This window comes from Lotus japonicus, chromosome 2 (assembly GCF_012489685.1).
Source record: "Lotus japonicus ecotype B-129 chromosome 2, LjGifu_v1.2".
In the NCBI taxonomy this organism is placed as follows: Eukaryota; Viridiplantae; Streptophyta; class Magnoliopsida; order Fabales; family Fabaceae; genus Lotus; species Lotus japonicus.
In genome coordinates this window covers 54,987,430-55,049,929 of record NC_080042.1, presented here as the reverse complement: position 1 = coordinate 55,049,929, position 62,500 = coordinate 54,987,430, and the positions used below count along the sequence as shown (strand labels likewise).

The 62,500-nt window shown below is 38.4% G+C and overlaps 2 protein-coding genes and 2 long non-coding RNA genes across 11 annotated transcripts; 3 read left to right on the top strand and 1 right to left on the bottom strand.

The window, feature by feature from the left end:
• The first annotated feature begins 20,464 nt into the window (after positions 1-20,464).
• Positions 20,465-25,425, top strand: LOC130738378 (PTI1-like tyrosine-protein kinase At3g15890). 2 transcript variants are annotated; one of them, XM_057590346.1, is made up of 6 exons: positions 20,465-20,753; positions 20,840-20,933; positions 22,491-22,634; positions 22,733-22,877; positions 23,026-23,288; positions 24,051-25,425. In XM_057590346.1, exons 3-6 carry the CDS (start codon positions 22,579-22,581, stop codon positions 24,640-24,642), a joined length of 1,056 nt encoding a protein of 351 aa, XP_057446329.1. In that variant the 5' UTR covers positions 20,465-20,753; positions 20,840-20,933; positions 22,491-22,578; the 3' UTR covers positions 24,643-25,425. The 2 variants fall into 2 exon arrangements, with proteins under 2 accessions (XP_057446329.1, XP_057446331.1); XM_057590348.1 differs by lacking the exons at positions 20,465-20,753; positions 20,840-20,933 and having other exon boundaries at positions 22,521-22,639; positions 22,742-22,877; positions 24,051-25,424.
• A 690-nt stretch (positions 25,426-26,115) lies between these two features.
• Positions 26,116-28,008, top strand: LOC130738377 (uncharacterized). Its single transcript, XR_009019363.1, has 2 exons — positions 26,116-26,859; positions 26,961-28,008. It is a non-coding gene; the product is annotated as an uncharacterized LOC130738377 (long non-coding RNA).
• An 11,136-nt stretch (positions 28,009-39,144) lies between these two features.
• On the bottom strand, positions 39,145-47,870 carry LOC130738375 (uncharacterized). 7 transcript variants are annotated; one of them, XR_009019361.1, is made up of 6 exons: positions 47,703-47,870; positions 46,586-46,700; positions 44,353-45,917; positions 44,196-44,267; positions 44,046-44,114; positions 39,145-39,664 (listed from the first exon to the last, which is right to left on the bottom strand). It is a non-coding gene; the product is annotated as an uncharacterized LOC130738375 (long non-coding RNA). The 7 variants fall into 7 exon arrangements; XR_009019358.1 differs by having other exon boundaries at positions 44,196-45,977; XR_009019359.1 differs by having other exon boundaries at positions 44,196-45,966.
• A 6,722-nt stretch (positions 47,871-54,592) lies between these two features.
• LOC130736660 (uncharacterized) lies at positions 54,593-59,658 on the top strand. The gene is made up of 3 exons (XM_057588463.1): positions 54,593-55,836; positions 56,179-56,631; positions 57,991-59,658. Exons 1-3 carry the CDS (start codon positions 54,780-54,782, stop codon positions 59,463-59,465), a joined length of 2,985 nt encoding a protein of 994 aa, XP_057444446.1. The 5' UTR covers positions 54,593-54,779; the 3' UTR covers positions 59,466-59,658.
• Positions 59,659-62,500: the final 2,842 nt, after the last annotated feature.

Sequence of the window (62,500 nt, the reverse complement as noted above, 5' to 3'; positions counted from 1 at the left end):
TAAAATATAAGATGCTACAACATAATGGGTAAATTGATAAAATGTTACATGCAGAATTCAAGCTGAGTACTTAAAGTGGAAAAAAATAACATGAGTTATATGTGATCACAAAGTACGTACCGAGCTCAAGAAAAGTTTTACCGAACCCCTATAGGACCGTCTATCCTCTATGATAGCTAATGTTAGTCTTTAATAGGACTACAATATTTGAAAAAAGTAAGTTGAAGTAGACAAAAAAATAATGTCAAAGATGTTGAGAATGAAGTGTGACCACACTTGAAATGATATCATAATAGCCAATAATCTGATAAGAGGAGATATTGGGATGACACCTACCAGGAAAATTGATGGAGAATTGAAATTGTATATGCATATATAAAGAAGACCTTTAGAGGTGTCAAGGAGGAAGGTTGATAACAAGCTCTTTACATTACGAGGAGGGGTGGTGGGAGGGGAAAAAACATTGGTGGATTTGTTTCTGGAATTCATTTTTTCTGATTTAGGGATTTTGATCAGGGACTAAATTGAAGTTTTTAAATTTTTCCAAAAATTTCCCAAATATTTAAATCCATGTGGAAAGTCCACAGGGCCACATAACGTGCCAAATTACCTTAGCCGTTACCGTTCACTGATGGAATCCAACCAAGGGACTAATGTGACTGACGTTTTGCAACTTTAGGGACCACGAGCGACATTTCAATAGAATAGAGACTAAAATGTCCAACGCGTGTAACTTTAGGGACAAAAATTGTCCTTCAACTTTTTTAAAAGTTAAAAATTCTCAAATTAAAATCACTCGTGTTAAACATTAAAGAGTGAAATTGTCATGATGGATGATGAGGGACCTAAAGGAAATTAAGCCTATAATTGATAAAACTTAAATTAGACTTGTTGATTGAGAATATTACTATATTTACTATTTAGAATAATAAAAATAGAATTTCTCCTACTTATCTCATTCCTTGTCTCCTATAATTTCCTTGACCGGCACAAATGCTGCAGCGTGTGGCAAGATAATATCTTATATACAATAATTAGTTAAACCATCAACACTTGACCATAAATACCTAGACCCTGTTGATCACTCTCTTTATTGTATCTGACTATCTGTTACAAGATCTTTTGGAATCTTTTCTTTTGAGATCACAATTCAAAGTTATCCATTTCTGATCAAGTGAGTATATTCATGGTATCCTGGGACCATTGTGTCACGAAAACTTGATTATGTCAATTGTATTTAGCGGATCATGAAGACAAACAATATCCAATCATCCAGCTATTTTATTAATTAAACAATGAATTCCAGATTCAAAGCTCCACTTGTAACCATAAATAAGTGGGCATTATATGAGGGTAGCGAAGATATTAGAAGATGCTACAAATTTCTAGAAGTTACTATATGATACCATTGTAAAACTAGAAAAGTCTAGACTATGTGATATCATGTAAAATCTAGAAGCTCTCTAGATTGTACTAATTATAAAGAATGTTTATGATGAACCTATAAATAGGCCATGAACCATTGTAATTGATCATCAACAATCAATACAATTTCTTCCTAAGTTAACCGACTTGTGCCACTATCTTTCCTATATACCTTGGCCTCCAACAACATAATTATATTCTTTCAACTACTACTTCAATTACTAACAAGTGGTACCAGAGCTACGTTCGATCATACATTGGGCGTAGTTATATTACCTCCCTACTATTTCAAAACTACCCCACCTACTACTAAAAATTTCCCTTGCACTTATAACCCACTTCCATAATTTTTCTAAGCTATGGCCAACGCCTCCCAACCTTCATCTATCACTGTCCCTATTTTCAATGGGGAAAACTATGATTATTGGAGTGCAAAAATGAAGACATGTTTTTGCTTCCAAGACTGTTGGGATGTCGTAGAAGAAGGATATACTGCTCCTGCAGATACTTCAGCTCTCACTGCGGCACAAAAGAAAGAGCTGAAGGAGAATAAGCTCAAAGATTCAAAGGCGTTATTCACTTTGCAACAGGCAGTGACCGACGCAATTTTTCCAAGAATATTGGGTTCTAAAAGTGCAAAAGAGGCTTGGGATACGTTAAAGGAGGAGTTCCAAGGTAGCGACAAGGTACGTGCCATCAAACTACAGACTCTAAGACGAGATTTTGAATTATTGAAGATGAAAGAGTCTGAAACTGTTAAAGACTACTATTCTAGAATTAAAGAAATAGTAAATCAAATGAGAGCCTTTGGGGAAGATATTCTTGACAAGAAAATTGTAGAGAAAATTCTAATTACTGTTCCCCAAAAATATGACTCAATCGTGACAACGATTGAGCAGACCAAAGATCTGTCTACTCTATCAGTGACAGAACTAATGGGCTCTCTTGAAGCATATGAGCAAAGATTGTGTAGGCATGATGAAGATACATGATGAAGATACACTTGAAAATGCCTTCCAATCAAAGCTCAAATTTCGATCTCAAAATAAAGGAGATGGAGGAAGAAGGAACTATGGAGAAAGTTCTAGAAAAAGAGAAAGTTCTAGAAATTTCTCCAAGAGCAATCCAAATAAATATCCTCCATGCAGCATATGCAAAAGGCTAGGTCATGCAGAAGTAGATTGTCGATACCGTAATAGGCCACAATGCAACTACTGCAAGATGTTTGGGCACGTCGAGAAATATTGTCGCAATAAAAATAGGCATCAAGCCAACCTTGCAGAAGAGGAAGAACAAGATCAGTATCTTCTCTATGCCACTCAAGACTCAGTCGAAGAAAAAGGAGGAAGCTGGTATTTGGATAGCGGTTGCAGCAATCATATGGCCAAGGATGAGAGTATCTTCCAAAATATTGACGAATCTGTCAAAGTGAAAGTTCGTATGGGAAATGACACCGTGGTGGAGTCAAAAGGTAAAGGCACCGTCATGGTGGAGACGAAGAAAGGTACGAGACTCATCAGCGATGTTTTACTAGTTCCTAACCTAAAGGAGAATCTCTTAAGCATTGGCCAAATGATAGAAAGAGGCTACGCTCTTCACTTTGAAGGAGATGCATGCCGGATCTATGATAAGAATGATAAAAGGGTTGAGATAGCCAAAGTGAAGATGCAAAAGAGCAACCGAAGCTTCCCGTTAAATTTTAAATATGTAACTAACATTGCCATGAAGGTGCAAGTTGACGATTCATGGCTTTGGCATCGAAGATTTGGCCACTTCAACATACATGCCCTGAAGCTGCTATATCATAAGAAGATGATGAGAGAACTTCCATATTTAAAGGAGAGCAATGAAGCCTGCGAAGGATGTCTCCTCGGAAAGCAACATAGAGTGTCGTTCTCAACAGGAAAGGCATGGAGAGCAAAACACGTGTTGGAATTGATACGTACAGACGTATGTGGACCGATGAGGACGCCATCACATGACAACAACAGGTATTTCATCCTCTTCACTGATGACTTCTCTAGAATGACATGGGTCTATTTCCTAAAAGCAAAATCAGAAGTTTTTGGGGTATTCAAAAAGTTCAAGGCCCTTGTAGAGAAACAAAGTGGAAAACATATAAAAGTACTTAGAAGTGATCGTGGAAAGGAGTATACATCCCGCGAGTTTGACAAATTCTGCGAGGATGAAGGCATAGAAAGACAACTTACAGTCGCATATACTCCACAACAAAATGGTGTGTCGGAAAGAAAGAATCGCACAGTTATGGAGATGGCTAGATCGATGCTCAAGGAGAAGAGAATGCCTAACACCTTTTGGGCAGAAGCAGTCTACACGGCTGTCTATATACTCAACAGATGTCCAACAAACGCAGTACAAAATAAAACTCCAATTGAAGCTTGGAGCGGCAAGAAGCCATCGGCAAAGCTCCTAAGAGTCTTTGGATCTATACGCTACATTCATGTGCCAGATGTAAAGAGGCACAAACTAGAAGACAAGACTGTACGAGGTATCTTCCTCGGGTATAGCACAAAGTCTAAAGGCTACAGGGTCTACAACCTACAGACAAAGAAGCTTATGATCAGTCGAGATGTTGAAGTCGATGAGAATGCTGCCTGGAATTGGGATGAAGAAAAAGTGGAGAAGAACATCCCCGTACTAAAGCATCTACCTCACGAAGAAGAAGGTGAAGAAGCAGCAGAAAACCCAGGTGAGCCTCCTTCACCTCCACAACAACCACAAGAAGAAATTTCTTCACCTGAATCTACTCCTATACGAGTAAGATCATTGGCAGACATATATGAAACTTGCAACTTGGCCATACTTGAGCCTGAAAGCTTTGAAGCTGCATCAAAGCAAGAAGTATGGGTCAAGGCAATGGAAGAAGAAATAAAGATGATTGAGAAAAACAACACATGGGAGTTAGTAGATTGCCCACATGGAAAAGACATCATTGGGGTTAAGTGGGTCTACAAGACAAAGCTCAACCCTAATGGCACTATACAGAAGCACAAGGCGAGGCTAGTAGCGAAGGGTTACTCACAACAACCTGGCATCGACTATAATGAGACATTTGCACCAGTAGCTCGTCTTGATACGATAAGAGCTCTAATAGCTCTTGCAGCACAAAAAGGTTGGAGCATCCATCAACTAGATGTCAAATCAGCCTTCCTCAACGGTGTACTCGAAGAAGAGATCTATATGGAGCAACCACAAGGGTTCGTGTGCAAAGGAAATGAAAGCAAAGTGCTAAGACTTAGAAAAGCTCTCTATGGCTTGAAGCAAGCTCCTCGAGCATGGTATAGTCGGATTGATCAGTACTTCATCGATCGAGGATTCAGGAGGAGCAAGAGTGAGCCTACACTATACATCAAGACTCAAGGTCAGCATACTCTCCTACTCTCCTTGTACGTAGATGATCTTATCTACACAGGAAATAATACGGAGATGATGATGGAGTTCAAAGAAGACATGATGAAGACCTTCGAGCTGACCGACCTTGGCTTGATGAGCTACTTCCTCGGTATAGAGGTAAGTCAAAGAAATGATGGGATATTTATCTCACAAAAGAAATACACGAAAGGCTTACTCAAGAAGTTCAAGATGTATGACTGCAAGCCTGTAAGTACGCCACTCGTGACAAATGAGAAACTACAGAAGGATGATGGAGCACCAGAAGCTGATGCATCGCGCTACAGGAGTCTAATTGGAAGTCTTCTATATTTGACGGCTACACGACCAGACATTATGTATGCTACAAGTCTACTATCAAGATTCATGCAAAGCCCAAGTCAGATTCACTTTGGAGCAGGAAAAAGAATTCTAAGATACTTACAAGGCACAAAGGAGTTTGGCATTTGGTACACTACCACATCCAACTTAAGATTGCTCGGCTACACCGACAGTGATTGGGCAGGTTCGGTTGATGACATGAAGAGCACTTCCGGCTATGCTTTCTCACTTGGATCAGGAATATTTTCTTGGGCATCTAAGAAGCAAGCTACAGTAGCACAATCAACAGCTGAAGCAGAGTACATGGCAGCTGCTGAGGCAACGAGTCAAGCAATATGGCTACAGAGAATACTCGAAGATATGGGAGAAAAACAAGATGGACCTACTACCATCAACTGCGACAACAAATCAGCAATTGCAAGGGCGAAGAATCCAGTGCATCACAGCAAAACAAAGCACATAGCAATTAAATATCACTTCATCAGAGAAGCAGAGACAACTAAAGAGATCCAGCTTGAGTATTGCAAGACCGAAGAGCAAGTTGCAGACATATTCACAAAGGCATTACCGAGACCAAGATTTGAAGAGCTACGCACTATGCTTGGAGTTAAAGAAATTTGCAGCAAGGAGGAGTATTAGAAGATGCTACAAATTTCTAGAAGTTACTATATGATACCATTGTAAAACTAGAAAAGTCTAGACTATGTGATATCATGTAAAATCTAGAAGCTCTCTAGATTGTACTAATTATAAAGAATGTTTATGATGAGCCTATAAATAGGCCATGAACCATTGTAATTGATCATCAACAATCAATACAATTTCTTCCTAAGTTAACCGACTTGTGCCACTATCTTTCCTATATACCTTGGCCTCCAACAACATAATTATATTCTTTCAACTACTACTGCAATTACTAACAGAAGATATGACAACTAAGCTAATCTTGGTTGCAATTCTTATTGTCTAGAGCGTCTGCAACATATAGGGTCTCCTCATAATTTACTTTCAATATATATACATATAATATATATTCACTAACACATATTGGTTCGGTTTGAACTTGGAAGGTATAAGAACGGAACACTTCTCTTCAGAAAATTAAATGTGTGATTGATTTTCGCTACCAATATGAGAATTATGTTAGTCAGCAAACTGTAAATACCTCTGTAAGCCACATGTGATTCCAAAGGTCTGCCTAACCCGTAGTGGTGACCGGAGTGAAATTTAAATACTCAAATTTTCAGTAATAAAATAATAATATATTTCCAAAGGTCTGCCTAACTCGTAGTGGTGACCGGAGTGAAATTTACTCAAATTTTCGGTAATAAAATAATAATATATATTCAAATATGGTAATGAGTTGCACGCATGGGTACTCAATGTAAACATATTTTCCAAATCTCACTAACCATAACAATTATATATTTTTTTATAATCCATATGAAATATATTGAAGTGAAGTACAAGGGGTACTTCAACCCAATGACGGATTCAGAAATTTAATGTTGTGAAGGCAATATATACACATAAATTTGTAAAAAGCAAATAACATATACTATTAGAAGTTATGAAATTTTTTACTAAAGTGGACACAAGTGAAAACATTTTTTACCAAAGGGGTCATAAAAAACCATACTTTTACTACTCAAGTGAGCACATTTAACAACGTGGTATACAAGTGATGGCATTTTTTACCAAAGAAACCATAAAAAAAAAACACATATTTTTACTACTCAAATTTTTTTCTAATGATATTTTTCAAATTCAAGTGAGGGCACTTGCCCTCATATACTTGAACATAGATCCGTCCCTGCTTCAACCCAATACAAATATATAGGAAGAGAGGAGACAAGAAACTAATGTAGCAACTATTACAAAACAACATCAATGATCCTCCTTCTTAGTAAAAAGTTCACCACCCACCACCTCCATACCAAGTAATATATAAAGAAATGAGTATATGTTTTTCAATATAAACAATATCTTCACCGGTAAGTAATGGACTTTAATTTGACTTTTTCATGTGGCCTAAAGAGAAAAGAAAATCTTATCAATATTATATGGGCCATCTAAAGATAACCCAAGACCTAGCAGAGTTGGAGGTACTTTACGAAATTTCAAGAGAGAAGTGGTGTGGTATTAGTTCAAGTCTTTGGGGCTCAATGGGCTTTTGATCAGGTGGAGGTATATATGCCCTTCTTTTTTTGTCAGCAGTACAATTTAAGTGATGTTAATTCTCGTAGAGAGCAATGCATACATCTCTTCTTGTTTGATGAGTTAATCGTAGAGAAAGTTGTGAAAACTTGTAAATGATCTAAACCATATTGATGTTATTATGACTGAGGTAAATTATCTGTGAATTGCTCATATTTACGGGAAGCAAACTTTATTGTGGATTATTTGGTTAAGAAGGGTGCAATAGAGAGGAACCATTATGGATTGTTGTTAAAAGTTTACACTAAGTTGTATATCCTTCCCTATTTGAGATCTTGTTTTAGAGGACGAGTGAGAAAGAGGGAGAGAGAGGGTGGGAGAGAGTGACGAGGAAGACGAGAGTTTGGAGAGCGAGATCACCAAGATCCAAGGAGAACAATGCTGGTAGAAGGGTGGAAAGGAAGCCATGGGTGGAAAGGAAGATATCAAAACATAACCATATTCTACTTCTCCAACTTCCCTGATGAATTTAAGGAGAAGAATATGTGGGAAGTATTTCAAAGATGGGGAAGGGCTTGGGAGGGCTTCATACTCCACGAAGAGACAAAGCTGGAAGGAGATTCGGTTTTGTGCGATTTCTAGACGTCCAGAACCCTGCTTAGCTAGAGAGATCTATGGATCCGACACTGATAGGAAATATGGAGTTTTTTGCAAATTTACCGAAGTTCGAAAAGGAGGAAGGGAAAAGCAAGATGACGAAGGAATTTGCCAACGAAGATCCCAAAGAAAAAGAAGCATGGAAAATCTCTACCTCTATAGCAAGAAGGGCTACAACTCAAGAGTGTAAAACGTTCGCTCAAGCCTGACTATGGGTCAGAACCAGAAGGGGCTCAAAGCGTCAGTGGATGGTCTGGAGCCTTGGAAAGTGAGAAAAATCACCGTGGATTACTCGGTTGAAGAATGGCTAATGAAGAGTTGGGTGGGGGTGGTGCATGGTCTAGAAGGGGTGGAAACATACATTGCAAGAATCTTTTGCTATCTCAGGCTTCAATTCAGTGCTAGTGCGCCATAAGGGGGATAACATGGTGCTGATTTCTAGGTTGGATGGTATGAAGGTGGAAGAGACTCTACAGGGGGTTCAAAAGTGGCTGGAAGGTTTATTTGATTCCCTTGATCCATGGAGTCATGTAGCAGTGACAGGATACATACATGCATGCATGGGTGAGGGTGCATGGGATCCCCCTGAACTTATGGAAGAAGAGTTTCTTGTCGAAAATGGTGGCATCGGTAAGAGAACTTATAGTGTTGCATGAGGATACTGAATCTTATGCAACCCTGGAATTCGCTCAGGTAAAGATTCGAACGTCTCAGTTAGGAGCCATAAACTTCTTTAAAAAGGTGATAGTTAATGGGCCAGTGTATGGTCTTCGAATTAATGGGAAATTTAGAAACTCAAACCACAAATTCTACTATAGAAGGCTGGCTCAGATGGATAACAATAGAAATTTATGCTTTGGTCCTTTGGAAAACCATACAATGTGCCAGAGTCACAATGTCGAACGATGACGGTGGAAGCAGGAACGGTGGCGGCGGCGGCCAAGGCTCCGGTGTTGAAGGATTCCTGATGGGCAAAGATGAGTTGGGGAATCTCTTTCCCTCTACACACTATGCCTCCTGAAAATAGACAGCGCCCAGGTACCCCTCACCTGAGATTCAAAAAGAGCAGGATAGGAAACATTATCTCTTAGAGAAACGTCATTAATCAACAAGGACACGCCCTTATTACTAGTTCCTTGGATATTCGATAAAATTAAATATCATGGAAACAAGAAGGGCTAACACTAACAACATTAAGCTTAAGAGCCCGGAGACAAGCTCCTCTCTCTTTCCCTCGACACACCCTCGTGTTGTGGACAGCTCAAGGTAGAAGGTGAAGGGTTGCCAATCTTCTTGGAACTCTTTTGCTTGTTTTAGATGCCACGTAGGAAAACATGTTGCTTGGTGTCATGGGAAACCATTTTTTAGGGTGATTTAGAAACAACTAGGTGACTTGTTAGAAATACATGTGCCACCTTCTTTACATTATGCACTGAGCGTGAGTCCCGTTGGACATCATCTTCACAAGGGTTTGCATGAGAAGATGCACGTACAGTGAGAACTTGGCTTGATACACCAACCGCCAACAGTCTTCAATTAAAACCAGAATCTTTAGCATTCAATTTAAAATTAAAAATTCTCTATATTCAAGGCTAATTCATCTGTAATCAAATTATTGTTCGTCCCACATTTAGTGCTGCTTTCTCACTTAATATCTCCCTTTAACTACTCACACATCTGTAATCAATTCTTATGCATAATTAAACAATTATGACAGTACTTGTACATGCATACTATTCATTCAACCATGCATCAACACAAACCAACATCTCGATAGCATGCTTCAATAGCAAACCACACTTCAATCAAACATACTTCACTATCATTTCACATCATGACAATCAATCACCGACAAGTCGATGTTTAGCATATAGCTAGTAAATGGAAAAGGTGCCCTTACCTTGGGCGTTTTCCTTGGTTGTTCTCCTCTTGATGCGGCTGCCCAAAGTTCGAACGTCTCGAATCTTAGGCCAAACATAACTAAAATTCTGGCACACACGGACATATGTTCTACCAGATGTCTAGAACATCTTGTACAACATAACACAAATTATAATGTTCAGAAATGCAAGTTTAAGAACAAAAATAACAAACAAGACACAAAAGATTGTTAACCCAGTTCGGTGCAATATCACCTACGTTTGGAGAGTTTTCACCCGAGAAAGATAATCCACTATTATAGAGAAATTGTACACAAAAGGTCTTAACTGAGCTGCCCCAGTTCACAGCTTTTTCTACCTATCTCTACCCGTGACTTATTACTTAGTCCTCCCCCTAAGTATAAGAGCCCCTCTCACTTTCTCACACATAATCACTGCCACAGTGATTGATCTCTTTCAACAAGAGTAAATACGATCTCAAGATCAGACAACTCACACAACAACTCTAAGCTTAGAACAATAACATAAAGCTGCTGAGAGAACAATACAAGTGTGAACTAACAAGAGTAAAACCTAATTCACTCAACACAAAGCACACCTAGCAACTAGGTTTTCGTCTTCATAAGTAGCAGTCGACCAGGCCTGTCTTCAATGGGCTTGAGCGAGCACAGAGTCCAAACAAAAACAGGAAGTTACCAATTAAAACAAATCTGCAGAAGATCTTCAACAAACGCGTTTTAGTTGCAGATAACAACTTCCAAAAATAACTCACATCAAATCTCTCAAAATTTGATTTGATCACACTAAAAATAATCCATGAGCGGCGCATAGAAGCTTCCAACAAAACCCTAACTTGCACATCACGTAGTCAGTTCAAAGCTTCACAATAATCTGCCAAGTACACACACGTTTCTCAGGGACAAATGTCACAGCACGATGTTACAACAAATTGTCCGACATCTTGGCACACATAACACATTAGCTAAAATGTAGACAACTGTAACAAAGGAACAACAATCTCTCCCTTTGTCAAATTTTAGCTAATACAATCCACTACCATAAAGCTCTTCAAAACACATCATGCAACTTGAATCACTAAATAAGAGCAACCAGAATATATCAAGGTAGCTCACATACCTCTTACACACCTTCTACAAACATATTGAAGGTATGAAAAACGATAGAAATGGGGGTTTTGAATAGCGTTTTCAACTAAAAACTGTTCCCTCTTGAGATTTAGATAAATCTCTCGAATAAACAACACAAGGTGCAAAGATAAGAGATGAAGAGAAGCACACAAGTATTTTATCCTGGTTCACTTGATAATCGCTCAAGATAATCCAGTCCACCCGTTAAGGTGATTTCTTCCTTCTTAGAATGAAGGCAATCCACTATTCAATGTTTGTTACAACTGCACTAGCAACCTGCTCAGTGACTAACAATACAATGAACTAGCAAACACTAAGATTCACACTCTCAGTCTTCTCAAGGAGCTGACAAACCTAGGTCCCTTAAGGAAATCAAACTAACTGTTTGAGGGTTTTGGGTTTACAATGAGTGCTTCTGAGAAAGCTAAGGTAAACATAGTAAGAACTATTGAAGAAAGATTGCTAAGAGAATATTGAATGGTTGCTTAAGCTTGTACAAAGTTTCTTAGCGTCTTCTTCCAACTTCAACCTCTATTTATACTCCAAGGATTATGGTTGTATTCGTTGTTTGAAATGCTACCGTTGGAGGGAAAATCCGGAACTTCCATATTCTGCTATGGCTGAACATCTTAGGTAAGGTCGTCAGGATAGTACAATTGCTTTTGTACTTGGACAGCGACGTGAGCCTTATCCTAGTTGACTTCTGATCAGACGACGCTTCATGTTGGAACTTGTGAAGCTTGGTGATCAGAGTCAGAGGGAAGCTTGGATCCTCTGACCTTCGTATCTTCTGCTTCTGGACATCAAAGTTGGAAGTACTTAGTCTTCAGAGCCAGCTTACTCTTGGACTTCAGAATCTCTACTTCTCAGCTTCTGGACCTTCAGAGCTTCTGGACCTTCAGAGCCTCTGGACCTTTAGAGCTTCTGGTCTTCAGAACTTGAAGTGATCTGAATCCACATCAGAGCTTATCATCTTCAGAACTTCTGAAGCATATACTACTGTTCAATCAGAACATAGTGAGTGCGAAAGCGTTGCGATGGTTACTCTTTGGGCTAAATGCTTCTGATAATTGTGAGTATTGACCAGAGTCAGAGCCTGTCATTTAAACACTCAGAAAACAATGTTAAAGTACCATAATTGTTCATACACGATAGTTAACATGTAGTCATTAAAACATAGAGTTGTACTACATGACCAAATCTTGGTCTTACACATATCTATCAACAGTAGCTTTGAACACACTAATCTCAGAAAAGCACATACTGCACAAAAGCACCCAAGTGCAGTAAACAACAAAACCGATAGATAGATCAGAGTTCAGCACAGCAGATTAGTACACCATAACCACTACCACTTCACAGTAGACATAACAAACAGAACAACATAGCATATCAGAAACTATTGCTACTACACAACTGCACTGCACACACATTACACACATTACTCCCCCTTATTAGCACAATTTGGCAAAGGCTCAATGAAGTCCACAAGAAGAACTAGCATACTTATCCATTAAAGTGAACCATAGTAGCTAACCAAAGTGCTTAGAGATCAATTCCAAAATTATTACAGACCATGAGAGTAAAAGTCATAGAGCCAGCAGGCTTCATAAAAAACATCCAAAGAAAAAAAATCAAAGAGAAGCACTATGAGTAGCAGAACTGGTAAAACCAATGACATTTTCTCCTTCATCAGTCTCTCCTTCTTCTTCCCCAACAGTTTCATACTGAGCTTCCTCTTCTTCAATTGCAGCATCCTCATTCCCTACAATCTCAGCTTCCTCTTCAACCTATTTTTCCTCAGTAGCAGCAGCAACATCAGTCAGAGCTTTGATCAGTTGATCAACATTATGCTTCCTCACCTTGCAAGCCTGTATGGTGTCTTGCAGGGTCTTGGAAATTTCTTGCAACTCAGCCACAATATCCTCCTTGCTTGACCCAGGTGCCTTAATGTCACTAGCACTGGCAGTTCCCTTTGCAAGAGACAACATAATGTCTCGAACATGTGTCCCAGTAAAAAACGGTAATAAATTTTGAGAGGCAGAGGTTTCTTACCTAGAGGTTCATCATCCCTCACAATGTTAGGATGTTGATGCAGAATCAGTCTAGATATAAAACAAGGAAACAGAATAGGCAGCTTCACAAAAAAAGATCCAGCATGCTTGAGAGTCTGCTCATAGACAAGATTTCCAAAATCAAAATCACCTCATGTTCCAATCAAGTAGATCATTCTGGCCAGTGGAGGAGTCACTCCAAACAAATGTTGGGTAGTCATCCAGTTTGCAGTGCCTATTTTTTACAGTACAACATACTTTGCAGTCAACTTCCCAGAGGGTAACAACATTTTCTTTGGCCATTACTTGATCAACTTTCTAGTGAGGGTGTGAGAAACCCTGTCCAAGTCAGGCTCCCCCTCAGTCACAGCATCATGGCTTCTGCCCAAATATATATTAATCACTTCAGGAGAGAAGTCAACACACTTCCCCCTTACAAACACTTTTATGTACTCAACATTGTCCCTATTATCACAGTCAGAGGGAATGCTCACAATGAACTCCCTGATCAATTGAATAAAACACTTACCCAGCTCTTTGATAGTCTTCATCAAACCAGCCCGTTCAAGAAGATTAGTGATCTCTGTATAACTCAAAGCTTCTTCACTTAACTCTCTTTCAATAGCAATCCTTCTCTGAAAAACAAATTTCCATCTCTGAGCGAATTCTGCAGAGTGGAAGGACACATTATCCATTGGGGCATCAGGAATGTTCAAAGGAATTCTCTTCCCTTGGCTCTCTTTCTGGCAGTGGTAGAGATGCCTGGGACATCTTGCTCGACATCCAGTTCAGAGTCAGTGACAGAAACATGTTTTCTTTTCTTTCCAGTGAAAGCAGAAACCTTCTCCTCCTTCCTTTCTTGTGTGAAACATGTTTGATTCTTGAACTCCGGGTCCTCTTAGCTGGACCAGAGGATTCTGGGGAAGCAATTGAAGCAGAGGAACGAGTAACCCTAGAGGGTGTGGATGATGAAGGATTCAAACGAAGAAACCTGACACCATGAACATTTTTGACAGGTTTAGGACCAGCAGCGTACTTCTTCCCTGATTCTTGAGACATGGTTGTAGATAACTTGAGAGAAAGCAAAAAGTAACCGTTAGACGTTAGAGAGAAATACGAGAGAGAATAATCGAATTTCACAGCAACAAGGAAGTGCAAATTTGTGACTTCCAAAAGATGATCAAGGGCGGTTAAATAGAGCGAAAAATAGTTGTTTCCCTTGACATGTGTCAATAGCTGCTATAAGTCAGTTATTACACAAATCCCTAATTTCTCTCTTAACTTATCAAACTTAGCCGCATCCAACGCCTTTGTAAAGATATCTGCCAACTGCAATTCAGTTTCCACATGCTCTAATGCAATGATTTTTTCTTCCACTAGTTCTCTGCTAAAATGATGGCGAATATCAATATGCTTTGTTCTGCTGTGTTGGATTGGATTTTTAGAAATGTTGATAGCACTCAAGGTTGCACGGTACAATGTCATAACATCTTGTTCGACATTGTATTCTTTCAACATCTGCTTCATCCATAACATTTGAGTACATCCACTTCCAGCAGCTATATATTCAGCTTCAGCAATAGATAATGAGACACAATTTTGCTTCTTGTTGAACCAGGATATAAGATTATTCCCAAGAAAGAAGCATCCTCCAGAAGTGCTTTTCCTCTCATCTGCATTTCCTGCCCAATATGCATCACAATATCCTATCAACCTTGAATTAGTGTTGTGAGCATAAAAGATATCGTAGTCAATAGTTCCACTTATATACTTAATGATCCTCTTGACTTGAGGGAGATGACTCTTCTTTGGTGCAGCTTGATACCTAGCACAAACTCCATCTGAAAAAGCAATATCTAGTCTACTCCAACCATACTTCTATATAGGCTTTGATCAACATCAGCTTCGCTCTCATCTTTAGTCAGTTTGATATGAGTTGCTGCAAGAGTTCTTTTATGTGTTGCACTTTCAAGACCAAACTTTTTAACTAACTCCTTTGCGGACTTACTCTGAGAGATAAAAATTGAGTCCTCCATCTGCTTCACTTGTATCCCTAAGAAGTATTTCAGTTCACCAACCATGCTAATCTCAAACTCAGACTTCATCTGATTGACAAAATGTTCTACCATTTGGCCTGACATCCCTCCAAAAACAATGTCATCAACATACATTTGAGCAATCATCGGCTTTCCTTTGACATTCGTCACAAATAAAGTATTGTCGATTCCACCTTTGTTGTACCCATTATTTGTAAAAAATTTAGTGAGTCTTTCATACCATGCTCTTGGTGCTTGTTTCAACCCATAGACAACCTTCTTTAACTTGTACACATGTTCTGGATAGGTTGAATGAATGAAAACTTTTGGATGTTCAACGCACACTTCTTCATTCAGATACTCATTCAAGAATGCACTTTTAACATCCATTTGAAACAGTCTGAACTTCAATAGACATGCAACTCCCAGCAAAAGTCTGATGGATTCCAATCTAGCAGCTGGAGAGAATGTTTCATCAAAGTCTACTCCTTCAATCTGCGTGTATCCTTGAGCTACCAATCTGACCTTATTTATGGTAATAGTACTATTCTCATCAGATTTGTTCCTGAAAATCCACTTGGTACCTATGACATTTACCCCATCAGGCCTAGGAACTAAGTTCCAAACCTCATTCCTCTTGAACTGAGCTAATTCCTCTTGCATAACATTTATCCAGTATTCATCTGTCAAAGCTTCCTTGATGTTTTTAGGGTCAATTTTGGAAATAAAACACCCATTGGAGATGACTTCTTTGGATCTAGTAATAACACCTTCATTCAGATCCCCTATGATGTTTTCCTTAGGATGAATCTTCTATATTCTAATAGAGGGTCCTTTATTCTGAGGGGTCATGCTTTCATTTTCTTCTTCAGATTCATTATCTAACTGGATGTCTGAGACATGTGGTCTGTCAACAACTGACTGAGGTAAAGGATCATCTGCAATCGCCTATGTGATCTTCATGTCTTCCAAGTTGTCATCAACCACACCATTTATAGATTTCATCAATGTCTTTGTACGGGAGTTGTATACTCTATATAAGCTTTGTTGTTTGTAGAATACCCCAGAAAAATGCCTTCATCACTCTTTGGATCCATTTTCCTTCTCTGCTCACGATCAGCTAGAATGTAACATTTACTACCAAAGACATGGAAGTAATTAACAGTTGGCTTTCTTCCTTTCCACAACTCATGCTGAGTTGAAGTAGTTCCAGATCTGATGGTGACACGGTTGTGAATATAGCAAGTTGTGTTCATAGCTTCAGCCCATAAGTGATTTGGAAGTCTTTTAGCATGCAACATAACCCTTGCTGATTCTTGCAGAGTTCTATTTTTCATTTCTACCACTCCATTTTGTTGAGGTGTAATTGGAGCTGAGAACTCAAGACTAATTCCTTCACTAGTACAATAATCTTAAAACCTGCTGTTTTAAAACTCCTTGCCATGATCAATATGAATTCTCACAATTCCAGATCCCTTCTCCCTCTGAAGTTGTTGACTTAGTTCCTTGAACACATCAAATGTGTCTGATTTTTCTGCAATAAACTTTACCCATGTATATCTAGAAAAATCATCTACACAAACAAAAGCATACATTTTTCCTTCAATTCTTTCTACCTGAATTTGTCCCATGAGATCCATATGAATGAGTTCCAAAGTCCTGGTTGTAGCCACAAGTTGTAACTTCTTATGTGAAACCTTGGTTTGCTTTCCAACCTGACATGCTCCACATATTCTCCCTTCTTCTATCTTCAGTTTGGGTAGTCCTCTGATAGCGTCTTTGGAGATGATTTTCTTCATGCTCTTGAGATTCAGATGCCCAAGTTTCTGGTGCCATAGTTTAACTTCCTCTTCCTTGGTTACCAAGCATCTTGAAGACATGGATTTATACTGAGAGATCCACATATAACAATTGTCCTTTGGTCTAGCACCTCTCATTACCACTTCACCATTCTCATCAGTCACTTTGCACCCAGTTTTACAGAAGGTAACATCGAGATCCAAATCAGATAGCTGACTTAAACTGATCAGGTTGGCTGTCAAACCTTCAACTAGTAAAACATCATTCAGCTCTAGAGATCCACTACTAACAAGTTTTCCAGATCCCTTGATTTTTCCTTGAGCACCATCACCAAAGGTAACATAACTGGTAGAGTGTGGCTTCATGTCACCAAGATAGTTCTTCACTCCAGTCATGTGTCTGTAACAACCACTGTCAAAATATCAATCCTCTTTAGAAGATATTCTCAGAGAGGTGTATGCAACTAAAGCAGACATGTTGCTTTTAACCTTCCACTCTTTCTTTCTTGCTTCACGAGTAATCAACTGAGATGATTTCCTTTTGGGAATCCATACAACCTATAGAATAAGGTCTTATGTGTCCATTCTACCACAATGATGACATCTCTAGCCTGTGTTCTTAGCCTTCTGAACTTGTGGATACACATAGGGTATCTATGGGTACACATGTTTGACGCCTTGTTTGGACATTAGGTTCGACATCTTGAATTCATTCTTCCTTTCAGCAGGAACAAACTTAGGAGTAACCTTTTTGGTTTCTTATGGAGTGGTGTCACCCTCATATCCCAACCCCTTCATATCTTTGGTTGTTTTTTTCCCTATTCCAGCATCTGGTCAAACATATCAGTACCCTTGTTCAGCATACGCACTGATTTTACATTCCTTCAAGTCTGGATTTCATCACAGATAATTCCTCCTGAAAATTTTCATTGATGTCTTGAAGACTTTGTTTTTCCTTATGAAGTCCATTGACAGTTCCTTCTAGTTTCTTTCCATATTCACAAGCCTCTTGCCATTTCTTGAAAAGTAACTTGTAAGTTTCAGCAAGTTCTTCCTTTGAAATTTCTTCATCACTAGACTCACTGTCAGAACGGAATTTTACTGTCAAACCCAGTACTGGACTCTCATCTTCTTCAGAATCATCATCATCTGACCAAGTAGCTAACATTCCTTTCCCTTGCTTCTTCAGATAAGTTGCACATTCAGCTTTGATGTGACCATATCCTTCACATCCATGGCACTGAACTCCTTTGCTTTTGTTCGATTTGTCTTCTTCCTTATTTTTTGGAGCATATCCAGAGTTCTTGGGATTGTTTGACGCTTGTCTTAAACATTTGGCCTTGGTCTTCTATCAAACCTCTTCATGACTTTATTGAATTTTCTCCCAAGCATTTCTAAGGCCTCTGTCAAATTCTCATAAGTGTCTTTCTCACTTTGATCATCCTCATCAGTGTTGGACACAAATGCGATACTCTTGCTCTTCTTCTCTGTTCTATCATTGAAAGACATTTCAAAAGTTTGTAGTGAGCCAATAAGTTCATCCACCTTGATGCTACTGATGTCTTGTGCCTCCTCAATAGCTGGGACTTTCATGTCAAATTTCTTAGCCAGAGACCTAAGAATCTTCCTAACAAGTTTCTCCTTTGACATCTGTTCTCCTAAGGAAAAAGATGCATTTTCCATGTCACGTACACCCATGTGAAACTCATAGATAGTTTCATCCTCCTTCATCCTAAGGTTTTCAAATTGAGTAGTTAGCAATTGAAGTCTTAACATGCGAACCCTAGCAGTACCCTCATGAGCAACCTTGAGAATTTCCCAAGCATCTTTGACATCAGTACAAGTGTGAATCAGTCTGAACATATTCTTATCAACACCATTAAAGATAGCATTGAGAGCCTTTGAATTAGAAACAGCTTCTCCATCTTCCTCCTTATTGCAGTCTTCTTCTGGTTTCAGTTCAGTGGTTGAGGTTCCTTCTTGAGTAGTCTTGACAGGTTGCTTCTATCGTTTGAGAAATAACTTGTAGGTCTTGCCATCAATAGATCTGAGAAAAGCAACCATGCATGCCTTCCAATAGTCATAATTAGACCCATCAAGCATAGGTGGCCTATGAATCGATCCCACATCCTTGTCGTTGTCCATCTTACCAGAATAGTAGTTCCCTGGAGCTCATCCAACCAGAACAGGGTGCCTACTTTGATGGCAATTGAAATTCTGGCATACGCGGACATATGTTATACCAGATGTCTGAGATATCTTGTACAACATAACACAAACTCCAATGTTCAGATATGCAAGTTTAAGAACAAAAATAACAAACAAGACACTTAATATTGTTAACCCAATTCGGTGGAATATCACCTACGTCTGAAGGGTTTTCACCCAAGAAAGATAGTCCACTATTATAGAGAAATTGTACACAAAAGGTCTTAACTGAACTGCCCCAGTTCACTGCCTTTTCTACCTATCTCTACCGGTGGCTTATTACTTAGTCCTCCCCCTAAGTATGAGAGTCCATCTCACTTTCTCACACACAATCACTACCACAGTAATTGATCTCTTTCAACAAGAGTAAAGACGATCTCAAGATCAAACAACTCTCAGCTTAGAACAATAACATAAACATGTTGAGAGAACAATACAAGTGTGAACTAACAAGAGTAAAACCTAATTCACTCAACACAAAGCACACCTAGTAACTAGGTTTTTGTCTTCATAAGTAGCTGTCGACCAGGCATGTCTTCAATGGGCTTAAGCGAGCACAGAGTCCACACTAAAACAGGAAGTTACCAATTAAAACAAATTAGCATAAGATCTTCAGTAAATGCGTTTTAGTTGCAGATAACAACTTCCAAAAATAACTCACACCAAATCTCTCAAAATTGATTTGATCACACTAAAAATATTCCATGAACGGCGCACAGAAGCTTCCAACAAAACCCTAACTTGCACATCACGTAGTCAGTTCAAAGCTTCACAATAATCTTCCAAGTACACAACACTTTTCTCAGGAACAGATGTCACAACACGATGTCACAAAAAGTTGTCCGACATCTTGGCACACATAGCACACTAGCTAAAATATAGACAACCATAACAAAGGAACAACAATAATTTAACTTAGTCACTAAGAGACTCTAAAGCTTAAAGCGACTCACACAACACAAGAGAGAATTCCCAAGGCTCTAGGAACCCATCACCGCACCAGCCATGTGAAACTTACCCCAAAAGACAACTTGACTCAAAACAAAAGTCTAAATCATGCATTTACCAAGTAGGTTTCTTATTGTCCTAGTAGCACATACAAGCATATAAATTATGAAACTTCTCAAGACCTAATCCTAGTGATTAAAAGAGATTGCAATATAAATCAATAGGCATGTTCCTAGTGATTGCAAGTGATCTGGGTGTTTTCTAAGGCCAGTGGAGGATCCAATTTATTGTGAGGGGATTCATCTGAACCCCTGAGTTCAGATGAACCCCCTAAAAAAATAAAATTGCACTTGCCCCCTTATATAATTTTTTTTGAACCCCCGAAAATTATAAATTATACTAGTAGATCAAGTTTTGCACCTATTTGTACAATAGACCCACACTCACTTACTCCTATCACTCTCTCACATACACGTGCACTCAGCCAGTCACCATCTTTCTCTTGCTATCCTAAGTCCCACCCAAGTGAGAAGTGAGAACTGACCCAAGCCAAGCACGCACGAGACGCACCCACTAGCGGTCGGCCACCACCATGACACCACCAGTCCACCATGCACCACCTACGCTTGAAGCCCAGCCGCGCCTGAAGCCAAATCCAAATCTAGAAAACCTTATGTGAAGCCCGCAAAGCAGCTGCAGCAACAACAAGGTAATTCGCATTGCTCTGATGTTCGTTCCTGCATGGTTTTCGCGTTTCACAGTTTAGCTCCTAACAACGATGACGACGCTTTGCAGGTGGTGGGAAGTAGAAGAGGTGAAGAAAGAGACTGGGTTAGGGCTCACCGCTCACGCATCGAAAATCTGAAAACTTTGGAGAGTGTATTCCGAGGTATTTTTTTCCCCTAATTATCATTTTGACCTTATTTGTGTTTGGTCAACATTGCTAATTTCGATCTGATAGTTCTGTGTTGCTTGATTGGTTTTCTTCTAATTGGGTGTGCATTTAAGCTGATTTCTTTCCTGGTTGTGTGATTACTTCTTAGCTGAATGATGGTGTTTTGAATTTATTTTTTCAGTATAGTGATGTTGAGTCTGTTTTTAATTCTAGGAAGGTTATAGACAAATTTTTAGTAAAGAGAGCAAGGTCATCAAGCTGGTTGAAAAAGGAAGACATGTTGTTTATCCACAAGTTTTTCTTCCTTTGAAATTGGCACTGATTTTGCCTGTTGCAATAACAACTGTGGAAAGAACTTTCTCTACTATGAATATTGTGAAGAATAGGCGCGTAACTGAATTGGTGATACATGGATGAACGATTGTTTATTTACTTACATTGAGAGTGATGTATTCAATAACATTGACTTTGAGAAGGAAAACTAAGGATGATGAACATCCAGCTCCTCTTTTTATCTTGTTGTAGGTTGAATCTGAGTTTCGTTTAAGATGTTATTAAATTGTGTTGGGATCCTCTCAAGTGCAAAAAAACTTGAGAGTGTCAAGTTTTACCATCTCACCATGGTGAGATGATGAAACTTGACACACTCTCAAGTTTTTTTTACCCTTAAGAGGATCCAAACCTTAAATTTTGTTTGAATTCGAACATTCTACTACCCGGAAATCATGAATTCAGTAAAGACAGAGGATTATAGTCATCCGAATAAGTTCATTGGATTCAAATTTAAAGAAATTATTTTAAGTGTCAAGTTCCTTTTAAATAGTGTAAAAAAATCCTTTCAAATAAATCACTATTTTATTTTGAAACAAACTAATTCAGTTTTGACGCACCTGTTTTCTAGGATCAAATTACAAATATCTAGGCACCCATAAAGTTATCTTTAACCAATTATTGGAATATTTCGTGAACTTCACTACTTGGGGTGTTATATTAATTTTGTAACTCTAAACGAACAAAATTCTGCGCTTAACCGTTCCTTCTTCAATTCAATATTATGAATCAGTTACATCTAATTGTGCTTGAATCAGAAATTGTCAACTAAAAGATTACAGGCTTAATTAAAAACTTGTAGTTTATACCTAGCTTGGCTTGCAACTAACCTAAGCGGCCAATTTTAAACTGTTTAATAAAGAGGTGACGGAAGTGAAGGTGTCAATCTCCCACCGGTTAGAAATGTTTAAAATCAAATACTATATTTTTTTTTGCTGCATTGGAAAAACAAAATCAAATACTATATAATTGGTTGACTAATTTAGCTATACAAGTTGTAATAACAAAAATGATTCTTGAACATACGAAAATGAAGTGGCAACCTTCGGACACACCAGTTAGGGGTGGTCGTGCAAAATTGAGCGGGTCAAAAATGGCTGCTAATTGATGTGTTCGAAAAGTGTTACATGATTTTGAATGTCTATGTTAAAAATCTTATAATAAAATAAAATGCTCAAGTGTGTAGTTGTTGCAACCCTAACAGGACTATAAATGTGACAGTTTCCAATGGAAGAGGTAGCTCGCCGAAGCCAGCAAACATTACCATTTTGTGTTTCTATCATTAACCTTCAGATTCTTCTTGGAAGAAATGTACTTGAAACGTTATTGTTGTTTCCCCTCAGACAATGAGCAAAGCAAACTTAAGTATGGTAAATTTTTATCAAACATAATTGTATGTTTTATCACAAATTAATATCAGTTTCACAAGTTATCTGTGGATTTTTTGTTTTTACTGACAATAGGTTTGACAGCAATAGGGACTATCCATGGGAAATGTACACCTTGAAGGAGTTGCTTCGTGCAACAAACAACTTTCATCACGATAATAAGATTGGAGAGGGTGGATTTGGAAGTGTTTATTTTGGTCGAACAATTGAAGGCATTGAGGTTTGTGTTTGAGGTTATAGTTATACAATACAACCCATCTTTTAGATCTCAATTTGAATTATGTTTGTGTTTAAAGTTAGCATTAGACATTTTTGAGCATGCATAACAGAGATTTTCATGACTGAGTAATAATGGAATTTGCGCGCAGATTGCGGTGAAGCGGTTGAAGATGATGACGGCGAAGGCGGAGATGGAGTTTGCAGTAGAAGTGGAAGTACTTGGAAGAGTGAGGCATAAAAATTTGTTGGGATTGAGGGGTTACTATGCAGGGGAAAATGAAAGGTTAATTGTGTATGATTACATGCCAAATCATAGTTTGCTCACTCATTTGCATGGTCCACTCTCTAAGGAATGTCATCTAGATTGGAGTAGAAGGATGAGTATTGCAATTGGAGCTGCTGAAGCTGTGGCGTAAGTGTAACTTACCCTCTCTGTATTTCCACTTTTGATCCACATCCTTCTCTGCTTTATAATGGAATGTTTTAGTTAAAATTCCTCACTGAAAGCACAACACCTGAGAAATCAAATACTATGATGGCATGATCTATTAAGTTTTAAAATCTTTAGTTTCAATTACTCAATGCTCAGATGAAGTGTGTAAATTGTGGTCTAAAACCACATTTAAAGCTGCAATTCTAATCATTCCTAAGAATGAAATTACTACCGATTTTCATTCATTTCATTCTCATTAAATAGGTTGGGAATAAATTATCATTAGTAATTATATTCCTTGGAATGTAGCAATAACATTTTTCTAAGTGGAAGGAATCTGAGTCTCTTAAGCATGTGGTTCTGCCTTGATCCATGTTTATGAAAAAGAAAAAAACATTGTTGGAAAAGTCTTAGGAGATTAGTCACTCACTCACCTATAGAGTAGGAGAATACTCTGGTAAATCAAAAAGATATATTCCTTAGAATATTATTTCAGAGAACGTATTGTCAAATCTTAAAACAAATCCCCTTATGCTTTTAGAATGTTTGCAACTGCCCATTAGCTCCATTTGTACACATCTAAATCTCGAAGAGATTGGTTTCATTATTGCCGATTGTGAGATACGTTGCGGAAAAAAATTCTCCAATTGATAATATTCCATTTATGCCATATGAGATAAATGTGGTATGTATAAATAAATGAACTATGTCATCAATTATCTATTTCCTTTTCATGTTAAGGTATTTGCACCATGAGTCAACTCCTCACATCATACACAGAGATATAAAGGCAAGCAATGTTCTTCTAGACACTGAATTTCAAGCAATGGTTGCTGATTTTGGCTTTGCAAAGCTAGTACCAGATGGTGTGACCCATCTCACCACAAAGGTTAAAGGCACATTAGGATATTTGGCACCAGAATACGCCATGTGGGGAAAAGTTTCTGAGAGCTGTGATGTTTACAGCTTTGGGATTTTGCTGTTGGAGATTGTCAGTGCCAAGAGACCAATTGAGAAATTCCCGGGGGGAGTGAAAAGGGATGTTGTTCAATGGGCCACACCATTATTGAAGAAGGGTTTGTTTTATAATATTGCAGATCCAAAGTTGAAGGGTGAATTTGATATGGAGCAATTGAAAATAGTGACTGCAATAGCTATGAAATGCACTGATAGCAGTGCGGAGAAGAGGCCTACCATGACAGAAGTAGTGGATATGCTGAAGGATGGTATAGGGAAGAGAAGTGATTATTCCAATTTTAAGAAGAATATTATTGACCAAAAAAGTAAGAAGAATATTGAAGATGAAGAAAATGAAAAAAACTATTTGTATTAGGAGACAGAAATGATGTAATCAAAGTTGAAAAATACCACCTGATATGTATGAAGTCTTTTTTTTTAACTTTAACCAATTCTATAAAATCAAGCAGCATAGACGCCAAAATGTTGGAACGAACAAAAGAGTCTAGACCAGGGCAAGAAAGTCTGCGGCACTATTGCCGGATCTACGAACAAAAGAAATATCCATGCGAGTAAAAGATAAAGCTAAGGAACGACAATCCTCAAGAACCAAATCAAGATAAGAGTAGTCTCTACTGCGACGTCACCACCACTGAAACAGCTGCAAAGAATCTGTCTCAAAACAAACGGAGAAGAACCCCAAATCAAGAGCAAGGCGCATCGCCCACCGCAAGCAAAGGGCCTCCGCTAAACCCGTTGATTGCATCATCACCGGAGTTAGAGTGGCCGCCGCAAGGAGCTCTCCTGCCTCATCCCTTGCTACCATGACAAACGATGCCAAGGATCGTCGGACCAACGCGTCCACATTGACTTTGATCCACCCAACCGGAGGCCTCGTCCATGTCACAGCATCAGACCCTGGAACACGCTGAAACGCTACTAGTCTAGGCAAGGCTTCAAGAGCTTCCAGCCGAGAGAAGATGTGGTGAACAGACAGCTCTCTCCCTTCAAAAACTCGAGCATTCTTGGCCTCCCATAACACATACACCAGTGTGAGAACCCTCGCGATTACCTCCTACCCACACCCTCCACGATTCGTGACACCTTTTTTTTTTTACTGAACGCTCAATTTGCTCCCTGGAAATTTTTGTTGCGGACAAGTTAATCATTTTAAGGAAATTTGAAGGTTTCTAAATTCATAAAACGCATGTAAGGGAGTAATTTGACAGTGAAAATTAATTTAACCGACATTTTAAACATTTAAAATTTTATAAATATATATGTTCCGGTGACTAATTTACCCATGGAAAATTCTTTCAAGTACCAAATTAACATTATATTATTTTTTAAGGGGATTGTTTATGAAATATAGTCTATACAACTTCTTGAATATGAAAATGAGTTAGATATGCCGGCCCATAGGATATTTGTTAATTTTGTAGTATCATATTGTCGGCATTAATGGCATTTTCAACGTTGTGTAAGAGTCACCTAGCATAATTTTCTAATTTGGAATGAAAGTCATCTACATTAGAAATAAAGAAATGGAATGAAAGAATCTCTAATTACAGTCTATTCATACTCTAATTACACTCACATTTGGTGACATATAATGAAAGACCAGAAATAAATTGAAGATATATATGATGTATGATGTGATAGATAAAGTGAAAGATATGAAGACATATAAATGAAATAAAATAAAATAAAAGAAATCGTGAAGCGTGAATAAATATCAAAACCCATAATTATTTCCTTTTATCCATATTCCTCCATTGTCTTTTTTTTTTTTGGTCAATTCAGCAACTCCAGTATATATATATATATATATTTTTGTCAAAGTGAGATGGTTTCATTCATAACGGGCCAGGCCCAGAAGAAACAAAAGGACAAAGGCCCTTAAAGCAGCTAACAATCGCATAGCTAAAAAAATACAACGAAAAGAGCAAAGCTAGAATAGCTGGCTAATGGAATAAATTCCACCAAGCAGAAGACAAAAGCCATAAAGGCACAGACTAAGAGAACCACATGGATGCCATTAGAAACAGCTCGGGAAACAGAGAGAAAGAGTTGTTGACCAGAGAAGGGAGATCTAAGACCCTTGAGCAAACCAAATTGATCCATGGAGGAGGAGCAGGAAGCACCCAGAAAAGCACTTGGCAGCAGGGAATCATCATCCATTTCTTCTATCACGCTCCAGCAGAAGCAGGAGAGATGGTGGAGGATTCCAAAGCCAAAGTGGAGGGAGGACTGCAGATATGGCAAGTTGGGCAACAGAATGAGCCACTGCGTTACCTTCTCTTGGTGTCCAAAGAAAAGACCACTCAGGAAACTCTGACTTCCAAGCATTGATGTCCTGAATGATATTAGCAAGCTCTCCAATTTTCCTGACTCCATTACAAGCTTCAATTAATTGTTTGCAATCTGATTCAAACCAAACCTTTTTTTGTTCCAGGTTATGGGCAATATGCACAGCTTCTCTCAGGATTAGCGCTTCTGCAGCAAGGGGGAATTTGCATAAAGCTTCTTGGCAGCACCACAATTGACTATTCCAAACTCATCCCTGAAGATATAGGCTCCGCTAGCTTTCCTGGTATGCTGGGAGAAAGCAGCATCTGTGTTGCATTTCAAGAAAGTTGGTGGTGGTTTTTTCCATTGGACTGGGACTGAGTGGGTTGCAATGTCTCTTTGTAGGTGAATCTGTTTTTCCATAGCTGACATAGACTTCAAGAGAAGGTTAGCTGCATTTTTCAGGCAAAGGCTCGGGTTTGGGGGGATTCCTTCAAAAACAGCTCTGTTGCGTGACTTCCAAATTTCCCAAAGCAGAATGGAAAAATAAGCAATATCCTAGGTTGGATCTGGAACTGCAGAGACCAAGGTTGAGAAGAGACTTTCCAACCAACTAGCAAAGGAAGAGGTAAGGGCTCCAAGAGGTGCAAGGCATAAAGTGCTACCAAACCAAACAGCACGGGTCCATGTACAACCCAACAAGGTGTGGTTAATGTCCTCTGCCATAGAGTTGCAAATTGGGCAGGACTCATCCCTAGCAAGGTTCCTTCTCTTCAGACTTTGGTTAATTGGGAGCGCATTGCTGCAAGCCTTCCAAAGGAAAGACTTAATCTTCTGAGGGACTTTAGCACCCCAGATAGTTTGCCATAAAACCTGTGTGGGGTGGGAAGAGGAGGTGGCCAAACTCTGGTTGTTGCTGATGGCAGCTTTGACAGTTTCGTACCCCGACTTAACTGTAAGGAGGCCTGAGGGCACTTGAGGCCAGAAGAGGCGATCTTCCCCCCCTGAGAGGCTGAAGGAAGTTTGCAAGATCTTTCCTACTTCAGTTGGGGGAAGGTATTGCTGAATGGTTTCAACCTTCCATCTCTGATGTTCCCTGTCAATTAGATCACTCACTTTTTGGTTCCAAGGGCCCCCAATAATCTTCTCTCCAGTAGCAATCCAGCGATGGTTTGAGATATCAACTTTCTCTCCCGTGCCAATGCTCTATTGGCCATGGTTTAACAACAGGTCTCTTCCAAAGAGGAGGCTCGACCAGACCCAGGAAGCGTTCCTAGGCTTGGGAATTGAGAGAAAGTCTGTGGTGGGGAAGTAGATCCCTTTGAGAATTCTGACCCATAAGGCAGTAGGTTCTTGATATATCCTCCACGCTTGCTTTGCCAGCAAAGATTGGTTCATTATCTCTAAATCTTTAAAACCCATTCCCCCTTCTTCCTTTCTCATAGTTAGGCTTGACCATTTTTTCCAGTGAATCCCTCTTTCTCTCTTCCCTTTCCACCAGAATTGAGCAATTTTGGAACTAATAAGGCTACAGAAGGTCTTAGGAAATTTGAGGATAGCCATTGCATAAGTTGGTATTGCTTGAAGAACGACTTTAATGAGCACCTCTTTGCCTGCATGATTCAAAAGGGCCCCTTTCCATCCTTGAATTTTACTAAGGATTTTTTCCTTTATCCATTGAAGAGACTGCACCTTTGACCTCCCCCATTGAGCTGGCATTCCCAAGTACAGCCCAGGGTTATTCCAAGTTTGAACCCCAAGGATCTCAGCCAGTGTGCTCTTCCTGTTAGCTTCTAAATTCCTTCCTCCTATGAGACCTGATTTCTGGAGATTTATTCTTTGTCCTGAGGCCTTCGAGAAGAGGTTGAGGATCCGTTTGAGCTCAAACAATTCTGGTGGATGAGCCCTCGCAAAAAGGATTGCGTCATCCGCAAACAAAAGGTGAGTGAGGGGGGGCATTGAGGAGCCAACTTGATGCCTTGAAGACTGCCATTAGAGACACTGCTTTGGAACAAAAGGGAGAGCGCTTCCATGACAAAGAGGAACAAATACGGAGAGATGGGGTCTCCCTGGCGAAGGCCTCTAGAGGGAGTAAGCTTGTCTCCCACCACGCCGTTGATTTTATATCTGAAGGTGACTCCGGTAACCAAGGTCATGATGAGATTGACCCAATGAGGTGTAAAACCAAAAGCCAGAAGGGTCTCCCTAAGGAAAACCCACTCTACCCTGTCATACGCTTTGTCCATGTCAAGCTTGACAATGACATGATTTCTGCCAATAGGACCCGGTTTTTTAATGGCATGGAAAGCCTCCTGAACAATAAGCAAGTTGTCCTGAATTTGCCTACCTTGAATGAAGTCGCTTTGCATGGGAGAGATGAGATTGACCATATCAGGTTTGAGCCTAGCCACAATGATTTTGGAGATCACTTTGTAAATGAAAGAACAACAACTTATGGGTCTAAACTGTTGGATAGCTTCTGCATGGGGAATCTTGGGAATTAAAGTCACCAAAGTCTCATTGAGCTCCACGGGTAATTCTCCATGATCAAAGAAATCCAGAATTGCATTGTTGACATCATTCTTCACTATCTCCCTGTTTTGTTGATAGAAAAGACCATTAATACCATCCATTCCAGGAGCTTTAAGATCTCCCAGAGAGAAAACCGCCTCTTTAATTTCATCTGTAGAGACCTGGGCACAGAGCTTATGGTTTAGCCTATCAGTTACTAGCTTTGGGATTGGGGTCAGGCACTCACGCAGGTACTGCAAGGGGGAAGAGCTATAAATATCGCTAAAGTAGTTTACAGCAGCTTCATTGACTTTCTTTTGGCCCTCTACCCAGATTCCATGTGCATCTTTGATTTTGAGAATTCTGTTAAAGTCACGCCTTTGGATTGTTGAGGCATGAAAAAACCTTGTATTGTGGTCTCCCTATTTCAACTACTTGATTCTCGATCTCTGGTTCCAGTAAACTTCTTCTTGTTTCCACAACCCTTTTATGCGCGACTGTAAATCCTTAAGCTCTTGCCACTCCTCTTCTGTAGCATGGCTGTTCTGGAGAGATTGGATTCTGTGTTGGAGTAACTTGATCTCTTGGTCTGCACGTTTGAATTTTGCTTGACTCCAAGTGGTGAGAGAGTTTTTGCAATTCCTGGTTCTGGCCAAGAGGACATGCCAATTGGTAGGGTTGGTCTGGTCAATTTGGTGCACCGTTCCATCCTTGGTCCACAATTTGTTTACACTCATCATCTTCATTCCACATTGCTTCGAATCTGAACAGTTTAGTGGGCTTGGAAGTAGGCTTGAAGTGCAGAAGTAGGGGGGAGTGATCAGAGCTCACAATGGGGAGAGCCACACCCGTAGAGTTGGGGTACAAAGAGCGCCAGGGCCAATTGACAAGGATTCTATCCAGTTTTTCTTTTTTGATTTGGCCTTGCCTGGGGTTGCTACACCACGTGAACTTACACCCCTTTAAAGCCATGTCCATGAGTTCTGTATTGTCCAACAAATCTCTAAAAAGCTGTATCCTGGACTCCGTGTGAGCTCTGAGCCCTTCCTTCTCATAGTGTGCAAGGATTTCATTAAAATCCCCCATGCAACACCACGGGTAGCGGCTTAAAGGCTTCAAGGTAAGGAGCTGGGGCCATAAAAGTCTTCTTTGAGAGAAGATGGGATGAGCATAAACAAAGGAGCAACACCAAATAACATCAGCTTCCTTGTCAAAAATTTCTGTATGGATGAGGTTTTGGGAGCTTTGTTTAATGGTGATGTCCATGGAATCCTTCCAGAAAAGGCAGAGACCACCTGAGGTACCATTAGCTTCTACACAGTGCATATTTGGAAATCTGAGAGTTGATTTAATTCTATCCACTCTTTCTAAATGGGCTCTGGTTTCCATTAGAAAGAGGATCGCCGGCTGGAACTTACGACATAAGTCTTTGAGTTCCCTTATTGTCGCGGGCGCCGCCATCCCGCGACAATTCCAACTTATTGTACTCATCTAGGGGTTGGGGGCATGGCAAGGCCCGCCTCCTCAGCCGTATCAATTGTTGGTCTTGGTAAATCACTCAGAATGGGAATGCAGATTCTCAACTTTTGTCTCCCTTGGCCTCCTACAGTTTTATTTTGTCGTTGGTCATCTCTCTTCCTTTTCTCCAAGGCTAAGGACAAAGAGAAACCTGAGGCAAGGTCAACTTCAATATTATTATCAAGGACCTGTGGTGGCACCCCTGTGTGTTCCTCTTCCTCATCCGGAAGTTCAACATAATAATTGTTATTAGTCGACCCCTTATGTAAGTTCCCTAAGATAGGAACATCTGTAGAAGTAATTGCTAATCTGTCAAATTGGGCCATTGAAGACGTGCGAGAAAGTAGGTATGGTTCATGCACTGGACCGAAGACAATAGCCCAGAGTTGGATCGGTTTAATGTAGTGGGAAATAGCTTGAACATGGATCAAGAGCATTCTTTGACCAAAAATAAAAGATCAAGTGGGTTCCCCTATCCTCCTACGCAAAAAAAAGTTGTGTAATCTTTACACAAGGGTGAGTTGTTCTCTTGCCCGGTAATAATTATTATTTTTTCTCTAAAAAAATTCTAACCCAGTTCTCTAAACGTTTCTAGAAAGTTTTCATTCATCAACATCTTCAAACCCCATCTAGAAAATAGTCACACAAGTTATAAGAATTTTTCTGCAAATTAATTTTAATATGTAAATAATATATTATAAATAATATGTACTATTTGTAAGGCTTTACACTTTCACAACACCGAGCGACATAAGGGGTTTGTGGGTGTTTTTAACCACCACAATTTATTTGTATTTAAAAAATCAATCTGTCATATGCAAAACATATGGTAAACATGTGGCAACAATTGGATCCAAAATATTAAATATTAGAGACACCACTTTTTCCTTTTTAATACATTATTACTTTCATTTTCTTACATTCCATTCACTTTATTTTTATTTCTTACTCTTCTTTCATATCAAATCATTTAACATAGGTTGTTTAGAGTGAATCGGACCGAACCGGATTTGAAAAAACTGAGGAAATTTTCTAAAATTAGGCTGGCTGAAAAAACATGATTTATGAAGGTTTGGTTTGGTTGGTTTCGGTTTGGGCTCTGGACCGATTGAAGTAGAGTTAAGAAAAAAAAAAAGCGAAACCACCTAAGCCCATAATAGTCAGCGAGTGAGATAGGGCAATAGGGTGAAAAAAATTACTCGGCCCAACACTAACAACCTACCCTTTAAGAGACTACTAACTAATTTCTTCTGAAACCCTAACCGTCACTCACTCTCGCAACTTCATATTCTTCTCTTCTCTCTCCCCACTCATAGACAAACCCTAGCAACCACTAATAACACCTTAGTTGTTGCCACGTCTCTTCCCTTTTTCGTTTGTTCTCACTTCCTACCCTCTTCTCTTCTCTCCTCCCCTCCCTTTTTGGTCTTCCCATCCACAAAAAGCTCTGATCTGAAAACTCCATCTCCATTCACAGTGAAAATGGCGAGAGAATACGAAGGGAAGAATGGGGTTTTAGAGAGATATAAATCTTGACATGCAATTCATGTAACACCCCGATTTCGGTGGTGCCACTTTAGTGACTTTAAATCAATAGTGCGGAAAATGCGTAAATATTTTTTTCGTTTTCTTTTCAAATAGAAGACTTAACATAATGAAGACTCAACCCAAAGATAATAAACATGAAGTAATTGGAGATAGTGCCCGCAGGCGAATAAGTACATCCCATGGTCAGAGCCATGAGTTTTATGAATACAGTTTTCAAGAAGATAAGTCAGCCCCAAACGGCCCTCGAAAGACTTCCTATGCCTGACAAACTCTCTGTGATCCTCCTGGAAGAGAACCACACAAAAGCTAATAGTCGGGGACCTACCCTGCCCCAAGATGAGAAATGACAATCAGAGCTGTGAAAACAATCCCCCATATAATACACTCCTAACATCGACCCTCATCCGATCATGCATGAAGTCCGGGTCCACGTCGAAGGCTCAGTAGTAGTCATTGCGCTCAGGATCCTCCCCGAACGACGAACCATCTTGAATCAGCTGTTGGACGTCTGGCAGCAGGCCAACCGCCCAAACACAACCATACACATAAAGCCAAGGCGCTAGGGTCAACTCACAGAATATAATAGATAATACAAGCAACATGTGATGAATAAAGGGGTATATATATATAGGTTGTATATATACATATAAGTTCTGTATCGTCTACCCTAAGGTATATACATAACATGTTATCAGATTTCTAATAACAATTCAATATTCAATATCTCAATAATTCAATAAGTTATATCTCGAAAAACTTGATAAGCAATATATCAACGAATATAGTTAAGTGCATGGTATGCCAATGCAATGTCATGCTCAAAATATGATCCGGATAAAATGTCACCCTCACGATGACCCGAAGCATCTCGCTCCGCTAAAGTATCTCGCTTTTATGAAGCATCTCGCTCCTGTGAAGCAGCACGCTCCTATGAAGCATCTCGCTCCTATGAAGCTGCACGCTCCTGTGAAGCAGCACACTCCTGTGAAGCATCTCGCTCCTATGAAGCTGCACGATCCTATGAAGCATCTCGCTCCAATGAAGTCTGATCTGAGATCGTCCTTCGGAAAGCAGCAAACTTTCCAATAAATGTATGCATGAATGCAATATGGTTAGCCAAACAACGAATCGTCCTCACCAAGGCACGCGTGTCTAGCTAGAGTACATTGTCTCTACAATACCCTAAGGTAAACAAGGAAGTGCTAATCGCATTTGGTAACTTTCCTAGTCACTTGGGCTCACCGTCTCGATGGCCAACCAAACTGCTCAACGAGCAAAAGAATGCAGCTCGCACTCAGTGACCTTTCAACTTACCATGGCTCACCATCTCGATGGCCAAACAAACTGCTCAACGAGCAAAAGAGTATCAACATACTCAGAACTTACAATTTCCCTAAAACTTGGATTCGACGACACTTCTCATTTTCAAAACTTAATGTTCAAGCCCTAAACTTTCGTCTGAGTCTTTTATCATTATATTAAGGGTTTTGAGGTTGTTTAATACATTATGGAGGTTCATTATGAAATTGTTTAAGTCTCGTCTCTAATCCTATTAGTTTCAAAGATCCCATAATTCCAATGATTCCCTGGAGAAGGTCTCAAAACAAAAGGTCCATCATCACCCAAGTAATGGCCCGAGAAGTTCCCAGGTAAGCTGGCCGGGCACAATGCCTCATTAAAAGCCCTTCTTGCCTTAGACAGAACAACCCAAGTTCTTACGTGAATTCAAATGGGGTTTTTTCCAATATCATTTTCAAACTCAATTTTCCTTTGAGAAGGTCTCGATCCATAAAACAATAATAGGGTACGAACCTCGGTCCGTCCCATCAAACTTTATCCAAAAACTCGTCAGGAGTCTGGCATAACTACCCGTTATCCACTATCTTGACGTTCCTTACTCATTAGCACAATTGCACGGTATATTCAATATAGTCAGCAATTCAAGTGCGTAATTGAAAGACACAATATAATCAATATAATCCAAATATCATGTGAACAAATAATCACATGGCCTATAGTTAACCATTTAACAATTAAGCATGCGAGTCAATTATCAACATATCAATGCGATAAATCCTAATCTCCCATGTCGACCGAAGCCCAGAAAACGGAGACACACGTCTCAATCAGTTCACTCGGCCGAAGCCTTCAGAAAACATTTTCAATCCAGACAATTCATATGCATAAACAATAATTCAAGTCGAATTTATCGACGCCTACAAAGCATTAGCTAGCAAGTAAGTTGCCCTAACCTCGAACTCGTCCAGTGTGTTCAAGCAAGACTCCTTCACAATCCTCTTTTCCTGCTCCAAGTGTTCCTCCAAACGAATCTTTGAGAAAACGAAGCGAAAGTCAATCAAAACAAGTCAATTCGGTCAAAACGATACTAACTAGCGTTAGACAAAGCTTAAGAAGTTTAAGAGTACAATATTTAAGCGTGAATAGACGACAGAACCTCGTTCGCTAAAACGAGCATAACTCGAGCTACAAAATTTCGACAATCGAAAGAGCTACGCAATGGCTCAGGTCATAGAGACCCAAAAATTATTTTTGGACACGGTACCCTAAGCAATAGGTTTCGGCCACTATGTAAAATAGGGTTTCCGAACTTTTTCTTCGATCTAAATCGATTCCTAGGTATTCTTAGGCGATATCTAGGCCAAGGAAACTCTCAGAAAAATTATCGAATCGAAAACTGTCGCAAGGGGTATTTTGGTCAATATTTTTAGCTCAGAAACTCAAAATCAGAATTTCGAAAAACAAATTAGATGGGGTCGATACCAACGACGATTATGACGACTAATCTTACTAACGCTAAGCTCAGTCGAGGGTTTTAAGCCCAAAGGTTGGAACTTTAGCCAAAAATGGGTATTATGAGCAGAATTGAAACTCTGCGGCATTTCGGCGAGAATCGGTGAAATGTAATCCGCTAAACATGCTCAGGGCACGCAGGGAATAAGTTTAGATAGAAAGATGAAGTTATTTGGATAGTTTTGCCAAAAAAACTCAAAACTTAGAGCATAGAAAAACATAGAAAAAAACTACGGAAACGACGATCAAAGGTAAGGATTAGCGACTATACCTCGATACCGTCAAGTAGCAACTGTTGAATCAACGATCAAGCAAGAAATGGCAAAAATCTCTTCTCCTCCTCCTCTTGGTGAAGCTCGCGGGTTTGGGAAAGAAAATGGTGAAATTTTTGTTTTTCATTTTTCAAATTACAACAACATATATATAGTGAATGAAATGGAAGATATTTTGTAAAGGTTAGATAAGGATGGATAGATATTTGTAAAGATCGGATAAGGATGAATAGATATTTTGAGAAGATATTTTGTAAAGATTGGATAAGGATGAGTAGATATTTTGTAAACCGGTACAGATTTGTTTAGATATCGGAGGATTTAACTCATAGAGTTAAGATAAAAATATAAGAGTGATTCCGATTCTTTCCTACTGATTCCAACGTATTTTAGACACGATATTCTCCCCGCTGAATCTTCTAATTCTTCAAAGAAATATCGGTATGATTTTTGGTTTTCGAGGCTTGTTTTTAATGTTTACCGGCTTAAAATGCACTTTATGGTTTTGACCTCGGATGCAGAAACTTCCTTCTGAAGAAAGATTTGGAACGTCGATTAGAGTGGGCGTTCACGGATGAAATCTTTATTTGAAGCTCCGAACAGAAAAAATCTTCATCGTCGGTTGATTTTAGGTTTCTTGAACTATCAGGGTTTTAGTTTCGGCAAACTTCCGAGGATTGGAATCTGACGTTCGTACATTCTAGGGTTTCGCCTTGAAACGCTTGTTATAGATGGATTAAGGGAAGTTCTAACATTTCTCTGAAGATTTTTGGAATTAGCTTCCATCGTGCCTTTAAGTGAAAACTAGCTATTTACTAGGGTTTCTGCCCTAGGTTTAAGCGTATATCGATCGTGCTATACCTTTTATCGATTTTGATATAATCCTTAGACTTTTCCTGAACTTTCTCCTTCATAAATTTATTCCTTTCGATAAACTCTTGTTCAGGTTTTTCTTTCACGATACATCAAGCCTAATCGTATATGGAAATCTCTTCCACTTATTCTAAGCTTAAAACTTGGGTCTTACAATTCACGTAACGAGAACAACAACCTTTGCTCTTCCTCAAGACCTTAATTTCTCTCTCAGATTGTGATGCCTCCTCCTCGGTGTTAACAGATCTTGCGATAAACCACGTTCTTTTTCTTCTTTTGTGATAATAATATCTCTTCAATTCGCTGTATTGAGTTTGTTCTTCTCACTTTATTGTTCTTCTATGCTATATTGCAAGGTGAAATTTTTGTGAAAATTTAATGAAAATTTTGTCTTCTTCCTTCTCTTCTTATTTCTCTATATTGACTATTGAAGTTGTACTTGTATTTTTTCTTTGATCGGATACTATTTAACCGACCCGACACACATAAAAACTCTCAAAAACCAAATTCAAACAACCAGCTCATACTAACGGACGGTGGCAGTCCTGCTTGTATGTTGGTTTCAGGCTTTCAGCTGTTCGAAACCGACAATATTAACTCAAATTCGCCCGTTGGACAGTCCTAATCTATCATATATATCTCACATTTTCTTTTCTTTATTCAAGTTGATTATGTTTCGCCTCTTCCTCGGAGAAAGACAATCAAACAATTCTCAATCATGGTCCTTGCGAATCGGATCATCTATATAATATACCAAAGAAAACTCTAGATATTTTTTTTGGGGAAGGCAAATTAAATTAATTGAATAAAAATGTGGCACAAAGGGTGCCACTCCCAGGACAATATGCAGGGAAAGAGAAAGAAACAAGAAACATAGAGCAAAACAGGGAGAACACCCCTAGCAGGGAAGAGTTCTCACAATACACAAAGCCAAGGCAGAAAAAAGGAAAAAACGCCAATGGATCCAGTGCTGATCTCGAACAAGCCAGATAAGGGGGAAGGCACTAAGAGAAGTCCCTTCCCAAGTACAAGCTCGGAATCGAGTCCCACTCTACGAAGGAGCAGTTGAAATTCTTTCCTCTGCACTTAAGCCACTTCCAAGAGCGAAACCTTGTCAGTCTAATTACCTTCTCAGCGCAAATTGTTCAAGACTTGAAGACTATCTCATTCCGATGTTCCCAAATCAACCACACACACACACTCTAGATATTTGATATCTTTCTCTTTGAATGAGTTCTCAATTCCTGCGACGGTTTCATTAGATATCTTACAACTAGAATCCCTCTTTTTTCTGATCCAGACCCTCCACCACCGCAAACCCTAGTTAGATTCAGACATGATACACTTTTTAGTTATTGAGAGACCTTATATTTCATCAGATGGAGGTGTATTCAAAGTGTATATGAATTATTTTCCTTGACCCAAAGCAAAAAAAAATCATCTTTTAAAAAAAAAACATCCGCTTTGTATTGATTATTGACCACCCTAAAAGTGGACATCTTGCACTAGTATGTAGTATCAGGACTCTTAATTGACATAATTGACAGTTTTTAACCGGCACAAACCTTGCATGGTCGCCAAATACCCTGTGGTGAGCGTCAAAATATATCAGCACCGATATATTTTATCCTTGTACAAGTTTTGACAATTACCTTGCCCGCTGCTATTACTGACTTCTCTTCGCCAGCAATTACAAATTTGAATTTGGCATTCGTGATCCAGAAAGGGCAGCAGGTATTTTTCAATTTATAATACATATGCATTATATACTAATATACTACGTATGTGTATGTTAATATGTATATACTATATATCTGCCAAAAAAAAAATCTGTACTGCTATATTATACTAGTATCTACCAACACCCAGAGAGAAAGATGCCAAATTAGAACTGGCAACAGCTTTATCATCTCAAATCCCAACGTGAGTGGTGTTTACTGTTTAGTCAGAAGAGGGGATAAATCTATTCATCCTTAATATACGTTCCCTACATAGCCGCTGTTAGGAAACCCTATACTAAATTATTAGAAGTGGGATTGAGTAGACTTTCGACCTTGTGCAAACAAAATATATAGGACCCCTCTTCGTTTATGCAAAAGTGCACACTGTGTTTGCATTGCAACATAAAGCTCCTTAATGTTTGTGAAAAAGCATGCACTCGCATAAGTAAAACCTGCACCCTCTGTTATAGAAAACTGCACGCAACAACAACAAAGGATTTACAATAAAAGTACGTGCCCTCCGTGACTGTCTCTTTCTCCGTGTTTATATACCATGAATAAGAGAGAGAAATGTAGGCGCAGATGATAGCAGCCGACCTAGGAAAGGTAGGTCTAAGAAGTTGTAAAAGTGAGTGAGACACAATCCAACACACAATCCAGCACAGAGTTAGCATGTAGTATATTACTTAAGCATTCCAAGTTTGATCGCTAAACATTATATATGAAGAATGATTTGTCGCAAAAGACATATCTTGATTTAATATCATCTCAGTTTGAGAATTAGTCTTATCGGTTGTGAATACCTCAGTGCATCTCAATAAAAAAAAGTGGCTTCTTCAGTGCTCTTTCTAAGGCACTAAAAATCAAAAAGTTATAACTGGAAAATTAAAGTACAATTAGAATAAATGAAATTATAAATAATCAATATTATAATAGGAAAACTTAAATTGATTGAACACTTACAAACTAAATTAAGATGACACCAATGTCATATGAAATTTGTGGGAAAAAAAGTGAGTGAGAGGGGTGTTTATATGCCTACTATTTTACTTGTCATTCCGTGTTTTCTATAGCTAACGGTTTTAGAAATGCAAGCATGCAAGTGATGATACAGAGAAACAACAAAAGTGAAGGATAGGGTCAGAGATTGTTTAGTTTACATTTGTACATACATGCATGGGTCTGATTGATGATGGTATGTATAAATTATAATGCTTCACAGTTTCGCAGCAGCCTTATAGCACTCACGAGGAGGCTGTAACAACTATAACAAATAGGGATGGATCAAGACCCGAAATTCATGTTGATTCAGTGACAACAATAACACCATGTCCATGCAACAGAATTTGATGTTATATGTCGGGAAGTAATTAAAGTGCTTTGCATTAATTGCGACTATGTTTCTTAATTGCACTAATGCATGAACAATATGGATCGTGTGGTCTCTCTCCCACGCAGAGAGCATATATCATTAGTACTAGCCAGCTATATAAGAACAAGCTAGCCAAGGTAGTGTAACTCATGACTATATATAATACACTGAACATATGGATGCGATAAAAGGAACACATGCATCGTGAAACTTCCAGCGTTTGCGGGATATATATGCGCTTTCATCTTTTATCTTCTCTCATATTGTGTCAACTTTGACTTGTGGATATTCTGTGTCCTTCTTCTCTTTCACTGATCCGCAGTTGTCCTTGCATAAAAGCTTCTTGTTCGAAGTTGTGTAGCAAATCATGTAAACTTACCCTAAAACTAGCTAAGTCGATGGTCTTCACTTATGATCTTGAGGCAAACGATAGCCGTTGACAAACTACGAACATTCAGGCATAGAGAGCATTGGCCACACATACTACAAGAAAAATGCTAATTACTTAGAAGGAAAAACCATTGCTAGGGCAAAAAAATGTGTCACTAATTGGATCTACCGCCACAGCATAACCATCGAATAGTATGTAGCGTTGGTATATTGTTTGCGTTGATGAAGTCATCGGTAACATCGATGATTAATATATGTTCAATCGTACCTAGTTACATCCCACCAATGAGGAGTTCTCACACATTCATCGCATCAATCGTACCTATTAATATATCTTCTCTGTATCATTTATCATATTTAAGAGGCTCCAATTATATAAGGGAGTTCTCACACATGTTCATTTGGAAATCTTAACTCTTTTTTCTTTTTTGAAAGTAGAATATATATATATATATATAATATAAAGTTGATAGTACAGATAACACACAACGTGTGAATAGTCCACAATGCAACAACGAAATTCTTAAGACTTCAACCCGGTGAATAAACACCTAAAACCTACAATAAGAGCATCTATCGGGGACCTAGGTGTGGCAAATGTCACACAACCCAACAAAAATAGGGCTCAACTCAACATTGAGACTCAATTAAATACAGTACATCAAACAAATAGAAAACAGCAAAGAGATCACTGCCAACTATACCCAAGAGACCCGGTTACAGCATCAATAGCCCAAGAACACCAACGACGACGCCCAAAGTGACATCATCAACCATGAACCCTCCACACGCACGAAGACAGGGAAGGCACCGAAAAGGGTAGAATCCACCAACGCTGCCAGGGAGCCCGAATCCAAGAATCCGAGCTGATCTGGCCTCAACAGGCACGCACAGATCTAGGCAGGCAAAGAACAAGACTCTCCAGGCAGATCTGGCCTCAACAGGCACGCACAGATCACAACCAGCCCCTAACCTGTACACCCCAACGCAATCCCAACCTCCTCACCAACAGCGGAGGCAACCGCAAACACAGATTTAAACACAAATCTGGCCAAAGAGGATAAAGCAGGGAAGAAGATGGGGAGCACAGATTAGCGAACAAGGATGAGTAGCCACACAAGGTTAGGGTTGCCAATGGAGAGCCTGATTCAAGAAGATGATGGCTCCGCCGCTAGGAAGAAGATGAAAAGCAAGGAGGCCCTGGCGGCATAGGCGTCACTGAACCCCGCCGGACTCCGCACCACAGCAAGACAATTCGGCCGCCCTCGCCGACAAAACTCGCACACCCGCGGCGGCCAAAACCCACCACCAACGACGGCAGGCGCCGCACCCTAACAACGGTGGAACACAAGCAAGGAATCGCATAGCAGATCCAGAATAGTTTCAGCACAGATCCACCAGAGACGTGTATGACATCTCCTCCGAATCCCGAACCCAAGAAACGGCTCCAAGCGGAGGACGAAACACCGGAAGCGGCGAGGAGGGCAAGGAGGACGCAGCCGTCGGGGAAGGGAGAGGGGAAGAAACCCAAGGAAAGGGCACTGGTGCAGCAACCCCAGAAGCAGATCTGGTTTATTAGCAAAGGAAGAAAGATTAAAGGACAAAAAACAGAGGGAGAAGGAGGGGGTTGCCGCCGCGCCAGGAGGAGGCGGCGCGGCGGCCACCCATTAACGAAGCGGGTCGAAGAGAGAGTTTTAGAGATAGGGAGACTTTAGAGAGAGACTAGGTTATACGTGATGCGAAAATATGGAAATCTTAACTCTTAAGGCAAGATAACATTACGTTTGCCCTATTTTGCTCTTAAGGTTTTTAAGTGAACATTTGGTGTCCGACGAGTCTTGGTAAAACTCTCCTCGGGCCTTGTCATTGAACATTTGACCTCGTGATAAAGAAGCATTAGCACAAACTTATAGTCACGGATCTCAAGACAACCACACTCTAATACCGGAGGTCATCGTTCGTCAGAAGAAGGCTTCAATTACTAACACAATAAGAAAGACTAATTTTAGCATAAAAAATTAACGTCTCCCTGACGTTGAATTGATTTATCCATTCACTTGTTCACTCACTAGTTTTAGCGTAAAATTTTTATTCATTCCCTTGTTCACTCTCAGCTTCTCTTGTATTTGTTGGTTTAGAAGGAAAAGATGGAGGTTCAAGCACCCGATACACAAATGAATGACGAAGGAACGATGGGGCACCCAACAACCACTCTGAACCAACCAGATCGAAGCGCCACTGAAGCCCCAACGTTCGATTATGCGACATTGGGAACCAATCCCATGATTCCGACCCTCTTCCATTCCCTCTTGTGAAAATCTTAACATTTCTTCTTTTTCTTCATTTCTATTTTGTGGTCTCAATCTAAGAGCCCTAACTGCATGCATGCATCAATAATACAAACAAAAAGCTTGGATCTTATGTGTTTTTTGAGTTCTAAGGTTTTGCTTAATAGTAAGTGGATTCAAGTGATGAATTGGTTCGATGTTATTTTGTTTCTGCTTCCAATGGTGAAAATCACAAAATCACAGTCAAGGAGGGCGATGCCATGAGTAAGGAGGAGGCCAAGAGTGACGTGGTGTATCTTCCCAACAAGGAGATGAGAGAATATGTTGCAATGTTCATTTGCGAAGAAAAACGAAAGAGTGATTTGGTGGTAGAAACTGTGATGAACCAGTCCAACTCCATTAACAATCTCTTAATTGAAATAGAGGAACTAAGTCCATGATATTTCAACGACAGAGACGGAAAGATTTCAACATATGAGATAAGGAGGTGATTTGGATCAGGTGAAAGCTATAGTTGAAAGAGGCAAAGATGGCTATTAAGACATTGGATTCAGAAGAAGTCAGATTGCTGAGTTTGGAGGATTTGGTGAAGCTGCTAGAATCTAGGGAGAAGAGGAGAAGTGAAGTAGTTGGGGGGAGCTTTTGAGATGAATGACACCGAGCGATGTGGGTTCATAGCCTCCAAAAATTTCAAGAGCATGTTGAAGAAGTTGGCATTTCCTTCAAGATCCAAAATCTCTTTCACAGTCGAAAGCTCCTTCTGTTATGAATGTTTTATTTCAGGAAGTTTACATCTTTTTCAGGATTTATGGGTCTTTTAATAGGTAATGGGGTCAATTTGATGGGTGTTTTTGTTAAGTGGCTGCATTTTTCTGGGTTGAGGTCCATGATGGGAAGAACATTGATAAAGAACTTGAGATATTGAATGAGGGATTAAGGATTTTTTATTGTGTTTATTTGGGGACCAAAGATTTCTAAAATCAAGAATTAAAGAATTTTTAATGAATAATATAAATTTAATTATTAGTTATAAATGTGAAGATTAAATTTTAATTGAAAATTATGCATGACGTGTCACGTCAACTCTTACCTGCCACTAAGCAATGTTACACAAAGTCCGCCTTCAAGCAAGGGGTACTAATTCCAACATTTGCTAAACGCAAAAACAATAATCAAACTTGTTTTTCCAGGGTGTGATGAAAATTGAACCGACTTACAATATACAAACCAATTTAATTGTAAACCCGAATTTTTATATTAAATAAATCCTAAACAAAAATTATCTATCTATATATCATATATATATATATATATATATATATATATATATATATATATATATCCAAAAAAAAAATATGTATATATATATATATATTTGAAACTGCCTTGTAAATCCTGTATTTTAAAAGGTGATAATGGTGTGAGAAAGAAAACGAACATGTAGCATAAACTACTATATATTAAGTGTATGTTTATATTAAAGTTGTGTTAAAAGTAAATGTTTTTTTTATTAATATGACAAACTTGTTGCTTTTTAAAAAAAGGCTTAATTGCAACTTTGGTCCTCGGCGTTTACCAATGCCACAATTTTGGTCCCCCACCTAATTTAATTACGTGGATGGTCCCTGACGTTGTAGGTCGTGTGCAACGTTAGTCCTACCGTTTATTTCTTAATGGAGGAGGCTTACGTGGACGTCCAGTTGGAGAGAGAAAGGAGGTATGAGGAGAGAGGGAAGCACGTGAGTTCACGTGACCCTTATCTGAACTCATTATACCCAAACCCCTGACCTCCCTGGAACGAAGAAGGTAACGCGATTTAGATCCCTAGGGTTTCAGATTTCGGTATAATGGGTTCATATAAGGTTCATGTGAGTTCACGTGATACTCACGTGCTTCCCTCTATCCTCAGATCTCCTTTTTCTCTCAAACTAGACGTCCACGTAAGCCTCCTCCATTAAGAAATAAACCGTAGGACTAACGTTGCACACGACCTACAACGTCGGGGACCATCCATGTAATTAAATTAGGTGGGGACCAAAATCGTGACTTTGGTAAACGTCGGGGACCAAAGTCATAATTAAGCCTAAAAAAAATTGCATTGAAAATGTGCTAACCTTTTCAACTCACTTTCAAACTAAGTATTACAAATCCAACAATTCACTTGTTTGAAGATGGAAAAGCATTACCCGCAAATACACTCTTGCGTTTCTTTGTCCCTCTATCTGACAGTGATGATTGCACGGCGAAACCCCCACCTGCATATACATTATTGACAATCTTAAAAGAAAAGAAGTATTTAACTTGTGAAAGATACAAAGAAATTGAACAATTATAACTGACGAGTGTTGACACACTGCGTTTTTTTGCCCCTCAATCTGACAATGATGATTGCTCGGTGAAATCTCCACCTGCATATACATTATTGACAATCTTGTAAGAAAAGAAGTGTTTAACTTGTTTAAGAGACAAAGTAATTGAACAATTATTACGTACGAGTATTCAAAGTGTGAAAGCAGGAGAAGAGGCAGAAAAAGAAAAGGAGACTTCCGCCGCCAGGGAGTTCGCCAGCGGTGGCCCCTCGATGATGAAATGACGACGTTATTTTTGCTCTAACTGTCTTACAATTATTTTTTAGCTCAGTTTTTACTCATTTTCTTGTTGAGGAATCGTTTTATTCTGCTCAAAGTGAAAAAAAAAAAAAAAACAGTTGCGTTGTCTTTTCTTTGTACAACTCAGGTTTTCATGATAATTGTGCAATAAACTATGTTTCAAGTGACTCTTTTTTTTGAATAATCGAGTGAAAAATTGGAAAAAAAAGAAAAAACATGGAAAACATAGCAAAAAGCTGAACGTGTTACAAAAAGGGCAAGAGAGTGGGCATGTTGATGGTAGACACAACTGCGGTGATCAATCAAGGAGAGCGCAAGGTCATGGTAATAGTGGCACAGTCATGAAGCACGGTTGAAGTGCGTGGCATTCACCGACGTTCGGACGTTCACAACCCTTACTCGAAAAGTTGTGAAAATAAGTTATAAAAGAAGACATGACAAAAAAAAAATGAGTTCAGCGAGATCACACGAATAGAAAGGTCGTAGACGAGACGAAATCCTATTGCGGGTTCATTGGCTGTAGATTAAGAGGTGCTTAGGCAAAGACTACACCAGATGCAATCTTCTCCCATGTTTTCATTTTGCAAGCTATGATTAGAATTGTTTTGTTCTTCATTTTTATGATAAGTAGCTAAGCAACCTCTTATAAGATTATGATGTAAAAGATGATATGAACCTCGGCTTTTAGTTTTATAGCATTAGTTTCAGTATTGATTGGGGCTTACTTTCTGCGCTGATTTCTGTATTGCTACTTGATCAACCGTAGTATTTTAGCTCGCCTCTAGCTAAGGTGTCAATTTACAGCCTTTCAAATATTTCCAATTCGGTTAGGTGATGGACTAGTTAACATCCCTTAGGTAGCTTCCCTGCACTTCATGCTTATCCACTCCAACACACCTATTGATGGTCACATCTAGGTAACCTGGTTGATCTAATTTCAAAATTATATTTTGTGTTTTCTTTATTTACATGCATGCTCACAATCAATAAATAAACTCTTTAATTGCCTAGAAAATGAACACATCTCTTAGAATTAGAATTTCATATCTAAGTTCCTTGGGTACGATAACTTAAACACTAGATCAAAGGGACCAAACAATACTTATTTTGGCTTTGATATATATTTTTTAATTGAGAAAGGGTGTTTCTCAAGCTTCAGATTATTACGAATAAATTCATTTTTATTTTTGAAAAAAATATATTTTAAGAGCAAGATCATTTTCACAGTCTACAATCATGTGATAATGGAAAATCAGAAAAGGTTGTGCAAGCATAAAGACGAGAGGAAGTTAAATTGAAAATTTTCATGTTCTAAATAAAGAGGTTAAGTCATCAGGGTGTGAAACAATTGAATACAGAAGGGGTTGGGAATGCTTATCTTTTAGATCATCTTCACATTTGTCTCAAAAGAAGCAAATTTCACTCCGTGAATCAACAAGCTTTCACACCCTGAATCAACCAGAGACGATTGTTCATGACCGAATACCTGAAGCATTTACTTTATGTATACTATAGAGATTAGACAGTATTAGTTCAAAGCATGAATGGAGGTTTATGCCAATAAAATAAAAGAGACAAATTCAATCTTCCAAAAGCATAAAGGAGTGTCTTACTGTTACAAATAGTAATAACAAGTAAGAAACTTCAATGCTAAAATATAACATGTTATCTCACTTGGATAATTGGATTAATAAGATTAAACACCGATTTTAATTTTAATAATCAAACTAACAAAGTATAATTCTTAAAAGTAAAATCAAGTAGAAGACCAATTTCTATGATGATCTGTTCTGAATTCTGATCTTCTGTTTTACAGAGAAGAAGTTTATTTTGCCTATCTTTTGATTTACATTTATAAACGACATTTGAAAGCATTGAAGACTGACATCAGAACCAGAAAAAAAACACATACAAGTAGAAGACCAATTTCTACATATACAAGACTGACTACAACAACTAGTACAGATGACCAATTTCTACATAATTTTCCAACAATAAGAACCAAAGGGAAACCAAAGTTTATGCTCGTTAAACAACAGATAATGACATGAAAGAGGTTGAGCATCAATATGTATAAAAATTAAGAAATATGAGAACAACTAAATGATTCAATGTACCTTAAGGCTTAAACTTTAATTTTACATATATACATGAACTCCCAGTCCCAGCTAAGATTGTTTCTTTGTTTCTCTTTTGTCAACCTTGCATTCCAGATCACATAACAGAAAGCACCTAAAGATTGTAATGAAGATTATACAAAACAAATGGAAACGATTGGATTGAACAGTAAAAAACAAGGCAGTAAAAGGAAAATGAACTGGAAATAGAGGGTATAGTACATTAAAAAGCGAATATAAGCAGTGGATTTAAAATCCATAGATGCATAACTACAAATGCTTAAAATGAAGCCAAGTTCAAAAGATGTTACTATTGTCATGAAGGAAAAGGCATACTTTTTTAGTCTCAAAGCCATAGAATCCTTACTCTTCTCCATATTACATTTATGAAATTTTAGTCATAGAGATCAATATATATTATCTAATGGCAGTTTTAACTCTGGAAAGGGTCATTCCCATATCTGGCTTTGCTGGTTTTTGTGCCCTATAGAGGAGGGTTGTAAATCTTTCACATTATCCTCATCAATATATATTTTCCTTTTGAAAAAAAAAAGGTCATTGTAACATATGACTACAACTGCGCTATGAACAATCCACAGCAAGGATTAGCAGAACAAAATGTTTTATATATTTGACACATCAATAGCATGCTTCTCCTAAATGATGGTTGATATTTCAAGTTGAACTATACTAACTACCAAGGGTCTGATAGAAGAACACTTCTCAATGATGGTTCTTGACTAAATTGGCAGTGAAATTTCTAGTTCAAGCCTCTTATCATAGAAAAGTGCTCCAACTTCCTCAAATGCATTTTTCCCTAATTTAAATGCAGATTATAGCTAGCAAATTTAGGTTCAATTCAAGATAAGACTACAGAACACGCCTAAAAGTGGTATCACTAACGATTAACACTGCCACTTTCAATCCAAAAATGAAAAAGCCAAAATTACTAGCAGCATGAACCACACAGGAACCTAAAGTTTCTATGAAGACGAAAATACAAATAATTCCATGAGTGAAAGAGTAATAATCTCTTACAATCAAAAGTGATCAAATAATCTTCAAAGAAAATCAGAGAAAATACACGAAAATAGAAAGGGGGAAAATGGAAGCTCACAAATTAAATACGAGAACCGTTTGGTATTGATATCTGAAACTGAGAGAGTGAGAGATCGCAAGTTATGACTGAAGAGTAAGCACCACGGGAAGACCAAGTTGAGAGAGAACAAGAGGAACGAAAGATAAACGTGCCAAAAGTAGCCGAGAATCTGAGACGGTCTTTATTTTTTACAAGAGGAAAAACAAACGAAACGGTGTTTTAATAGTGGAATATTTTTTTCTTTTTTTTATCAAATAGGAAGGGGTAAACCTAGAAGTGACAATATTTTCCGATGTACAAAAAAAAATATCTAGAGTGACAAGAGAAGCAAAGCATAAATAGGCGCAACTATTATGCGCCATGTGGTACCACAAACTCTATAAAAAAAAAGCATAACATTTATAACCACCGGAGGGGGTGAGGCATGGGAGGTGCTGGTGAACTCCAAGGTTGTCAGATTGATCACGACGGATTATAGTTTATGCCACCTTGTTAGTTTCTTTGTAGTCATAACTCACACAACAATAATCTAACATAGACATGAATCTCTTGAAAGCAGATATCAAGTGGTGTTGAAGGTGGAAAAGGCATATCGCGCTCATTCAAAAGCTCAACGACAACCTTGGAGTCACAAGAGAGAATGATTCGTTTTAGGCCCCAATTTATTGTTGTTTGGAGGTCATGGAACACACCCCAAAACTTAACACAGGTAATACTTCTCTTGACAACATTGGCTGAAAAACGAAAAAAAAAAACCACTTACAAGTTGAGATGATCAGAAAGCAGCACAAGAAAGAGAGGTTTGAATTGTGCCACCCTAAAACTTGAATATTCAAACGATTGAAAGTTTTATCGCCTTCTTTGAGATCGTTTGGTGTAGCGGAAACACAAGTGGAGAGAAAGAATCAAGAGACACCACATTTTATCCTGGTTCACCCCCAGAACATTAGGGCTACATCCAGTCCTTGGCTATACCAAGATTTCACTAACAAAGTATTAAGGACTTCAACTTACAAGTAATATTGTCCAAACCTCTTCAGGCATTATTGAGTATTCTTTCACCACTGCCTCTCCAGGAAAAACAAGTATTCTTTAGCCAATTGTCAAGTATTCTTTTTCCACTACCTCTTCAGGTATTAACAAGTATTATATGGACTTCTTCTTACAAGTATTAGTAGGACTTCTCCTTACAAAGTATATATGACTTCTCCTTAAACAATCTTTCACAGGATCATTTACTTCTACGAATTTCTCTTATCTAAGACTATACTTTATGTTATATTACATGAGAGATTAAATGAAAGATTTGACTCTTACGAAAATCTTCTTTTCATGTTGAAGCGGACGGTGAAGATGATCTTCTCTATAATGTGTTCTGAAAGCTTGCTTGCAATGTCTTCATATCTTTCCCTTTATAGTTCCGAATCTTATGTGAGATGAGAGATAGTTGTTGGAACGTATTCTTCACAAAGCTTCTAGTCGTTGGATCATACGGTACATGTGTCAGATACATTAAATGCATAATATTGTTTGATAAAGATCTTTTGCCAAAAAGATGTAGTATGTCATCTAGTAGGTAGCATATGTCTGAACTTCTATCCGTTGGTGTGAAGATATGGTAAATTGATAGTGACACCATTGTACTTTCACTTTCTGCATTGGACTTTGTCGGAACATATGATCTTGTCTTTCAAGACTTCTTCAAGAAGCTATTCTGAACTCTTTTCCAATTTTTGTGTAAGGTTCATTTTTCAGACACTGCAGCTTTCTTTCGATGATTAACATCTTTCATTTATATGATTCTTTCTGCTTCATCATTCTTCCTTTTGTTAGACGGTTTTTCTGCTTCGATCATTCTTTTTTCCTTCTATCTATTGGTCATATGGAGCTAGACAATAATTTTTTACCAAATTCTTGTGGCTAGGAAATGAATTTGTTTAGATGAAGCTTTGTCATATCAAGGTAGAGCTCTGTAGACGATAAATTTTATTCCATTCCTTACATGAGAGAAGGAGGAAACTTGGGTAGCAAAAGCGTTGTACTTATTTCCTTAATCAATGTGCTTTGTAGAGTATTACGTGATTCTTTTCACTTGACTTTCTTCTCATGAATGTTAGAGAGATATCTTCAATTTGAACATGATACTCTTTCTCTAGACATTGTCTTCATTGGTCAGCTTCGCGATAGACGATGAATTTTTTCACTGAGTGTAGTCTTCTCTTCTGGCAGACGATCTAGTAGATATGACATTACTTCACTAGTACAAATTATCTTGTAGTTTTGACCTTTCTTCTTTAGAATGAACTGTTTTCTTGTATTGTTTTGCACTTTGAACATCAAACAATGAGGGATGTGAGTCATAAGTGTTGTTTCCTAAAATATAATTCATATGAAATATTTAACCATTACACTTATACTCTTCAAAATTGTTACTATTCAGAATATGATAAATAATGTATCTAGCAATTGAACTTAACACAAGTATGGTCCCTGGCCATACCACCTACTAAAATTAAGCCTGAGTTTGATGTTGTTATGGATTCAATCATCAAGAGGAAGTCTGAAGAAGTCATGAAGAAGAGGAGTGTGAAGGATACAGATCCAAATATCGTGACTGAAGGTGAGGCATGGAGGTGAACTCCAAGGCTGTCACATTGACCACGACAGACTATAGTTTATGCCACCTTGTTAGTTTCTCTGTAGTCATGACTCACACAACAACAATCTAACATAGACATGGATCTCTTGAAAGCAGAGATCAAGTGGTGTTGAAGGTGGAAAGGCATATCGCGTCCATTCAAAAGCTCAACGACAACCTTGGAGTCGCAAGAGAGAATGATCTGTTTTAGGCCCCAAATTATTGTTGTTTGGAGGTCATGGAACGCACCCCAAAACTCAACACAGGTAATACTTCCCTTAACAACATTGGCTGAAAAACGAAAAAAGTCACTTACAAGTTGAGATGATAAAAAGCAGCACAAGAAAAGAGGGTTTGAATTGTGTCACCCAAAAACTTGGTTTTTCAAACGATTGAAAGTTTTATCGCCTTCTTTGAGATCGTTTGGTGCAGCGAAAACATGAGTGGAGAGAAAGAATCAAGAGACACCACATTTTATCCTGATTCATCCCCAGAACGATAGAGCTACATCCTGTACTTGGCTATATCAAGATTTCACTAACAAAGTATCGAGGACTTCAACTTACAAGTATTATTTTTATGCCTCTTCAAGCATTGTGGAGTATTCTTTCACCACTATCTCTCCATGAAAAACAAGTATTCTTTAGCCAATTGTCAAGTATTCTTTTTCCATTGCCTCTTCAGGCATTAACAAGTATCATCTGGACTTATTCTTACAAGTATTAGTAGGACTTCTCCTTACAAAGTATATAGGACTTCTCCTTAAACAATCTTTCACAAGATCGTTTACTTCTACGAATTTCTCTTCTCTAAGACTATACTTTATGTTCTATTACATGAGAGATGAAATGAAATATTTGACTCTTACGAAAATCTTCTCTTCATGTTGAAGCAGACAATGAAGATGATCTACTCTATAATGTGTTCCGAAAGCTTGTTTGCAATGTCTTCATATTTTTCCCTTTATACTTCTGAATCTTCTGTGAGATGAGAGATAGTTGATGAAACGTATTCTTTACAGAGCTATTAGTTGTTGTATCATACAGTACATTGTGTACATGTGTCAGATACATTAAATGCATAGTATTGTTTGATAAAGATATTTTGCCAAAAAGATGTAGTCTATCATCTAGTAGGTAGCATATGTCTGAACTTCTATCTAGTGGTGTGAAAATATGGTAAATTGATAGTGACACCCTTGTACTTTCATTTTCTGCATTGTACTTTGTCGGAACATATGATCTTGTCTTTCAAGACTTCTTCAATAAGCTATTATGAACTCTTTTCCAACTTTTATGTAAGGTTCATCCTTCAGACACTGCAGCTTTCTTTTCATCATTAACGTCTTTCATTTATATGATTCTTTCTGCTTCATCATTCTTCCTTTTTGTCAGACAGTTTTTCTGCTTCGATCATTCTTCTTTCCTTCTTTCTATTGGTCATGTGGAGCTAGACAATAATTTTTTACCAAATGCTTGTGGCTTCTTCTTAGGAAATGAATTTGTTTAGATGAAGTTTTATTGTCATATCAAGGTAGAGCTCTATGGACGATAAATTTTATTCCATTCCTTCGATGAGAGAATGAGGAAACTTGGGTAGCAAAAAGCGTTGTCATTGTTTCCTCGATCAATGTGCTTTCATTTTCTGCATTGTACTTTGTCGGAACATTTGATCTTGTCTTTCAAGACTTCTTCAAGAAGTTATGATGAACTCTTTTCCAATTTCTATGTAAGGTTCATCTTTCAGACACTGCAGCTTTCTTTTCATGATTAACGCCTTTCATTTATATGATTCTTTCTGCTTCATCATTCTTCCTTTTTGTCAGACAGTTTTTCTGCTTCGATCATTCTTCTTTCCTTCTTTCTATTGGTCACATGGAGCTAGACAATAATTTTTTACCAAATGCTTGTGGCTTCGTCTTAGGAAATGAATTTGTTTAGATGAAGCTTTATTGTCATATCAAGGTAGAGCTCTATAGACGATAAATTTTATTCCATTCCTTCCATGAGAGAAGGAGAAAACTTGGGTAGCAAAAGCGTTGTACTTGTTTCCTTGATCAATGTGTTTTGTAAAGTATTACGTGATTCTTTGCACTTGACTTTCTTCTCATTAATGTTAGAGAGATATCTTCAATTTGAACATTGCGCTCTTTCTCTAGACATTGTCTTCATTGGTCAGCTTCAAGATAGACGATGAATTTCTTCACTGAGTGTAGTCTTCTCTTCTGGCAGACGATCTAGTAGATATGACATTTCTTCGCTAGTGCAGACTATCTTGTAGTTATGACCTTTTTTTTCTTTTGAATGGATGTGTTCTTGCATTGTTTTGCACTTTGAACATCAGACGATGAGGGGTGTAGTCATAAATGTTGTTTCTTGAAATATAATTGATATGAAATATTTAACTGTAACCCTTATACTCTTCAAAATTGTTACTATTCAAAATAAGATAAATGATGTATCTAGTGTATGAACTTAACACAAGTATGGTCCTGGCCAGACCACCTGCTGAAGTTAAGCCTGAGTTTGTAACAACACTTCTACCCGTGTTAATTTTCGTGATATTGGGAGGCGGGGGCAGCCATCTTAAGTCTTTGGGAATACGTTGGTGACTAGGAAATTGCAGGGAACGAAGCTTTATCCAGGCTTCATATTCGGCAGCAGAAAAATCTTGCAACCAAGAGAATAGACGAGTAACATGCATAATTTTGTTTTGGAAAACTAACATGTTCCTTCAATGCCATAAGTGCCAATAGGTAACAACAAATAGGATCACCCAGGGGCACCATCAACAGTAAGGAGTGATGTGTGTTTGATGTTATTATGGTTCCAATCATGAAGAGGAAGTCTGAAGAAGTCATGATGAAGAGGTGTGGGAAGGATGCAAATCCAAATATCGTGACTGAAGTTGTAGTCTCGTAAAACATGGAGAGTGTCTTCCATGAGATACAAACAGACATTGAAGATGTGTATCCTACAACGCATTACATTAGTAAACAAAAGCACCTTATTATTTTTTAGGGACCTCAACGATAAGGACCAAAAGCACCTTATTATTTTTCATTTAAGGATGTATGCCAAAATAAAAACGTTTGAGAGTCTAAATCAAAGGCTCTCTAAAATAGACGGACCTAAAACATATTTAAGCTAAACTCATTGAAATATTTATAAATACTAAGAAGTTGTCATGTAAAAGTTTTTCTATATAAAATTGAAAAAAATTAGGTTAACATCCCAAATTGATTAGTTCCTAATTTTTTCGGGTTAGATCATTTAGACAACCCCTATACAAATTAAATTGAAAAATAATAAGAGCAAAAATAAATCTTAATATGTCAAAATCTGATAAAATTTGTTGTCATATGTGCATTGGAGCAGAGCCATCGATTCGTGCAGTCTCCATCTCTACTGACAAACCCAAAAACAAACAACACCACTTCCATCTTTCCCCAAACCTCACTCACACACTCTCAGTCTCCGCGCCCTCGTTCTGCACGGGAACCTGTGTCTCTTTCTCTCTCTCTCTTCTGATTCTTTTTCTCACTTCCTAAACAGCAGAAACATATAACAAACATTGAATGGACTTCAACCCCAAAAGCCACAGAATAAACCATAAAAGAAATAAAAATTGGGTTAAAATTCTCAGAGCCGCGTTTTTCAGAAGCAGTACAATCATGACACCCCCTCTCTAATCATGCACTTAATTACACCTCTCCTCTCTCTCTTTTTCCGACTTGTCAATAGGACACATCAAAATTACAACGATGCTGCTGCTCCTGCTGCAAGCCTCACATATTAAAAAAGAATAATACTTGGTTCACCTACATATTCCACCAACACTTGGATAAGATAAGAAGTAAATAAAGAAAAATGAGTGATACCACTTGTGATGTAATAAAAAAATCTAGAAAAATATGATAAAAAATAAGTGAAAATAAAATAAAAGAGAAAATAAAATGTGAATAAATCATTACTCATGAAAAGAGCTTAGAAATGAAAAACAACAAACTGAAGCGTCTCATTCACAGCAGTACCCACACTCTCTTGACTTTTTAGTATTTTCTCCTTTCTGTTGCTACTTTTCATCGTTTCGGATGTTTGCTTTTGCTTGCTGTGATCCTCTCCACTCTGTGACTTTCCCTTTTGAACTCATGGCACCAGCACCATTGCCATTATCTATCTATCTATTAACCCAATCACGCCCATTCAAAACTCTCTTGAGAACTTTCCACAACAACAACAAAGATACAAAACTCTTTACTTGACCCATAAAAAAGAAACAAAGATAGAAAACTGAAAGCCCCCCATTATACTCAAACCACCAAAAGCTAGGTAGTTCAACTCCAATGCTAATACCTCCTTGTGTCCCTTGTTCTTTTTCCTTCTTTTGATGCTCTCTCTAATTCCTTCCTCTATCAAACCCAACCTTTAAGTTCTGATAGGGCCCATTTGTCAATAATGGGTGACAAAGGAGACACCTCCAAGAAGCAACCTCAACAGCAACAAACTCAGTCTCATCAACACCAACAACAACAGCAACAAATTTCATCTTCACCTCAAGCCACAAGAGATGAATGCATCCCAGAAGGAAGGCCAATCCATCCTGTTGTAGTGGTTAGTGGAGGTTCCCCTTTCATTTCAAGCCCTCTATATGTCCCAAGTGGTGCAAGTTCCTCACCCTTTGAGCAGCAATTTGAGACACTGAACTCAAAGAGACCCAGATACAGCGGACAATGGAAACTTCTACCATCTCCATCTCCACCTCAACAACAAAAACAACCCCAAATGGCCATGCTTCCTGTTGAATCAAGTCCTTCACCACAAAAACAACAACAACCCCAAACCCACACTGCAGCTGCAGCTTCTTCTTCCGACACCACCTCGTCTCCGAGCCACTCTCCGGCCCCTTTGCTCTCAGTAGGTTCAGGCCAAGAGGGAAACAACAAGCAAGAGGGAGAGCAAGTTCACCAGCAGCTCAGAAAAGGGAAGTATGTGAGCCCAGTTTGGAAGCCAAATGAAATGTTGTGGCTAGCAAGGGCATGGAAGGATCAATATCAAGGTGGGTCTGATGGGTCAACTAGTTCAAGAGCAGAGCAACAGCAACAAGCAGAGTTTGGAATAGGAATAACCAGAGGCAAAACTAGGGCTGATAAAGACAGAGAAGTTGCTGATTTTTTAAGGAGGCATGGGGTGAACAGGGATGCTAAGACTGCAGGGACTAAATGGGACAACATGTTGGGGGAGTTCAGGAAAGTGTATGAATGGGAAAGAGGGGGGGAGAGAGATCATATTGGGAAAAGCTACTTCAGGCTCTCACCTTATGAGAGAAAGCTTCACAGGCTCCCAGCTTCTTTTGATGAAGAGGTTTTTGAAGAGCTTTCTCAGTTTATGGGGTCCAGAATGAGATCCTCCACTCATGGCAGAGCTGGTTCCTCTTTTGGAGATGAAGCTAGGATAAGACCTCTTCCACCACCACCTAGACCTTTCAAAGAAGATGAGATGACCCCTTTCTCAGGTAAAAAAGCATGGAAATGGGAATAGCACAAAACTGTTCCTTTCTTTTATTAAAATGGTTCTCCACTATCTCTGCTCCACCTAATCTTCATTATAATTGTCAATTGTAGTTTGATACACAGTAAAGTTTCAGTTTTTAACATTTTTAAATATTTTTTCAATTCCCTTTTATAGAATGCACAGTAGTTTTTGTGAGACATTCTCACAAACAGTTTATATTAACTGTGATTCTCTGACCGGTAGAAGCACTGTTTCAGGAAGAATGTTGGTGAATAGTGAAAAAACAATGAAAATGTAATCAAGTTTGAAACTTTCTAACAACCCACATTGTCATTGTTTGCAGGTAGGACAAAGCAAATTTCTATGACAAGTGGGGGTGATCAAGCTTTTTTCCATGGTCATAGAGGAAGCAGTTTCTTAGGGTTGGACACTCTCTTAGATATTCCATCCCCTTCTTCTTCTTCTTCTTGTAAAGAATTAAGAAGAATTGGGAAGATAAGAATGACATGGGAGGAATCAGTGAGCTTGTGGGGTGAAGAAGGTGAGATCCACAGAGGGCGTGTGAGGCTTCAAGGCTTGAGCTTTCTGAATGCAGAGGAACTCACTTGCTTTGATGATGCAATGGTTCCTTGTCCATTGGAGTGTTTCGAAGATGGTCCTCTGAGAGGGTTCTCAGTTGACAGATTCGTTTCGGGACAGCAAGTTAAGGTTTTTGGCAGGAGAAAATCTTCTCCAGGCTCTGGTTCTCCTGGTACCAATCAAAAACCGTTGCTTAACTATCTTCAATTTTACTATTGCTTTGTTTTTTTCATGTTTTAGGAATCATCTTACTGTTCTTTCTGTGTCTCTATTTCCCAGGTTTTGCTGAAAGAGTCCAATTCCCTTCCAAGCCACTTTCCATAAGATGTGAGTGACTTGTTTTTACTTAGTGGTCACTACCAAGTCTCATTCCTTTCACCTATAAAATCTTATTATTTTCTGTACAAAAGAGAAAATGAAGTTCAAAATATCTTGCTCAGAATATTTAAATGGCTTATTTAAATGGCTAATTAATAGCTCTACCTCAATGGCTTTTTTTTACCTGAAATTGGATGTGAATTTTGGTAAATCTTGTTTTTTCATGCTTGGGAAAACTAAACCAAGAAAGGAAAATCTTTCAGTTCAGCATTAAATTTATCTGATATTATTATAATGGTTGCCTAATTTGGTGTTTGGATATCAATATTCTTGGATGCATATATAACATTTTTGTGCTATGTAGTCTTTTCTAAACATTATTATCAACTTTGACACATTATACTCACTCTTTCCATCAATTCCACCTCTTTTCTTCTAAATATCTCTTTTATTTTATCACCAATTTTCTCATTTTTGTCTCTTCTTTTTCTCTCTTACTTGTTGTAGCTAGTGAAAGAACTATAATTCATTTGAGATCATTATATTTTTTACTTCACATTTTATATTGTTCTCTTTCAATTGATATCACACATCGTATCTTTTAATTTATCTCTTTTCTTCATATCTTTCTTCTATCAACTCCATTTCCATAATAAAGTGTGAATAAAACTAAATTGATTGGTGAAAATGAGTCATGAACTTATATAATTTGTGTATTTTATAGGAAAACAATTGGTTCAGTCCTGAACAAAATATAATAGCCAATGTGATAAGAAAATAAAAGAAAATACGTGGAAATGAGATGAATTTTTTTTTAACCCCATATAATAAACTATGTGATAAGAAAATAAGAAAAATGTGTGGAAATGAAATAAATATTTTTTAATGTGAATGGTTCAAAACACATTACTATATGCTAATTTATGGTTTCAACATAGAACTTCTAACTCCATATAGCTTGGTGTAAATTATCTAAATCCATAACCATTTTAGTGAAATCTTCCTTGGTTAGGGTACTGACCATGTAAAATTCTTTATAAAATGCAATGTTAGTTCAAAACTTTTCAATATAGGTATTTTTTCACATTTGTTATCATTTCTTTCCTTTATTTTTGTTTTTGAAATTATTTCTTTCCTTCAGTTATCCCTAATTCGATGAGATAAATTTTGGAGACACATTATATTCTCACTCTATTATAGTGATGCTGATTAATTTGGGCAAAATTATTATTAATTTTGTGTTGGTGTCAATTCACAGCTCTTGCCACATTGGACTTCCGGGATCCAACTGACCACTACATGGACTGCCTCATGCGTCTAGCACCGCCACAAACCCTCCCAACCTTGTTCGAGCTGAAACGCTACTTGCTAGAGCCACCACCTGAAGACTTGCGCTTCCCACTCAGAAAAGAAGTCTTCGATGACTTGCCACAAGGCAAAGAACTCTTCTTCACAACAACAACCTCAGAACCACCCTTGGATTGCAGATCCATCATCTATGACATCGTAGGCCCTATCATCCGCAACCACAACAACAACAACAACCCTACTCTACCTAGCAGTAGAGACTCCTTCATTCCCCTATGGGATGATTGCATCAACAGAATTGTCTCAAGATTCTGCCCTGACGAATTGGTCATAACTAGAAAACCCACATCACCATTCTCATCATCATCCTCATCATCCCCATCACAGGACATGCTATTGCAAGATCAATGGCCTAATGTGACAGGCTTCATCAACAGCTATTGCTTGTGGAGAGGTGAAGAAACGGTTCATGTCAAACAAGGTCAACCAGACCCGTCCTCCACCCTCATCAGCAAGCTACACTGGACCTACATGGATCTCCCTTACATGTTAGGCTACTATGCTGTTGGCAAAACGGTGACATTTTGTGCGCTCAGTACATCGTCGGACGCAAACGGAATAATCAACCGCACCGATTTACTCGAGATGAATCTAGCAACACCCTCTGATCGGCTCAAGGCAATGGTTCCGTGCTTTCGGATCGGTTTGTTGCTACATCTCTTGAGTAAGCGGTGTTTGAGTATAGGAAATTGTTACAGCGATTTCCAAAGGGTGTACTCGGATCATGGGGTGGTTACTGAGATGACGCCAAACACGTGCACAAGGGTGTTTTCAGAAAAGAGAAAATGGGCGGCGGTTAAGGAGGTTTATGAGATTTTGGATCATAGGATTCCCCATGCGGAGTTTCTGCTCAGGGTGGAGGAGAACGAGTTGGGATTGGTGTTTAAGCCGAGAGGGCGCTGGGGGAAGCCGGTGAACTGCAAGGAGCTCGTGGAAGCGCTGAAGGCGGTGACGAAGGCACTGGTGGCGTTGCACGACTTGTCGTTTATGCACAGGGATTTGAATTGGGAGAAGGTTATGAGGAGGAGTGATAGAGAAGGGGAGTGGTTTGTGTCCGGGTTTGATGAGGCTGCCAGCGCGCCGGAACTCAATAAGTATGTAAAATTGGGTGGTGATGCGGCGGCGCGTGGATATCACGCGCCGGAGATGGAGAGAGGGTTGCATGGGGTGAAGGTGGATGTGTGGGGGGTGGGGTATCTGATTAGGACGTGTGGGGTTGCTGCGGTGCCAAAGATGCTGAGGGAGTTGCAGGGGCGGTGCATGGAGCAGAACCCTGAGCAGAGGCCCACTGCTGCCGACTGTTACCACCACCTGCTGCAGCTGCAGTCGTCGCTGTCTGCTGCCGCCGGTGGAGCTTTGATGTGATTGACGTGAATGCATTGTTAAGTGTTATTGTTAAGAGTATTCAGAACAATAATGTTTGGGGTTGGTTGTTGGGGTGCTGTTTTGAAAAGGGTCATCAGGGTTTCTGAGATACTTTTGGCATTGGAGACTGAGAATTCAGAAACAAAAGTGAACAAATTGACGGCCATTTTTTAAAGATATCTAGTATTTTGAATCTGTATTTTCAGGATGGATTTTTTTGGTTAAAATTTTCAGGATGGATTTGATATAGAGAGATTCATTAGTTTTCTTATACACTTCTTTATAAGCTGCAGTTTTCTACTACACTAATCACATTAGAAAGATTTTTTTTAAAAAAAGTGGATAATATATTGTTCCTGAAAATGAAAACTTTTTTTTTGGTATGTACTGAAATGAAACCTAATATGCCAACTTTGTAACATTTTATAATGTTCTTTAAGGCCCAACAATACCCAACACATTTGGTACATAAATAAATTTTTTAAACATTTAATTAAGCGATTGAGTGTGTGTGGAAAAAGATTTGTAGAAATTACCCACTTAACTTAAGGTGAGGGGAAGGGTAGTTCATTTGATGAATTAAGACAAATGAAGAGATTTGCACAATGAAAGATCAGAGTTCAAACTCTAGCGAATGAACTAATTTTACCTATAAAAAACAATTTAATGTGATTTCTAAGTTTTAAATTTTTTTCTCTCATTGCTTATGAAATAAATGTTCATAGAAAATGTTCATTAACGAAAAGATAAAAACAACTTAATGTGATTTCTAAGTTTTAAAAATATTTGTCTCATTTAATATATGAAGTGTTCTTTATTAATTACTGATTCATAAGGAGTTTTTGTAATTAATTTCTTAGACAATTCATTGAGCACATAGGTGTTACTATTTAAGATACCTTGTAAGAGGTAGTTGAGGGTTGAGGTATTTTTTGTTGTTACATATTGGGTTGGAGGTAGAATTGGCGGCTGTTTGTATGTGGTGCTGCAGCTGTGAGGTGAGTTTCATCAAATCACATCTCGAATTGGAACCCTGTGGTTGTGTGTTTGCAGCATCGCAGTGGAGTGCAGTGGAGCAGTGTTTTACAGTTTTGGATTGGTACGTGTCTAGAAAATCACATGAGTTAGGGCGGCACTGTTTTGGTAGCATTGACGATGTTCTTAATTCATTAGGGTTAGCCGGTTAGGTGAGAAACTCGGTAGTATATTTGGTTAATGTTCAACTATGATATATTCACATATCATATTTTATACACTTCATTTTTACCTATTTTTATTTTTATTTTTCTCATCTTATCATCCATCATATCTTATACTTTCTCTCTCTTACTTTTTCTTTTCTTTACTTCTCTCTCTCCTTCCCCCTCTTTCCACCTAAAGATGAGATGTGAACAAACAATTATTCGTTAATGTTCTACCATTATTTTTTACTTCTTTGTTGTCATTTTCCTTTGGTGAGAAATATGCATTTTGGCATGTTGAAATTCATTTTAAATTTTAATGTACTTTAAACTACGTCTTTCCAACCAATTAAAATCCATCTGGACCGTACTATTCAAGGCCTTTTTTATTCTTCCTGGGTCGGATATGGTTAGTTGGTGCAAAAATTCACAAAAAATGATTTTGTATGGCTGATTCGGCTCAAATTGGGAAAAATATCGTCGAAATCCAACTCAACGGAAACATTGCTATCAAAACAACAACAAAATTGAAAATAACATGGAGCCTAGGCGCCTAGCCCCCTATAAGTCTTTGAAGTGGAAAAAACACTAGCCTTTTAAAGACTTAGGTAGCGTTTGGCCCGACTTTTTTTTAACTTAAAAGTTACTTTAAAGCTAAAGATAAAAATAAGAGCTTTAAATATAAGGTTAAAGTTGTTTGGTAATTTTCATATTTTTCCACCTTAAATAACATGTGCTATTCACACGTACTCATCTAAACATTTTGTCAAACACTTGACTTGTGCTTTTATATACATGATCAAACCTTCACAAAGCTTCACGACACTTTTGCCCACAAGTATTATACAGATCAAACACAATGGTCAAAGCAAATCTAAAGGAAGCAATTTTGCAATTTTACAAAGTTTTCATCCACTCAAGTGACTCAACCCATCTTTCCAGACATGATCATTTCCCTGTTGAAAACACCAAAATTAACCCTTCCATAACACTTTGAAATTGATTTCGTCAACAATATCAGTAAAAATCAAAATAGAAACAAAAATTTGTGAAGAAGGAAAGGGTCTTGTTCCTGTCAATTTTTTTTAAATACCATGTCTTGGCCTGTGACCACCATGACAGAGTTCATCCTCCTTTTCAAACCATCACTTCCAAGTTTCATCCTTCTTTCTATTCGACCAGTTAGCGGATGCCCTTTGATAGCATGTAATGGTGAAGAACGAAGTTTGATGATTAGTGACTTAGCGATCCACACAATAGATGCATGAAATAAAATTTAGCCTTTTCAAAAAAGCTCCTATTGATAGCCTTGGCTTATAAGTTACTTTTCTTCATTTTCTTTGTAAAATTTAAGGAGCTTATTTTTTAAGGAGCTTATGTTAAAATCTGTTTGGCCCAACTTTACCTTAAAAGTGACTTTTAAGTCAGAAATAAGCTGGGCCAAACACTACCTTAGTTACGTCGCACACACACCATAAAGCTTCTCCCTTTCCACCTCTTAGCAAACCCTAGCCGCCACCACTATGTCTCTCTTCTTTGGAGGCCCGACTCCCTATTCGGCAGTGCTCGATTGTCTCATCTAGGTGGTTCATTTGCTCAACACAAAAGTGAAGCGGCGCAGTGATGAACCCTTGTGTGTGATTGGGCAACTAGGGCTAGCTGTGAACCCTTCCATGCGATTGGGTTATTTTTTCTGATATGTCATTCTTGATGAGGTTCCTCTTCGATTGTTTTATTGAGGTTGTTGTGGCTTTATTGTTCTTCTATTTTACGCAAGATGAAATTTTAATGAAAAAATTGCGTCTTTTTTCTTCTCTTCTCTCTGTATTATATTGTATTGAGGTTGTTTTGCTA

Bases quoted from the DNA above. Each gene is read 5' to 3' on its own strand.
- LOC130738378 (XM_057590346.1), top strand. From the start codon at position 22,579: ATGTACTTGAAACGTTATTGTTGTTTCCCCTCAGACAATGAGCAAAGC. The intron at 22,635-22,732 runs GTATGGTAAATT...TACTGACAATAG, and splicing joins AATGAGCAAAGCAAACTTAA to GTTTGACAGCAATAGGGACT. The intron at 23,289-24,050 runs GTAAGTGTAACT...TTTCATGTTAAG, and splicing joins GGAGCTGCTGAAGCTGTGGC to GTATTTGCACCATGAGTCAA.
- LOC130736660 (XM_057588463.1), top strand. From the start codon at position 54,780: ATGGGTGACAAAGGAGACACCTCCAAGAAGCAACCTCAACAGCAACAA. The intron at 55,837-56,178 runs GTAAAAAAGCAT...CATTGTTTGCAG, and splicing joins TGAGATGACCCCTTTCTCAG to GTAGGACAAAGCAAATTTCT. The intron at 56,632-57,990 runs GCTTTGTTTTTT...GTCAATTCACAG, and splicing joins CTATCTTCAATTTTACTATT to CTCTTGCCACATTGGACTTC.